This window comes from Arachis stenosperma, chromosome 7 (assembly GCF_014773155.1).
Source record: "Arachis stenosperma cultivar V10309 chromosome 7, arast.V10309.gnm1.PFL2, whole genome shotgun sequence".
NCBI classification, from domain to species: Eukaryota; Viridiplantae; Streptophyta; class Magnoliopsida; order Fabales; family Fabaceae; genus Arachis; species Arachis stenosperma.
Genome location: NC_080383.1, coordinates 69,377,134 through 69,449,222, shown reverse-complemented (window position 1 = coordinate 69,449,222; position 72,089 = coordinate 69,377,134). Strand labels below are relative to the sequence as shown.

General features: G+C 38.0%; 2 protein-coding genes and 1 non-coding gene across 4 annotated transcripts; 2 read left to right on the top strand and 1 right to left on the bottom strand.

Annotated features, from left to right (window-relative positions):
- Positions 1-19,656: 19,656 nt before the first annotated feature.
- Positions 19,657-19,764, top strand: LOC130942973 (small nucleolar RNA R71). Its single transcript, XR_009071515.1, has one exon. It is a non-coding gene; the product is annotated as a small nucleolar RNA R71 (small nucleolar RNA).
- Positions 19,765-32,633: 12,869 nt separating this feature from the next.
- Positions 32,634-35,409, bottom strand: LOC130939897 (cysteine-rich receptor-like protein kinase 26). Its single transcript, XM_057867963.1, has 4 exons — positions 35,380-35,409; positions 34,453-34,765; positions 33,555-33,659; positions 32,634-33,324 (listed from the first exon to the last, which is right to left on the bottom strand). The coding sequence occupies exons 1-4, from the start codon at positions 35,407-35,409 to the stop codon at positions 33,209-33,211; spliced, it is 564 nt and encodes a 187-aa protein (XP_057723946.1). The 3' UTR covers positions 32,634-33,208.
- LOC130941078 (serine/threonine-protein kinase SAPK2-like) lies at positions 35,376-38,397 on the top strand. Of its 2 annotated transcripts, XM_057869466.1 has the most exons (9): positions 35,382-35,833; positions 35,933-36,007; positions 36,273-36,374; positions 36,502-36,555; positions 36,640-36,732; positions 36,810-36,902; positions 36,989-37,093; positions 37,204-37,302; positions 37,949-38,397. In XM_057869466.1, exons 1-9 carry the CDS (start codon positions 35,714-35,716, stop codon positions 38,237-38,239), a joined length of 1,032 nt encoding a protein of 343 aa, XP_057725449.1. In that variant the 5' UTR covers positions 35,382-35,713; the 3' UTR covers positions 38,240-38,397. The 2 variants fall into 2 exon arrangements, with proteins under 2 accessions (XP_057725448.1, XP_057725449.1); XM_057869465.1 differs by having other exon boundaries at positions 35,376-35,833; positions 36,502-36,732.
- The last annotated feature ends 33,692 nt before the right edge of the window (positions 38,398-72,089 follow it).

Sequence of the window (72,089 nt, the reverse complement as noted above, 5' to 3'; positions counted from 1 at the left end):
ATGGCCGTGAGGCCAGCCTCCCAATGATCTAAGATAGCATAAAAATGAAGATAGCTACCCAGATGTCCAAAGATGATCAAAGGATCAAAAACAATCCAAAGATAAAAATACAATAGTAAAAGGTCCTACTTATAGAAAACTAGTAGCCTAGGGTGTACAGAGATGAGTAAATGACATAAAAATCCACTTCCGGGCCCACTTGGTGTGTGCTTGGGCTGAGCAATGAAGCATTTTTCGTGTAGAGACTCTTCTTGGAGTTAAACGCCAGCTTTTATGCCAGTTTGGGCGTTTAACTCCCAATCAGGTGCCAGTTCCGGCGTTTAACGCTGGAATTTCTTGAGGTGAATTTGAACGCCAGTTTGGGCCATCAAATCTTGGGCAAAGTATGGACTATCATATATTGCTGGAAAGCCCAGGATGTCTACTTTCCAACGCCGTTGAGAGCGCACCAATTGGGCTTCTGTAGCTCCAGAAAATCTACTTCGAGTGCAGGGAGGTCAGAATCCAACAGCATCTGCAGTCCTTTTTGGTCTCTGAATCAGATTTTTGCTCAGGTCCCTCAATTTCAGCCAGAAAATACCTGAAATCACAGAAAAACACACAAACTCATAGTAAAGTCCAGAAAAGTGAATTTTAACTAAAAACTAATAAAAATATACTAAAAACTAACTAGATCATACTAAAAACATACTAAAAACAATGCCAAAAAGTGTATAAATTATCCGCTCATCAGGCATACAAGCACTTCCACCACCATCCTCCACATCTTACATAATCATCAATGATCCTCATTGATCATTCATTTTCCCCTTGCTTCACTCGCAAGTTACCACATTCACTAGCCTCTCTTCTCATAGCTAGACATCTCATAAGGATTTAAGATATAAGTGGTGAGATCGGAGGCTTAGAAGTATGAGATTTGGCTTTTAAAACTCAAAAATCAACTTTGGGATGAAAACAGGGCCGCGCGTACGCGCACTCCACGCGCACGCGTGGATGGCCTCAAAACTCATCGACGCGCAAGCGTCATGCACGCTAACGCGTGGATTCCAAAATTTGCCAATCGACGCGCACGCGTCAACCACGCGTACGCGTGGGTGTTCTCGTGCCCCAAGCACAACACTAGCACAGTTCTGGCATACCTCTCTGGAAAATGGCTGGGCATTGGGTGCAGCACAATCGGCACGCCTGCGCACATCACGCGTACGCGTGGATGGCACTTTTCGGAAGATCGGCGCGTACGCGCCAGGTGCGCCCACGCGCAAGGGGTCATTCTGCTAAAAATTTTCTAAGTTAAAAGCTGCAGAATTTCACAGATTTACACCCCAATCTTCCAACGGACATAACTTCCTCATTTTAAATCGTTTTTCACCCGTTCTTCGAACGGCATGGACATCCCGGATCCAATTTCATTTCTAAACAGATTTGGTACAAAACGGAGATCCGTAGTCCAAGTTATGTCCCGTCAAAGTATGCCCAAAAACCATATTTTCATATAAAACCACAATATGCCATTTTCAAAACAAACCATTTTCAACTCTTTTCAAAATCAATCAAAACATGCCAATTTCATCCCTTTTCCTTGAAATCAATCAAAATGTATCAAATTCAACATCAAGCCTCCTCAACTCACACATTGACACATTACCACAATATGCAAAATCACTATCTCATCATTTTAACCCACTTCACCCAAGTGGTTCAAACTCAAATATATTGACATATCATATACTACCCCTCATGCCAATTCTCAACAACACCAATTCCAATAAATCATTATTGTACACAATCAACATCATACTCACCATAAACATGGTTCAACCCACAATTCAACCATAACTAATCATCAAGCATATATCACAACATGCATATTTCTCATACCTCATACCACCAAGGCATCATTAATCATCATTACATATATAACCACATCATATATATCAATAATTCAACAACATCAACCATTCAATGCCTATCTTAGGGCCTCTAGCCTAAGTATTTCCTACCACATTACGTATTAGATATGGGAAACCGAAACCATACCTTAGCCGATTTTCCCAAGCTCCACCGGAGCACTTCCAAATCACTTATCCACAAGCTCTCAAGGCCTCAATACCTCCAAGAACAGATTTTTCACCACCAAACCCTTTCCAAGCTTTTCAAAATCACCGATCAAGCTCCAATATCCACACATACACAACCTAAGCCACAACCATCATACCCATACACAACATCTCAAAACCCAAACATCATAAAACAACAAAATTACACTAGGGTTAAGAACCTTACCACACCCAAGGTCCAAGGAGACAAGATTAACCTTCTCCTTCAAGAGAGTTGGGTCCTATAACATCAAAGAACCCAAAATCTCAACATTTCACCCATGAAACTCGAAAATAAGGGCTGAGATTTCGAACAGCAACACGTGGCTTACCTCAAGATTAGTTGTATGGGTTTTGTAGAGCTCTCTGTGATGAACGCGTGGCCGCAAACGGAGCGGCAATCGGAGCTCTAGATCAAAAGTTATGGCGTTTTGAAGATCAACCAAGGGAGAGAACTTGAGAGAGTGTTCTTCCTCCTTTTCTCTCTAATTTCAGCTTGTGTGTGTAACAAATGAGGAGAGAGAGTGCTGAAAACTAGGGTTTTGGTTAAGTTATGTTGGGCCAAGGGCCCACTTTGGGTCCAATTGGCCCGGTTTGGCCCGTTCGGTCCAATCTTGGTCCGAATTCTATAAAATTGGTACCAAAATTCTCGTCTCAGTCTCCTCTATCACATTTAGCCATATAAATCACATTTTAGGCTTTATAGAATAAATTCTCATTTATGGGTTAATTAGCCGTTAATTAACCGGGTTTTACATTCTACCCACCTAATTGGGAATTTTGCCCACAAAATTCAAATGCAATTACCTGAGAATAAATGCGGATAATCCGTTCGCATCTCCGACTCAAGTTCCCAAGTGTGTTCCTCAACACCGCCTCGACTCCAAGCCACTTTGACTAATGAAACCTCTTTTCCACGCAACCGTTAGATGCTAGTATCATCAATTCTGACTGGAGCCACTGGAAGCGTCAAATCTTCCCTTAACTGAACCGATTCGGGTCCCAACACATGGCTAGCATCAGGAGTGTACTTCCGAAGCTGCGACACGTGAAACACGTCGTGCAGGTTCGAAAGATAAGGTGGTAGAGCCATCCGATACGCCACCGGTCTAACCCTCTCCAGGATCTGAAATGGACCAATGTATCGAGGATTCAACTTCTTTGCTTTAATCGCCCTACCTACCCCCGTGGTCGGAGTAACCTTAAGGAAAACATGGTCTCCTTCCTCAAATTCTAAGGGCTTTCGCCTTTGATCGGCGTAACTCTTTTGACGACTCTGCGCCGTAAGCATCCTATCTCGGATTTTCTTGACTTGTTCAGTAGTCTCAGCTATCATTTCCGGTCCCAACAAGCTTTTCTCTCCAGCTTCATACCAACATAGCGGAGATTGACATCTCCTCCCATACAAGGCCTCATACGGAGCCATTCCGACGCTCGCATGATAACTATTATTGTATGCAAACTCCACCAATGGCATATACCGATCTCAACTCGCCGGTTGGTCCAAAACACATGCTCTCAACATATCCTCTAGTGTTTGGATCGTCCTCTCAGATTGGCCATCTATTTGAGGATGGTAAGCCGTGCTCAAGCTTAATCGGGTTCCAAAAGCCTTCTGAAATGCACCCCAAAACCTTGAAGTGAAACGAGGATCTCTATCAGAGATTATAGTAGCAGGTACACCATGAAGTCTCACAATCTCCTTTATGTATAACCGTGCTAGCTCCTCAAGGGTGTAAGTCATACGAATGGGTAAAAAGTGAGCTGACTTCGTCAGTCGGTCCACAATCACCCAAATAGCATCAAAACCAGCCCTAGTCCTTGGCAATCCTGACACAAAGTCCATTGCAATACTTTCCCACTTCCATTGTGGAATCTCTAAAGGTTGCAACATACCGGCAGGCTTTTGATGTTCAATCTTTACCTTTTGACAAGTTAAGCACTTTGAAATATATTCCGCCACATCATTCTTCATACCCGGCCACCAAAACATCACCTTTAAATCATGGTACATCTTAGTACTTCCCGGGTGAATGGAGAATCCGCTTTTGTGTGCCTCATTTAAGATATCTTGCCTCAAAGTGCCAATATCCGGCACAATGATCCTACCCTTGAATCTCCATAACCCATCTTTTTCTTCCGACACTCTCCACCGTTTTCCTTGCTCAATGGCCGGTAACACCTTCTATAACGCTTCATCATTTTGATGAGCCTTTAGGAGTTCGGACTTAAAGTCACTTGAGATTTCTAATCTGCTCAAACACAAGGTTCCGGATACTTTTTGAGTGCCAATTTTCAGACTCTCGAATCCCTTTAGCAACTTCTCCTCTTGAAGCATCATCCAAGCCGCATATAATGACTTCCGACTTAACGCATCTGCCACTACGTTCGCCTTTCCCGGACGGTAATGCAACTCAAAGTCGTAGTCCTTCAGCAATTCCATCCACCTTCTCTGTCTCATATTAAGCTCTTTCTGATCGAAGAGGTACTTCAAGCTCTTATGATCAGAGAAAACTTGGAACTTAACCCCATAAAGATAATGCCTCCACACCTTCAAGGCAAACACGACCGCAGCGAGTTCCAAATCGTGCGTAGGGTAACTAACTTCATGAGGTCTCAACTGTCGTGAGGCATACGCCACCACATTACGATGCTGCATCAGCACGCACCCTAAACCCTTTAATGAGGCATCATAATACACCTCAAATGGCTCATTCGGCTCGGGTAACACTAACACAGGTGCAGTAGTCAACTTTTTCTTCAATGTCTGAAAGCTCTCCTCGCATTCAGGAGTCCAAACAAACGGAGTGTCTTTGCGGGTTAACTTTGTCATTGGCAAAGCTATCTGTGAAAAGCCCTTGATAAACCTTCGGTAATAGCCAGCTAAACCCAGAAAACTCCTTATCTCTGTTACGGTGGTTGGTTGTTTCCAATCCATCACAGCCTCCACCTTAGTTGGGTCTACGGCTATTCCCTTCTTACTCACCACATGGCCCAAAAACTTCACCTCACTCTTCCAAAATTCACACTTAGACAGTTTTGCATAAAGTTTCTTCTCCTTTAGAATCTGCAACACGGTCCTCAAGTGTTCCGCATGCTCTTCTTCAGTCTTGGAATAAATCAGTATGTCATCAATGAAGACAACAACGAATTTATCCAGAAACGGACGGAAGACTCTATTCATGTAATCCATGAATACCACAGGAGCGTTCGTCAACCCAAAGGACATCACAGTGTACTCGTAATGACCATAACGAGTCCTAAAAGCGGTCTTAGGGATATCCTCACCCCTCACCCTTATCTGGTGATAACCGGATCGCAAATCAATCTTGGAGAAAACTCCAGCCCCTTGTAACTGATCCATGAGATCATCAATCCTCGGCAATGGATACTTATTCTTTATTGTAACCTTGTTCAACTGCCTGTAATCCACACAGAGACGCATACTCCCATCCTTCTTCTTCACCAGTAACACTGGAGCACCCCACGGAGAGACACTTGGTCGTATAAAATTCTTTCCCAACAAATCCTCTAACTGAGACTTTAGCTCGTTCATCTCTAACGGTGACATCCTATAAGGAGCACTTGAGATTGGTCCCGTCCCGGGCACCAATTCAATAGCAAACTCAACCTCTCGGTTAGGTGGAAACTCATCAATATCATCAGGAAACACTTACGGAAACTCACACACAACCGGAATCTGTTCCAACCTTTGATCATCACCTGAAACGCCCGCGGCTAACAACAAGATACCCTAACATTCGGTTCCGGAACAATTCACCATCATCGAATTCAAGTAATAATTATTCACCACGACCGGCCCTTCAGCATCTTCCGGCATAAAGTACACCGACTTTGTAGAACAATCAAGCAGGACATGGTTCTTAGATAACCAGTCCAATCCCAAGATAAGATCAAGACCAATCATCGGCAAGCAGATTAAGTCATGAACAAAATCACGCTGCTTGAACCTAAAGAAAACTTCCGGACATCCTAGCCTAGTTACCATGGCTTCATGGGTAGCATTATATACCTTTAGGTCATAACCTAAGGTTACAATCTTCAATCCTAACTCATGAGCTTTCTCAAATGCAATGAATGAATGTGATGCTCCCGAATCAAATAAAGCATTTAAAGTTTGACCAGCTATTTCGCAGTTACCTCGAATGAGTGTCTCAGATCCCTCAGCTCCTACAGCTGAAGTGGTGAACACCTGACCAGTCTGTTGTGCTTTTCCAGCACCTTGTTTCTGCTTCTCAGGACAATTTACGGCTTTATGCCCCGCCTTTCCACAAGTGTAGCACAAACCCCATCCGGCCTTGCATGGTGCTCCCGGATGGTGACTTCCACACCTAGTACAAGCTTGATCATTCTGAGGTTGCTTCCCAAACTTCTTTCCTTGGGAGTTGTTGTTGTTGGGCCTCCTGAAAGAGCTTCCCCTCTTGAAAGACGGACCTCTAGGTGCAAAGCCCTTCCCTCGGTTCTGTGGAAATGAACCTTTGTGACTCCCTTTCTCAACGGTTGCCCTTTTCACACACTCTTCAGCAACCCTACACTTGTTCACTAATTCGGAGAAAGTCCTAATCTCCATTGGCCCTACTGAACTGAAGATATCACTCCGGAGTCCTCCTTCATACTTAACACACTTCCATTCCTCATATTCCACTGGAGTCCCTTGGCACATACGAGAGAACCTGAACAGCTCCTCAAACTTGTCAGTATACTCTGATATGGACATAGTACCCTGCTTCAGCTGTAACAATTCAAGTTCCTTAGCCGTCCTAGAAGAAGTCGGAAAGTACTTCTTATAGAACTCTTCTTGAAAGACATTCCAGGTGATATAGTCATCACCCTGCTGCAGAAGACGTCGGATGCCTTGCCACCAATGCGATGCTTCACCTATGAGCATATAGGTAGCAAACTCGACACGCTGTCCTTCAGGTACCACTTGTGCTTGCAGTGCTCGCTCTATAGCCTGAAACCATGTATCAGCCTCAGTCGGGCTAGTAGTCCCCTTGAACTTAGGCGGATTAACCTTCAAAAAGTTTGCCAAGGTCATCGGGCCCTGAACTCCACCTCCATCATTACCATGGTTGTTCATCTGTTGACCAAGAGCCTCAGCAGTGGCTTGCATAGCAGCAGCCATGTTCTCCAACGCAGCCATAAAGTTCACCGGATCATTAGGGTTATTCTCCGGTGCACGAGCATTCGTACGACCTCTCGCACTACCTCTACCGCGTCCACGAGGCGCCATCTGGTTCCTATACATACCAAACAATCGATATTAAGTTGATCAGTCTCAATATCGGAAGTCTAGTAATTCAAAGTCCCAAATGCATGCTCATGAACGTTTATGCCAATTATATCAAGCAGATATACTAATAGCACATAACACACACACACAGAGAATGCACAGAAGCATAGTCAGTCCATCCCTCAGGCTCTACAGGAACGACCTGCTCTGATACCATAATGTAACACCCTACCATACAGAGTCTTATGCTTAAGTCATAATTCAGAGATGGCAAGGTATTACGACCTCTAAAATAAAAATTTAGTACGTATAGTAGTATGAATGATTGATTATAACTAGGAGCCTTTGTAGAAAAAGGGGTAAACAAAAATCGCAACTCGAAAGCGCAACACTCCGATCGATAACGTAACGAACAAGGATAACCAACGCGAGATTATATATATACAAAGGAGTGTCAAAAACAGGAATATCAAGACTCAAGATCCGGCTGCGAAGATAACCGGTCCGAGCATAGCAATATATATATATGATAAAATAAGGAAAACCCCAAAGGAAACCCAAAGGGACACAAATACATAAAACCTATTCTCCAAGATCTCCCATAAGAGGAGTCATCACAGTTTGTATTATTTAATGGAGATAAAAGTATCTAAGCAAAACATATAAACCAAAAACATAGCCCCGAGAACGAATGATCTTCGCAAGTATAGAAGTCTCCAACAAGCCTCAGCGGGAAACCTCACGTCCTGCATCTGAAAACCACAAAATCCGCATGGGTGAGAACCAGAGGTCCCCAGCATGGTAACAGCTTCCACATATATAATACATAATAATGGAGGAAAGCCAAAGGCAATCCTAGAACTTCCTCCAGATAATATCAAAGCTTATAAACAAGCTAAACCATATAAGGGCATCTGACTAAAGATTCTTCAGTCTAACTAATACTTCCCTTTCCAATACCTTCAAACCTCCCAACCACCAGTAGGAGTATATTATAGCAAACACAATTATATCAGACAAAGAATATACAAATAGGAGCAGTTAAGATATTTAGACAATTAGCAAGTAATATGCAGTCAAATAGGCAATCTCAAACAATTCACATAGTATGCATATGATGAATGCCTGTCCCTAGTGGCTGATGATATCATCTGTCGGTTATAGAGCCAACCCGACAAGTCCTGGCAGTTAACCATTGGACTGTCCCTCTGTCACGCATCCCCAACTCGAGTTATACTCATCATAAACTTGATCATAATCATGATCTATATCCATCACCTTCACTGGTGAATATTTACGGGGGCGAGCTCATCCGGGTCTTTCACAGTGCCCGGCCACACTTATGACATAGGGTCAAAAGAGCTTCGAGTCTCAACCTGGAGCACGTGGTGGCTAGCCACTGCTACTACCCAGGGAAACTCGTATCTCCGATAATGGAAGTGCAAATCACAATTATCAATAATTCAGCATAAACATGCATGAATTCTCATCCATGGATCAACATCCATATCAGCCATCCGGCTCACGGTTAAATCCATAACCAGCCAATATTCATAGCATACACAGCTATTCCGGCTCACGGTTCAATCCAGAACCAGCCAATTCATAAACAATTACGGCTCTTCGGCCAATGGCATACAAGCACTTTCACCACCATCCTCCACATCTCACATAATCATCAATGATCCTCATTGATCATTCATTTTCCCCTTGCTTCACTCGCAAGTTACCACATTCACTAGCCTTTCTTCTCATAGCTAGACATCTCATAAGGATTTAAGATATAAGTGGTGAGATCGGAGGCTTAGAAGTATGAGATTTGGCTTTTAAAACTCAAAAATCAACTTTGGGATGAAAACAGGGCCGCGCGTACGCGCACTCCACGCGCACGCGTGGATGGCCTCAAAACTCATCGACACGCAAGCGTCATGCACGCTAACGCGTGGATTCCAAAATTTGCCAATCGACGCGCACGCGTCAACCACGCGTACGCGTGGGTGTTCTCGTGCCCCAAGCACAACACTAGCACAGTTCTGGCATACCTCTCTGGAAAATGGCTGGGCATTGGGTGCAGCACAATCGGCGCGCCCGCGCACATCACGCGTACGCGTGGATGGCACTTTTCGGAAGATCGGCGCGTACGCGCCAGGTGCGCCCACGCACAAGGAGTCATTCTGCTAAAAATTTTCTAAGTTAAAAGCTGCAGAATTTCACAGATTTACACCCCAATCTTCCAACGGACATAACTTCCTCATTTTAAATCGTTTTTCACCCGTTCTTCGAATGGCATGGACATCCCGGATCCAATTTCATTTCTAAACAGATTTGGTACAAAACGGAGATCCGTAGTCCAAGTTATGTCCCGTCAAAGTATGCCCAAAAACCATATTTTCATATAAAACCACAATATGCCATTTTCAAAACAAACCATTTTCAACTCTTTTCAAAATCAATCAAAACATGCCAATTTCATCCCTTTTCCTTGAAATCAATCAAAATGTATCAAATTCAACATCAAGCCTCCTCAACTCACACATTGACACATTACCACAATATGCAAAATCACTATCTCATCATTTTAACCCACTTCACCCAAGTGGTTCAAACTCAAATATATTGACATATCATATACTACCCCTCATGCCAATTCTCAACAACACCAATTCCAATAAATTATTATTGTACACAATCAACATCATACTCACCATAAACATGGTTCAACCCACAATTCAACCATAACTAATCATCAAGCATATATCACAACATGCATATTTCTCATACCTCATACCACCAAGGCATCATTAATCATCATTACATATATAACCACATCATATATATCAATAATTCAACAACATCAACCATTCAATGCCTATCTTAGGGCCTCTAGCCTAAGTATTACCTACCACATTACGTATTAGATACGGGAAACCGAAACCATACCTTAGCCGATTTTCCCAAGCTCCACCGGAGCACTTCCAAATCACTTATCCACAAGCTCTCAAGGCCTCATTACCTCCAAGAACAGATTTTTCACCACCAAACCCTTTCCAAGCTTTTCAAAATCACCGATCAAGCTCCAATATCCACACATACACAACCTAAGCCACAACCATCATACCCATACACAACATCTCAAAACCCAAACATCATAAAACAACAAAATTACACTAGGGTTAAGAACCTTACCACACCCAAGGTCCAAGGAGACAAGATTAACCTTCTCCTTCAAGAGAGTTGGGTCCTATAACATCAAAGAACCCAAAATCTCAACATTTCACCCATGAAACTCGAAAATAAGGGCTGAGATTTCGAACAGCAACACGTGGCTTACCTCAAGATTGGTTGTATGGGTTTTGTAGAGCTCTCTGTGGTGAACGCGTGGCCGCAAACGGAGCGGCAATCGGAGCTCTAGATCAAAAGTTATGGCGTTTTGAAGATCAACCAAGGGAGAGAACTTGAGAGAGTGTTCTTCCTCCCTTTCTCTCTAATTTCAACTTGTGTGTGTAACAAATGAGGAGAGAGAGTGCTGAAAACTAGGGTTTTGGTTAAGTTATGTTGGGCTAAGGGCCCACTTTGGGTCCAATTGGCCCGGTTTGGCCCGTTCGGTCCAATCTTGGTCCGAATTCTATAAAATTGGTACCAAAATTCTCGTCTCAGTCTCCTCTATCACATTTAGCCATATAAATCACATTTTAGGCTTTCTAGAATAAATTCTCATTTATGGGTTAATTAGCCGTTAATTAACCGGGTTTTACAAGAATCAAGAGATACTTCTATTTTGTTTCCTTTAATGTAGAACCAGAAATAGAAAAGAGAAAGGATAATAACACACAGATGTATCCTGGTTCAGCTACTCAGTGCAATGTAGCCTACGTCCAGTCTCCATCACAATAGTGACAAAATTTCACTATCTTTCAACAAATTACAAACACCAATTCTCCCTAGGATTCTAACTAATCATATCTAGGACAAATCCAGTTTCTAATCCAAACTAGACTTGACTAGGAACTCACCCTAACTTTTCAACAGCAAAGTGCTAACCCAACTTGCAAGAAAATTTCCTCAATATCATGACAACAAAATATAAACACTTACAAAAAACTTTCTGAAATAACTATGGTTTTTTCTCCAAGTCTAACTCTCTGCCTTTTTTTCACTCAATGGCTTTTTCTTACAAACCTCATTATTTTGCCTTTTACCATTGAAATATAGAAAGACTAAATTGAAAAAAAAGAGATACTTAATGAAATCCATGAAGGAGAAGAATAAACAGTTTGGTGAGCTATGGAAATCCAAACATTGTGCTCTCACTCCTTGCTTCAATCCTTGTCCGTTCATCCCTTTAATAGAGGAATGAAGCTTCTTAATAGGCTTGAAACTTACTTCAGCACCTTGTTTGACTTCTTTTCCAAAATTAGATGTCGTAGCGGCGTTCACACAAAACAAAAAATTGCTTATTATAGATAGATTTACAAACATATTTAGTCTCTTTGACTAATGGATTTTTTATTATCGACAAAATCACCGACGGATTTTGTTCCTCTGTAAAAGTCTCGTAAAAAATTACTTACCGACGGATTTTTTCCATCGAAAATTTACCGACAGATTTTTTCCTTCGGTAATTTACCGACAGATTTTTTTCATTGCCGATAGAATTTTCCTCGGTAATAGTCCCCCTTTGCCCAGAAAACCGTCAAATTGTTTGACAGATTTTCTGTAGATAATTTACCGATAGATTTTTTTCAATTACCGATAGATTTTCCTTCGATAATCGTCACTTCAATTTTGCTTGAATCGTTCGATTTTCCGACAGATTTTCCGTCAGTAATTGGAACCTAGAAAAGCATTTTCAACTCTGAATAGAGACGAAAAATTCGTCTGTAAATCCGTCAGTAAGGTAAAATAACATTTTTTAGATTTTTTATTGCAAAATAAACCTGATTTCATACAAAATAAATGTAAATTTAAACAAGTTCATCGTATTATCAAAATAAAAAAAGTACTATAAATAAACAAGTTAGTATAATTCAAAACATAAACAAAGTATATTGATACATCAACTATAATAATAAGTAACAACCATACATCAATAAAGTGTATTGATACATCAACTATAATTCAAAATATAATCACAGTGTATTGTTCAACCATACTAAATTTATCATGTATTCAAAACATAAACTTTAGTGTATTCTAATACATACTATGTATCAACAATTTTACTGGTCTTTCTTTGATTTTGGTCCACAATAAATAATCGTGCCAATCCAGAATCTGATAGCTTAAAATTCATCTCTTCGTCTAAGAGAATATTGCTTGGTTTTAGGTCTCGGTGTATAATATGTGTCTTACAATCCTCATGAAGATAAAGTAGGGCTCGTGCAACTCCTTCAATAATTTTAAATCTATTTATCCAATCCAGCACTTGGTTGGATCTACATAAACACCAAAGACCATAGTGGTTCATGAGCTTAACTTTATGTTTGTAGTTTAATATTTGAATATTTCTATTGAAATAAAATTCATGAGTAATAGTCTATTCAGGAACCTACCAAATAGAAAGTAATCAAGGCTTTTATTGGGAACAAATTCATGGATAAGTAACCTTTCACTTCTTTTCAAGCAAAATCCAAGAAGCTTAACTAAATTTTGGTGTTGAAGCTCAGCTAATAACTGCACTTCATTCCTGAATTCCCTGTCTCTTTGGCCTGAGTCCTTCGACAACCTCTTCACAGCAATCATTTGTCTATTGGAGAGCTTACCCTGAGAATAATACCATACTATGTTTTTGAGCAAATAAAAAATAAAATAAAAAGAAATGATATCTATTGGAGTGAAATAGCAGTATTTTACCTTATAAACAGATCCAAATCCACTGTCACCTAGTTTAAGAAATCCTCTGTTAGCTATTAATATATGATGAGGACCTTATGGGCATCTAATCATGGTGCGCGAAATTGTGAATAATACTTTTCACAACTCTCATAATCCCCGGTCATGAACTCCAAAAACGTGGTAGCTCAATACCATGGCATTACACAACTTCGCACAACTAACCAGCAAGTGCACTGGGTCGTCCAAGTAATACCTTACGTGAGTAAGGGTCGATCCCACGGAGATTGTTAGTATTGAAGCAAGCTATGGTCATCTTGTAAATCTTAGTCAGGCAGACTCAAATGTATGATGATGAACGAAAATAACATAAAAGATAAAGATAGTGATACTTATGTAATTCATTGGTAGGAACTTCAGATAAGCGTATGAAGATGCCTTCCCTTCCGTCTCTCTGCTTTCCTACTGCCTTCATCCAATCCTTCTTACTCCTTTCCATGGCAAGCTTGTGTAGGGTTTCACCATTGTCAGTGGCTACCTCCCATCCTCTCATTGAAAACGATTGCATATGCTCTGGTCACAGCATAGCGGAATTCATCTGTCGGTTCTCAATCAGGCCGGAATAGAATCCAGTGATTCTTTTGCGTCTGTCACTAACGCCCCGCCCTCAGGAGTTTGAAGCACGTCACAGTCATTCAGTCATTGAATCCTACTCAGAATACCACAGACAAGGTTAGACCTTCCGGATTCTCTTGAATGCTGCCATCAGTTCTCGCCTATACCACGAAGACTCTGATCTCACGGAATGGTTGGCTCGTTTGTCAGGCGAGCACTCGGTTGTCAGGCGATCAACCATGCATCGTGCAATCAGGAATCCAAGAGATATTCACTAAGCCTCAGATGCTTGTAGAACAAGAATGGTTGTCAGTCACCTTGTTCATGAGTGAGAATGGTGATGGGCGTCAATCATCACCTTCATCATGTTGAAGAACAAGTGATATCTTGGACAAAGAACAAGCGGAATTGAATAGAAGAACAATAGTAATTGCATTAATACTCGAGGTACAGCAGAGCTCCACACCTTAATCTATGGTGTGTAGAAACTCCACCGTTGAAAATACATAAGTATAAGGTCTAGGCATGGCCGTGAGGCCAGCCTCCCAATGATCTAAGATAGCATAAAAATGAAGATAGCTACCCAGATGTCCAAAGATGATCAAAGGATCAAAAACAATCCAAAGATAAAAATACAATAGTAAAAGGTCCTACTTATAGAAAACTAGTAGCCTAGGGTGTACAGAGATGAGTAAATGACATAAAAATCCACTTCCGGGCCCACTTGGTGTGTGCTTGGGCTGAGCAATGAAGCATTTTTCGTGTAGAGACTCTTCTTGGAGTTAAACGCCAGCTTTTATGCCAGTTTGGGCGTTTAACTCCCAATCAGGTGCCAGTTCCGGCGTTTAACGCTGGAATTTCTTGAGGTGAATTTGAACGCCAGTTTGGGCCATCAAATCTTGGGCAAAGTATGGACTATCATATATTGCTGGAAAGCCCAGGATGTCTACTTTCCAACGACGTTGAGAGCGCGCCAATTGGGCTTCTGTAGCTCCAGAAAATCCACTTCGAGTGCAGGGAGGTCAGAATCCAACAGCATCTGCAGTCCTTTTCAGTCTCTGGATCAGATTTTTGCTCAGGTCCCTCAATTTCAGCCAGAAAATACCTGAAATCACAGAAAAACACACAAACTCATAGTAAAGTCCAGAAAAGTGAATTTTAACTAAAAACTAATAAAAATATACTAAAAACTAACTAGATCATACTAAAAACATACTAAAAACAATGCCAAAAAGTGTATAAATTATCCGCTCATCACAACACCAAACTTAAATTGTTGCTTGTCCCCAAGCAACTGAAAATCAAATAAGATAAAAAGAAGAGAATATGCAATGAACTCCAAAAACATCTATGAAGATCAGTATTAATCAGATGAGCGGGGCTTTTAACTTTTTGCCTCTGAATAGTTTTGGCATCTCACTCTATCCTTTGGAATTCAGAATGATTGGCTTCTTTAGGAACTCAGAATCCAGATAGTGTTATTGATTCTCCTAGTTAAGTATGATGATTCTTGAACACAGCTACTTTATGAGTCTTGGCCGTGGCCCAAAGCACTCTGTCTTCCAGTATTACCACCGGATACATACATGCCACAGACACATAATTGGGTGAACCTTTTCAGATTGTGACTCAGCTTTGCTAAAGTCCCCAATTAGAGGTGTCCAGGGTTCTTAAGCACACTCTTATTTGCCTTGGATCACAACTTTATTCCTTCTTTTTCTTTCTTTTTTCTTTTTTTTTTCGGTTTTTTTTTTCGAATGCTTCTTTCTTTTTTTTTGTATTCACTGCTTTTTCTTGCTTCAAGAATCATTTTTAATGATTTTTCAGATCCTCAGTAACATGTCTCCTTTTTCATCATTCTTTCAAGAGCCAACATTCATGAACCACAAATTCAAAAGACATATGCACCGTTTAAGCATACATTCAGAGAACAAGAGTATTGCCACCACATCAAAATAATTAAACTATTATAAAATTCAAAATTCATGCAATTCTTCCCTTTTCAATTAAGCACGTTTTCAAGAAAGGTGATGGATTCATAGGACATTCATAACTTTAAGGCATAGACACTAAAGACACTAATGATCACAAGACACAAACATAGATAACATAAAGCATAATTTTCGAAAAACAGAAGAATAAAGAACAAGGAAATTAAGGAACGGGTCCACCTTAGTGATGGCGGCTCTTTCTTCCTCTTGAAGATCCTATGGAGTGCTTGAGCTCCTCAATGTCTCTTCCTTGTCTTTGTTGCTCCTCTCTCATGATTCTTTGATCTTCTCTAATTTCATGGAGGAGAATGGAGTGTTCTTGATGCTCCACCCTTAGTTGTCCCATGTTGGAACTTAGTTCTCCTAGGGAGGTGTTTACTTGCTCCCAATAGTCTTGTGGAGGAAAGTGCATCCCTTGAGGCATCTCGGGGATCTCTTGATGAGAGGGGTCTCTTGTGTACTCCATCCTTTTCTTGGTGATGGGCTTGTCCTCATCAATGGGGGTATCTCCCTCTATGTCAACTCCAACTGAATAACAGAGGTGACAAATGAGGTGAGGAAAGGCTAACCTTGCTAAGGTAGAGGATTTATCCGCCACCTTGTAGAGTTCTTGGGCTATAACCTCATGAACTTCCACTTCTTCTCCAATCATGATGCTATGAATCATGATGGCCCGGTCTAGAGTAACTTCGGACCGGTTGCTAGTGGGAATGATTGAGCGTTGAATGAACTCCAACCATCCTCTAGCCACGGGTTTGAGGTCATGCCTTCTCAATTGAACCGGCTTTCCTCTTGAATCTTGCTTCCATTGTGCGCCCTCTTCACATATGATTGTGAGGACTTGGTCCAACCTTTGATCAAAGTTGACCCTTCTTGTATAAGGATGCTCATCTCCTTGCATCATAGGCAAGTTGAACGCCACCCTCACACTTTCCGGACTAAAATCCAAGTATTTCCCCCGAACCATAGTAAGATAATTCTTTGGATCCGGGTTCATACCTTGATCATGGTTCTTGGTGATCCATGCATTAGCATAGAACTCTTGAACCATCAAGATTCCGACTTGTTGAATGGGGTTGGTAAGTACTTCCCAACCTCTTCTTCGGATCTCATGGCGGATCTCCGGATATTCACCCTTTTTGAGTAAAAAGGGGACCTCGGGGATCACCTTCTTCAAGGCCACAACTTCATAGAAGTGGACTTGATGCACCCTTGAGAGGAATCTATCCATCTCCCATGACTCGGAGGTGGAAGCTTTTGCCTTCCCTTTCCTCTTTCTAGAGGTTTCTCCGGCCTTTGATGCCATAATGGTTATGGAAAAATGAAAAAGCAACGCTTTTACCACACCAAACTTAAAATGTTTACTCGTCCTCGAGCAAAAGAAGAAAGAAGAGAGTAGAAGAAGAAGAAATGAAGAAGAGGGAGATGGTGGTGTGTTCGGCCAAAGAAGGGGAGAAGTAGTGTTTAGGTTGTGTGAAAATGAAGGGTTGAAGAAGGGTATATATAGGAGAGAGGGGGGTTAATGGTTCGGCCATTATGGGTGGGTTTGGGAGGGAAAGTGGTTTGAATTTGAAGGGTGAGGTTGGTGGGGATTTATGAAGGATGGATGTGAGTGGTGAAGAGAAAGATGGGATTTGATAGGTGAAGGGTTTTTGGGGAAGAGGTATTGAGGTGATTGGTGAATGGGGGAAGAAGATAGAGAGTGGTGGTGGGATCCTGTGGGGTCCACAGATCCTGTGGTGTCAAGGAAAAGTCATCCCTGCACCAAATGTTGCTCAAAATCACGTTTTGAGCCATTTCTGGCGTTAAACGCCGGGCTGGTGCCCATTCCTGGCGTTTAACGCCAGGTTCTTGCCCTTTTCTGGTGTTTAACGCCAGTCTGGTGCCCCTTTCTGGCGTTAAACGCCCAGAATGGTGCCAGACTGGGCGTTAAACGCCCAACTGCTAGGCTTACTGGCGTTTAAACGCCAGCAGCTTCTTCCTCCAGGGTGTGCTGTTTTTCTTCCTGTTTTTCATTCTGTTTTTGTTTTTTTCATTGTTTTTGTGACTTCTTATGATCATTAACCTACAAAAAAGATAAAATAACAAAAGAAAATAGTTAACTATAAAACATTGGGTTGCCTCCCAACAAGCGCTTCTTTAATGTCATTAGCTTGACAGAGGACTCTCATGGAGCCTCAGAAATACTCAGAACCGTGTTGGAACCTCCCAACACCAAACTTAGAGTTTGAATGTGGGGGTTCAACACCAAACTTAGAGTTTGGTTGTGGCCTCCCAACACCAAACTTAAAGTTTGACTGTGGGGGCTCTGCTTGGCTCTGTTTTGAGAGAAGCTCTTCATGCTTCCTCTCCATGATGATAGAGGGATGTCCTTGGGCCTTAAACACCAAGGATTCTTCATTCACTTGAATGATTAACTCTCCTCTATCAACATCAATCACAGCCTTTGCTGTGGCTAAGAAAGGTCTGCCAAGGATGATGGATTCATCCATGCATTCCCCAGTCTCTAGGACTACGAAATCAGTAGGGATGTAATGGTCTTCAATCTTCACCAAAACATCCTCTACAAGTCCATGAGCTTGTTTTCTTGAGTTGTCTGCCATCTCCAATGAGATTCTTGCAGCTTGTACCTCAAAGATCCCTAGCTTCTCCATTACAGAGAGAGGCATGAGGTTCACACTTGACCCTAAGTCACACAGGGCCTTCTTGAAGGTCATGGTGCCTATGGTACAAGGTATGGAAAACTTCCCAGGATCTTGTCTCTTTTGAGGCAGTTTCTGCCTAGACAAGTCATCCAGTTCTTTGGTGAGCAAAGGGGGTTCATCCTCCCAAGTCTCATTTCCAAATAACTTGTCATTTAGCTTCATGATTGCTCTAAGATATTTAGCAACTTGCTCTTCAGTGACATACTCATCCTTTTCAGAGGAAGAATACTTATCAGAGCTCATGAAAGGCAGAAGTAAGTCCAATGGAATCTCTATGGTCTCATTTTGAGCCTCAGATTCCCATGGTTCCTCATTGGGGAACTCAGAGGAGGTTGGTGCACGCCCATTGAGGTCTTCCTCAGTGGCGTCCACCTCCTCTCTTTCCTCTCCATATTCGGCCATGGTTATGGCTTTGCACTCTCCTTTTGGATTTTCTTCTGTATTACTTGGGAGAGTACTAGGAGGGAGTTCAGTAACTTTCTTGCTCAGCTGACCCACTTGTCCTTCCAAATTTCTGATGGAGGACCTTGTTTCATTCATAAACTTTGAGTGGTTTTAATTAGATCAGAGACCATTGTTGCTAAGTCAGAAGTATTCTGCTTAGAACTCTCTGTCTGTTGCTGAGAAGATGATGGAAAAGGCTTGCCATTGCTAAACCTGTTTCTTCCACCATTATTGTTATTGAGACCTTGTTGAGGTCTCTCTTGATTCTTCCATGAGAAATTTGGGTGATTTCTCCATGAAGAATTATAGGTGTTTCTATAGGGTTCTCCTAGGTAATTCACCTCTTCCATTGAAGGGTTCTCAGGATCATAAGCTTCTTCCTCAGATGAAGATTCCTTAGTACTGCCAGGTGCATTTTGCATTCCAGACAGACTTTGAGAAATCAAATTGACTTGTTGAGTCAATATCTTGTTCTGAGCCAGTATGGCATTCAGAGCATCAATCTCAAGAACTCCTTTCTTCTGACCAGTCCCATTGTTCACAGGATTCCTTTCAGAAGTGTACATGAATTGGTTATTTGCAACCATTTCAATTAGCTCTTGAGCCTCTGTAGGCGTCTTCTTCAGATGAAGAGATCCTCCAGCAGAGCTATCCAAAGACATCTTGGATAGTTCAGAGAGACCATCATAGAAGATACCTATGATGCTCCATTCAGAAAGCATGTCTGAGGGACATCTTCTGATTAATTGTTTGTATCTTTCCCAAGCTTCATAGAGGGATTCTCCATCCTTCTGTCTGAAGGTTTGGACCTCCATTCTAAGCTTACTCCATTTTTGAGGTGGAAAGAACTTTGCCAAGAAGGCATTAACTAGCTTTTCCCAAGAGTCCAGGCTATCTTTAGGTTGTGAGTCCAACCATATTCTAGCTCTGTCTCTTACAGCAAAAGGGAATAGCATCAGTCTATAGACCTCAGGGTCAACCCCATTAGTCTTGACTGTGTCACAGATTTGCAAGAACTCAGCTAAAAACTGATGAGGATCTTCCATTGGAAGTCCATGGAACTTGCAATTCTGTTGCATTAGAGAAACTAATTGAGGCTTAAGCTCAAAGTTGTTTGCTCCAATGGCAGGGATAGAGATGCTTCTCCCATAGAAGTTGGGAGTAGGTGCAGTAAAGTCACCCAGCACCTTCCTTGCATTGTTGTTGTTTTCGGCTACCATGTGTTCTTCTTCTTTGAAGAATTCGGTCAGGTCCTCTAAAGAGAGTTGTGCCTTAGCTTCTCTTAGCTTTCTCTTCAAGGTCCTTTCAGGTTCAGGGTCAGCTTCAACAAGAATGCCTTTGTCTTTGCTCCTGCTCATATGAAAGAGAAGAGAAAAAGAAAATGTGGAATCCTCTATGTCACAGTATAGAGATTCCTTGAAGTGTCAGAGGAAAAGAAAAGTAGAAGAAGGAAGTAGAAGAATTCGAACTTGATTAGATAGAGTTCGAATTGTGCATTAAGAAGGAGTAGTACTCCATAAATAGAAGGATGTGGGAGGAGGTAAGAGGATTTTCGAAAATTAATTAAAAAGATGTCAAAAACATTTTAAAAATTGATTGCTAATTTTCGAAAATTGAAAGTGGAAAAGAAATCAAGTGATTTTTGAAAAAGATTTTGAAATTAGAAATCAAAAAGATTTGATTGAAAACTTATTTTGAAAAAGATGAGGTTAAGAAGATATGATTAGTTTTTAAAGAGATGTGATTGAGAAGATATGATTTGAAAACAATTTTAAAAGATATGATTTGAAAACAATTTGAAAAGATATGATTTTAAAATTTAATGACTTGCCTAACAAGAAAAGATATGATTCAAACATAAAACCTTCCTCAACAGAAAAGGCAAAAAATGTTCAATCAAATCATTAATTGTTAGTAAGTATCTTTGAAAAAGGAAAGAAATTGATTTTGAAAACATTTGATTGAAAAGATATGATTTGAAAAAGATTTGATTTTGAAAAACTTTGAAAACTTGAAAAAAATTGATTTTGAAAACAAAATCTTCCCCCTAGCACCATCCTGGCGTTAAACGCCCAGAATGGTATACATTCTGGCGTTTAACGCCCAAAATGCACCCTTTTTGGGCGTTAAACGCCCAACCAGGCACCCTGGCTGGCGTTTAAACGCCAGTCTGTCTTCTTCACTGGGCATTTTTGAATGCTCAGCTTTTTCTGTATAATTCCTCTGCAGTATGTTCTGAGTCTTCAATTCTTTGTATCATTGACTTGAAAAGACACAAATTAAAAATATTTTTGGATTTTTAATAATCAAAATGCAACAAGAATCAAATAACAATGCATGCAAGACACCAAACTTAGCAGTTTGTATACTACTGACACTATATGAGACACATAAACACTCAAGCCAAAAGAATTCAAAGATCAGAGCAAGAAATCATCAAGAATTACTTGAAGATCCTTAAGACACATGAATGAATGCATGCAATTGACACCAAACTTAAGATGAGACACTAGACTTAAGCAAGAAACATCAAATATTTTTGGTTTTTATGATTTTGTAATTTTTTTTGTGTTTTTCGAAAATTAAGTGGGAAAAGATATCAAAATTCTTAATGAGAATTCCAGGAATCAGTGCAATGCTAGTCTAAGACTCCGGTCCAGGAATTAGACATGGCTTCACAGCCAGCCAAGCTTTCAAAGAAAGCTTCGGTCCAAAACACAAGACATGACCAAAGGCCAGCCAAGCCTTAGCAGATCACTGCTCCAAAAGCAAAATTGATGAAAATCAACAAGCTCTTGTGGTGATAAGTTGAAACCTCGGTCCAATCAGATTAGACATGGCTTCTCAGCCAGCCAGATTTCAACAAATCATCATGAAACTCTAGAATTCATCTTCAAGAATTTCGAAAAAAAATACCTAATCTAAGCAACAAGATGAACCTTCAGTTGTCCAAACTAAACAATCCCAGGCATTGTTACCAAAAGCTTGCTCAAAACTTGAACAATCCCCGGCAACGGCGCCAAAAACTTGGTGCGCGAAATTGTAAATAATACTTTTCACAACTCTCATAATCCCCGGTCATGAACTCCAAAAACGTGGTAGCTCAATACCATGGCATTACACAACTTCGCACAACTAACCAGCAAGTGCACTGGGTCGTCCAAGTAATACCTTACGTGAGTAAGGGTCGATCCCACGGAGATTGTTAGTATTGAAGCAAGCTATGGTCATCTTGTAAATCTTAGTCAGGCAAACTCAAATGTATGATGATGAACGAAAATAACATAAAAGATAAAGATAGTGATACTTATGTAATTCATTGGTAGGAACTTCAGATAAGCGTATGAAGATGCCTTCCCTTCCGTCTCTCTGCTTTCCTACTGCCTTCATCCAATCCTTCTTACTCCTTTCCATGGCAAGCTTGTGTAGGGTTTCACCATTGTCAGTGGCTACCTCCCATCCTCTCATTGAAAACGATTGCATATGCTCTTGTCACAGCATAGCGGAATTCATCTGTCGGTTCTCAATCAGGCCGGAATAGAATCCAGTGATTCTTTTGCGTCTGTCACTAACGCCCCGCCCTCAGGAGTTTGAAGCACGTCACAGTCATTCAGTCATTGAATCCTACTCAGAATACCACAGACAAGGTTAGACCTTCCAGATTCTCTTGAATGCTGCCATCAGTTCTCGCCTATACCACGAAGACTCTGATCTCACGGAATGGTTGGCTCATTTGTCAGGCGAGCACTCGGTTGTCAGGCGATCAACCATGCATCGTGCAATCAGGAATCCAAGAGATATTCACTAAGCCTCAGATGCTTGTAGAACAAGAATGGTTGTCAGTCACCTTGTTCATGAGTGAGAATGGTGATGGGCGTCAATCATCACCTTCATCATGTTGAAGAACAAGTGATATCTTGGACAAAGAACAAGCGGAATTGAATAGAAGAACAATAGTAATTGCATTAATACTCGAGGTACAGCAGAGCTCCACACCTTAATCTATGGTGTGTAGAAACTCCACCGTTGAAAATACATAAGCATAAGGTCTAGGCATGGCCGTGAGGCCAGCCTCCCAATGATCTAAGATAGCATAAAAATGAAGATAGCTACCCAGATGTCCAAAGATGATCAAAGGATCAAAAACAATCCAAAGATAAAAATACAATAGTAAAAGGTCCTACTTATAGAAAACTAGTAGCCTAGGGTGTACAGAGATGAGTAAATGACATAAAAATCCACTTCCGGGCCCACTTGGTGTGTGCTTGGGCTGAGCAATGAAGCAATTTCGTGTAGAGACTCTTCTTGGAGTTAAACGCCAGCTTTTATGCCAGTTTGGGCGTTTAACTCCCATTTGGGTGCCAGTTCCGGCGTTTAACGCTGGAATTTCTTGAGGTGACTTTGAACGCCGGTTTGGGCCATCAAATCTTGGGCAAAGTATGAACTATCATATATTGCTGGAAAGCCCAGGATGTCTACTTTCCAACGCCGTTGAGAGCGCGCCAATTGGGCTTCTGTAGCTCTAGAAAATCCACTTCGAGTGCAGGGAGGTCAGAATCCAACAGCATCTGCAGTTCTTTTCAGTCTCTGGATCAGATTTTTGCTCAGGTCCCTCAATTTCAGCCAGAAAATACCTGAAATCACAGAAAAACACACAAACTCATAGTAAAGTCCAGAAAAGTGAATTTTAACTAAAAACTAATAAAAATATACTAAAAACTAACTAGATCATACTAAAAACATACTAAAAACAATGCCAAAAAGTGTATAAATTATCCGCTCATCAAATCACATGTTAGCTATTAATAAATTATGTACTTTTGATTATTTGATGATATGTGATTGGATGATAGTTTAATATAAATTAAATTTTATAATGATATGACAACCAAAAAAAAACTCACCTGGTGGAGTGCCACAACAGAGTTTCCTATCATCAATATGATCCACATCAAGTCCAATAAATCATGAGCCTAGTGAGACATCTTCATTGGCATACTTGTGAAGAATATGTCTGAGACAGAACAAGTACAAATAAGTCATTATAAATGGGGATCATAGTGTTACCAAGATTTAATTTTGTCCATAAATTTGAAGCAGCAGCTAAGGAGTAAAGACTAACTAGTTCATTGAGATATATGTAGCAAGATCTTTTGAAATGGCATACACCTGTCCTATGGCATGGCGGAAGTACTTGTTTCCAGACTCGCCAAATTTCCAGTATTCTGGTTCATGGTACTTTACACCTCTGCAGAAATTTAGGCACATAAGAAGATGTAGCAGTGAAGTAATCACAAACTCAAAATCCTATAGATGAAAATAATTCTCATTTTTGGGAAAGAATAGGCCCAAATTTCATGCATCCTATGTATACTCGTGGTTTCGACTGGTGTCTAACTAGAGTCTCTCTAAGTTTTGCTGAAAAGGGAGTGAATATTGAGTATGATGCTAAGAAAGTAAACATGAAACCTTGTTTGATATGAGTAGTAATTTGATGTAGAGATCAAATTTTGATACCTATATTTACATGAACATCATCATCAACTTTAATGTAGCAATCAACATCCCATAAGTTAACAGCAATTGCAAACTAGGTCTTTGTCTTTGCTGATAATTCAAGGTACCCTTCAACATGATCCTGCAAAATCAAACCACAGTTTTTTACACAATCTGCTAGTTTTTCTTTTAGAAATTGCAATCATGATATAAGAAAATGAGATTAGGGGCGTGGAAAGAAAAAATGAAAACATGACAAAGAGTCACATTATTTACCAACCTCAAGAAATTTCCATGCTTCCTATCTTCTGCTTCTATAGCTTTGTCTAATATACCATCTGATGTAAGGGGTTTACTAATGAAGAGAGTTCATGACTTCATGGAGCTTCAAGGTCTAGGCATCAACAATAATTGATCTTAATAATTGACCGGCCCTTGAAAATTTCCTAATACTTATATTTGCGACAAAGGCAAATGTAAACATTCAAACAAAGGTCACATCAAGGATTAAGTTCTGTGAAATGCCAATACAATTATAACAAATCATCAAAGAATAAGGAAAATGAACTATTCATTCTTCTCATAATCAATGGGACAAAAACAAACAGAACAAGAAGAAATGAACATCACTACAATGTAAAGGCAAACATAATCACAGTCTGCAGAACACACATAATAAATCTTTGTGGTGATAACTGGTGCACGAAATTGTGATCATCAATAATGGCGCCAAAGACTTGGAGCTCTCAAACGTGAATCACACTTTGTCACAACTTCGCACAACTAACCAGCAAGTGCACTGGGTCGTCCAAGTAATAAACCTTACGTGAGTAAGGGTCGATCCCATGGAGATTGTTGGTATGAAGCAAGCTATGGTCATCTTGTAAATCTCAGTCAGGCGAATTCTAATGGTTATGATGGTTTTCGAATATAAAGATAAATAAAGCATAAAATAGAGATAGAGATACTTATGTAAATCATTGGTGGGAATTTCAGATAAGTGTATGGAGATACTTTCTTCCTTATGAATCTCTGTTTTCCTACTGCTTTCATCCAATCATTCTTACTCTTTTCTATGGCAAGCTGTATGTAGGGCGTCACCGTTGTCAATGGCTACTTCCCATCCTCTCAGTGAAAATAGTCCAAATGCTCTGTCACAGCACGGATAATCATCTGTCGGTTCTCGATCATGTTGGAATAGAATCCAGTAATTCTTTTGCGTCTGTCACTACACCCAACACTCGCAAGTTTGAAGCTCGTCACAGTCATCCCATCTCAGATCCTACTCGGAATACCACAGACAAGGTTTAGACTTTCCGGATCTTAGGAATGGCCGCCAATAATTCTAGCTTATACCATGAAGACCGATCTTTCGGAATGGAGGCTAAGAGACACGCGCTCGATCTAAGGTAGAACGGGAGTGGTTGTCAGGCACGTGTTCATAGGTGAGAATGATGATGAGTGTCACGGATCATCACATTCATCATGTTGAAGTGCAGCGAATATCTTAGAATAAGAATAAGTTGAATTGAATAGAAGAATAATAGTAATTGCATTAATACTCAAGGAACAGCAGAGCTCCACACCTTAATCTATGGTGTGTAGAAACTCCACCGTTGAAAATACATAAGTGATGGTTCAGGCATGGCCGAATGGCCAGCCCCCATGAAGGTCTAAAATCGAATACACTGATTAAAGATCCATCCAAAGACCTGGTCAAAGGACTAAACGTCCAAAGATGTCTAATACAATAGTAAAAAGTTCTATTTATACTAGACTAGTTACTAGGGTTTACAGAAATAAGTCTTAGTGCAGAAATCCACTTCCGGGACCAACTTTGGTGTGTGCTTGGGCTGAGCTTGAGCTTTACACGTGCATAAGCTTCTCTTGGGGTTAAACACCAAGTTGTAACATGTTTTTGGCGTTTAACTCTGGTTTGTGACGTGTTTCTGGCGTTTTACTCCAGAATGCAGCATGGAACTGGCGTTGAATGCCAGTTGGCATCGTCTAAGCTCGAATAAAGTGTGAACTATTATATATTGCTAGAAAGCCCTGAATGTCTACTTTCCAAAGCAATTGAGAGCGTGCCATTTGGAGTTTTGTAACTCCAGAAAATCCATTTTGAGTGCAGGAAGGTCAGAATCCAACAGTATTTGTAGTCCTTTTTCAGCCTCATATCAGATTTTTGCTAAGGTTCCTCAATTTCAGCCAGAAAATACCTGAAATCACAGAAAAACACACAAAATCATAGTAAAGTCCAGAAATGTGAATTTTTCATAAAAACTAATAAAACATCCCTAAAAGTAGCTAGATCCTACTAAAAACTACCTAAAAACAATGCCAAAAAGCGTATAAATTATCAGCTCATCACAACACCAAACTTAAATTGTTGCTTGTCCCCAAGCAACTGAAAATCAAATAGGATAAAAAGAAGAGAATATACTATAAATCCTAAAATATCAATGAATATTATTTCTAATTAGATGAGCGAGACTTGCAGCTTTTTGCTTCTGAACAGTTTTGGCATCTCACTTTATCCTTTAGAAGTTTAGAATGATTGGCATCCATAGGAACTCAGAGTTCAGATAGTGTTATTGATTCTCCTAGTTAAGTATGTTGATTCTTGAACACAGTTACTTTTATGAGTCTTGGCCATGGCCCTAAGCACTTTGTTTTCCAGTATTACCACCGGATACATAAATGCCACAGACACATGACTGGGTGAACCTTTTTAGATTGTGACTCATCTTTGCTAAAGTCCCTAGTTAGAGGTGTCCAGAGCTCTTAAGTACACTCTTTTTGCTTTGGATCATGACTTTAACCACTCAGTCTCAAGCTTTTCACTTGGACCTGCATGCCACAAGCACATGGTTAGGGAGAGCTTGATTTAGCCGCTTAGGCCTGGATTTTATTTCCTTGGGCCCTCCTATCCATTGATGCTCAAAGCCTTGGATCCTTTTTACCCTTGCCTTTTGGTTTTAAGGGCTATTGGCTTTTTCTGCTTGCTTTTTTTCCGCAAGCTTTGTTATTCACTGCTTTTTCTTGCTTCAAGAATCAATTTTTTTTATTTTTCGGATCATTGATAACATTTCTCTTGTTCATCATTCTTTCAAGAGCCAACAATTTTAACATTCATAAACAACAAGATAAAAAATATGCACTGTTCAAGCATTCATTCAAAAAACAAAAAGTATTGTCACCACATCAATATAATTAAACTAATTTCAAGGACAATTTCGAAACTTATGTACTTCTTGTTCTTTTGTATTAAAAACATTTTTCATTTAAGAAAGGTGAAGGATTCATGGAATTAGTCATAGCCTTAAGACATAGTTACTAAATACTAATGATCATGTAATAAAGACACAAACATAGGCAAACATGAAGCTCAAAAACCGAAAAACAGAGAGATAAGAACAAGGAAGTTAAGGAATGAGTCCACCTTAGTGATGGTGGCGCCTTCTTCTTGAAGGACCAATGGTGTTCTTGAGCTCCTCTATGTCTCTTTCTTGCCTTTGTTGCTCCTCCCTCATAGCTCTTTGATCTTCTCTAATCTCATTGAGAATGATGGAGTGTTCTTGGTGTTCCACCCTTAATTGGTTCATGTCATGACTCAATCCTTCTAGAGAAGTGTTGAGTTGTTTCCAATAGTTGTTTGGAGAAAAATGCATCCCTTAAGGCATCTCAGGGATTTCTTGATGATGAGCTTCCTCATGCGTCTCTTGAGATCCATGAATAGGCTCTCTTGTTTGCTCCATCCTCTTCTTAGTAATGGGCTTGTCCTCTTCAATGAGGATGTCTCCTTCTATGACAACTCCAGCTAAGTTGTATAGATGGCAAATGAGATGAGGAAAAGCTAGTCTTGCCAAGGTGGAGGGCTTTTCGGCTACTTTGTAGAGTTCTAAAGGGATGACTTCATGAACTTCTACCTCCTCTCCAATCATGATGCTATGGATTATGATGGTCCGATCCACAGTTACTTCGGATTAGTTGCTGGTGGGGATGATGGAGCGTTGGATGAACTCCAAACATCCTCTAGCCACAGGCTTAAGGTCCAGTCTTCTCAATTGAATTGACTTGCCTTTTGAGTCTCTTTTCCATTGAGCTTCTTCCACACGTATGTCCATGAGGACTTGGTCCAACCTTTGATCAAAATTGACCCTTCTAGTGTAGGGGCGTGCATCTTCTTGCATCATAGGCAAGTTGAACGCCAATCTTACGTTCTCCGGACTGAAATCTAAATATTTTCCCCGAACCATTATAAGCCAGTTCTTTGGGTTTGGGTTCATGCTTTGATCATGGTTCCTTGTGATCCATGCGTTTGCATAGAATTCTTAAACCATTAAGATTCCAACTTGTTGAATGGGGTTGGTGAGAACTTTCCAACCTCTTCTTCGGATCTCATGTCGGATCTCCGGATACTCATTTTTCTTGAGCATGAAAGGGAGCTCAGGGATCACCTTTTTCTTGGCCACAACTTCATAGAAGTGGTCTTGATGGGCTTTTGAGATGAATCTCTCCATCTCCCATGACTTAGAGGTGGAAGCAATTGCCTTCCCTTTCCTCTTTCTTGAGGTTTCTCTGGCCTTAGGTGTCATCAATGGTTATGGAAAAAGAAAAAAGCTATGCTTTTACCACACCAAACTTAGAATGTTGCTCGCCCTCGAGCAAAAGAAGAAAGAATAAAAGAAGAAGAAGATATAGAGGAGAGAGAGAGAGGTGTAGGTTTCGGCCAAGGGAAAGAAGAAAGGATAGTGTTGTGTGAAAATGAAGAAAGATAGAGGGGTTTATATAGTGGAGGGAGAGGGATTTGTGTTCGGTCATTTAGGGTGGGTTTGAGTGGGAAAGAGATTTTGAATTTGAAGGTAGGTGCGGTTTATGGGGAAGAGTGGATGGATGTGATTGGTGAAGGGGTAATGGGGAAGAGAGATTGAGGTGATTGGTGAAGGGTATAGTATTATTGGATTGTGTGAAGAAGAGAGAGGTGGTGGGTAAGTGGGGATCCTGTGGGGTCCACAGATCCTGAGGTGATCATGTGGGGTCCACAGATCCTGAGGTGATCCTGTGGGGTCCACAGATCTTGAGGTGTCAAGGATTTCTCATTTTTGCACCTTTTAGGCATGTAAACGCCCTTTGTATGCAATCCTGGCATTTAACGCCAAACTGTAGCTTGTTTTTGGTGTTAAACGCCCAGATGTAGCCTGTTTTTGGCGTTTAACGCCAGCCTAATGCTTGTTTCTGGCGTTAAACGCCATCTTGGTGCTTGTTTCTGGCATTAAACGCCATACAGATGCTTGTTTCTGGCGTTTAAATGCCAGACAGCTCTTCCTCCAGGGTGTGCTTTTTCTTCTGCTATTTTTTATTCTATTTTTAATTTTTTGCAATTGTTTTGTGACTCCACATGATCATGAACCTAATAAAACATAAAATAATAATAGAAATATAGATAAATAAAAATTGGGTTGCCTCCCAATAAGCGCTTCTTTAATGTCAATAGCTTGACAGTGAGCTCTCATGGAGCTTCACAGATGTTCAGAGCATTGTTGGAACCTCCCAACACCAAACTTAAAGTTTGAATGTGGGGGTTCAACACCAAACTTAGAGTTTGGTTGTGGCCTCCCAACACCAAATTTAGAGTTTGACTGTGGGGGCTTTGTTTGACTCTGTATTGAGAGAAGCTTATCGTGCTTCTTTTCCATGGTTGTAGAGGAAGATCCTTGAGCTTTAAACACAAGGTAGTCCACATTCAGTTGAAGGACTAACTCTCCTCTGTCAACATCAATCACAGCTCCTGTTGTGACTAGGAAGGGTCTTCCAATGATGATGCATTCATCCTCATCCTTCCCAGTGTCTAAGATTATGAAATAAGCAGGGATGTAAAGGCCTTTAACCTTTACCAACAGTGTGTCGATAAAAATCGACGACAGTGTGTCGATTTCAGTTAAAACAAAATTAGCTTCTTAACTGTCTATTTTATATAATAAATCTACACCATTTACTTAATTTTGAAAAGGAATCTCCACCATTTAAATTTATCGACAACAAAAACCGTCAATATTATAAATATGAAAATATACGATTCATCCATCGATTTTAAAGAAAATATAAGGTCATCAAAATAATAGACGACCTGGTCGTCGATTTTATTATTTTATTTTAAATAATTTTTTTATTTTATCGACAACAAACCGTAAATAAATATCGACATAAAATACAACTGTCAATTTTTAGCGTCGATAATTACACTATTTCTTGTAGTATATATATATATATATATGAAAAGTATCATAATTATACAAAATTTTAGTTACAAAATATAAATATTCAAATTTTATATTTTTGGCCTATACTACATATTGTATAAGACTCTTACTATTTCACTATTTGGTCCATTTATAAAACATGTTATATATAACTCTTATTATTAATATTTTATATTTTATTCTCTCATACTAATTATTGAAAATTCTTTTAAAAAAGTTTAAATTTGGCACAACAACTCCTTACTAGTATTAATTTTATAATTTAAGATTATATTTTTAGTATTTTTTATTCTAATTCTTTTTTTTAACTTTTTTAATTATGTGCAAACGATAAAAACAACAAATAAAGATATGGTTAATATTTAAATTAGTCCCAAAAAGATAAAACATTCTTCAAATTCGTCTCAGAAAGATTTTTTCAATTAAATTGGTCCTTCAAAGATTACGAATTAATCCTTTCTGTTCTTCAGTTACTCCACTCACAATTTTCGCCAACGATTGATGATGAAAAATGTTAACTGATAGCATACATGACATATAATATGTTCAATCAGACGTTGACTAAATATGTTTACGAAAATCTATCAATTTAGTCACTAGGTCATCTTAGGAATAAGATTTTTATAATTGAGAAAAATGACTAAATTAATAAATTTTCATAAATATATTTGATCAATATCCAGTTAGACATATCAGGTATTATATATGTTATCAATTAACGTTTTACAATATCAATCTTTGAAGAAAATTATTAATAGAGTGACTGGATGACAAATATGATTAATTCACAATTTTTGAAGGACCAATTTGATTGAAAAATCTTTCAGGAATAAATTTGAAGAATGTCTTATAAAGACTAATTTGACTATTAACTCAATAAAGATATAAATTTGTACAATTGTATATAATAAAAAATTGTCTTTTTAAAAATAAATAAATTCACATTCTTGAAACAATAAACTATAATCATATTATATTTTAGTTGAATAATTATATAAAATTATATATAAATTAGCAAATAAATATTTTATAAAATAATTTTAATATAAAATGCTTTAAATTTAACATTATTTTATATGTTATCTAATCAATCTCTAAAAAATATTAGAATATATTATATAGTATAATAATTAATTTATCTCTCTACATAGAGCGCGGATTTCATTCTAATTTTCATCGATATAGAAACTTATTGCTTATGATCATTTGGAAAGGGGTCCTGGGTTAAATGATGGTAAAAATGTGCTACTCTTACAGACATTCTAAATATTATTGCTTATGATCATTTGGAAAGGGGTCCTGGGTTAAATGATGGTAAAAATGTGCTACTCTTACAGACATTCTAAATATGGTTTGCAGTTGTATTGATAATTCATCACTAGATAGGTATGCAAATATCTATTCTTCTGTTAAGTATATCTACTGATGTCATGTTATATTGATGGACATACAATCTAGGATGAAAAAATTAGCTTTAATTAACAGGAGTTAATTTACATGTCTTAAGTCTTGTCATTGCTATTTCTTTTTTATTTTATTTTATTTATTTTATCTCATGCCATAGCATAGATGGTTGCATACATAAATTAGCATAATTGCTTTCCTTCATATAACCTGACCGAAGTAGTAAGATGAGAAACTTTTTCGGTTGATTTTATTTCTAGGAGGAAATCGCAGATGAAAATTACGTCGTTCTTCTTTTTCTTTGATTTTGTTTTGTATATTTCTATTTTTTTTGAATAGATTTTTAGTTGTTTTCTCTAAAACTTAATGTGTAACTGAGTTTTTGCATAGGAAAAGTTTAGGGGACCAGTAATTTTATTAAATTCTAATTAATATGTAACCAGCAAAATAAAAATGAGTAATTTCATATTATTGGATGAAATCTTACCCATTCAAAACACTATTAATAATTATTTGATGGCTACAAATCACAAAAATTATTGATACTGACACTCCTCTTTGGCATTTTTCAAAAAGATCACTTGAAAAGACAAACCAAAGCGATATTTTTCGTTTTGAGTTTGGTAGTATGTTTAGCAATAAAACTTTCTTTTTAGAAGTTTTATCCTTGCATTCACCGTGTCTATACCAAGGTTGCGAAAACCGGACCGGTCAATAAACCGATGAGGTTACTAGTTTAATGATTTACTAGTTCGACCGGAGTTTAACCGGAGCTCAACCCTTTTAATTAAATATTAAATAAAATTATTAAAAAACCTAAAAATAATTTTAAATATATAAATTCAATAATTTCTAACTTAATAAAATTTAAAATTTCACATAATAAATTATCCATAGCTTAATATTAGAGGTTCACAAAAAACTTCAAACATCAAAATTTATAACTAAACAAAAAAAAAACAGCACATAATCACAAACCCATAATGTTCTACAGACACAAAATAGTGACTCTTTCAAATAATGTACTTATTTGGCCATAGCACCTATCTCAACAAATCAAAATTTCCTCCCATGTTGCTAATATCCAGATTTGAGCATTATATGACTAAGTATTAACCTTGTAAACAGCTCCAAAACCGCCTTTTCCCAATATGTTATTGGTCGAGAAGTTGTTGGTTGCAGAAATAAGTGTAGCCATATCAAAATATGGTAGATCTAGTTCTTTCCTCCAAAAGAAGCATTGTGCAAAGACCAAATGAAACAAAAATCACAAAATCTATAGGTTAATACAAGGTTTGAACAGTTTAAGAGAGACCAAAATAAAGCAGGTTCAAAAAATACATTCTATTTATTGAATCCAACTTAATCGGTGAAGGACCAAACAACAGACACTTGAAATTCTAAAAGCTTTTACTCAATAGAAGAATCAAGAATATAAAGAAATGACTTACTATAGTTTTTCTGGTTTTTCTTTCTTCTATACAGGATCAAGGAAATGCAGAGGATCATCAATTCATCATCATTCCTATAAATAAGACTGAGCTGCAAACAATAATCTGCATCTTCGGGATATCAGATCTACCGTTTGACTTTTCATCTTCATCTAGGAAAAATACCATTAAACAGGAAATATGCAATTTAGAAAACAATACATAAAGGAAAAATAGAAGGAAGGAAAGAGCAGAAAATAACTTTAGAAAATCATGAACAAATAAATAATTCAGCAACCATAATCATGAAGCAGCAAACAAATTCATCATGAACAAATAACCTCAGAAAATCAAAAAACAAAATCATGAATCTAGCAAACAAACAAATCATGAACAGATAACAAATAAATAACCTCCTCACAAAATCATATTCAGAAGCAGCAAAACATATTCAAAATCATGAATAAATAACCTCCTCACAAAATCAAAAAACAAAATCATGAAGCAGCAAATATATTCATCATGAATAAATAACCTTAGAAAATCAAAAACAAAAATCATGAAGCAGCAAACAGAACAGGCAGCATAGAGAATCAAAAACAAAAATCAAGATCAGAACATATTCAAAAGCAGCAAACAGAAGCAGCAAAAAGAACAAGCAGCATAGAAAATCAAAAACAAAAATCAAGATCAGAACATATTCAGAAGCAGCAAACAGATTGAAAGGGTAAGAAAAGTGTTCGAGACTCAACACGACTTGAAAAACAGACTGAACCTGAAGCATATTTAACTGGATTCATATGTTATTTTTTTTTAACTCAGATGCCCTGTTATTTTTTTTTTCAAACAGAACAGGCGAGCTCAGATTTCAGAAGGAAGCAAGTTCAAAATCAGGAAGAAGACAAGAACAGAGTCTTACCGGCGAATGAGGAGGCGGGCTCGGTGAGCTCAGTGACCTTCGGTGACGAGGAGGTGGGCTCAACGCGGTGAGGATTGGTTTGGGTGGCGAATGAAGAGCGCTGCTGCTGTGGATGGCTGTGGGTGGCGAATGAGGAGCGCTGCTGCTGTAGATGGCTGTGGGTGGCTCGATGGTTTCTGGAATCTGGAGCTTGGTGGGCGGTGGCAATGGTGGCCTTGGTGGGTGAGGGGGGAAGAAAGGGGAGATTGGCTGTGATTGGGGTAATGGGGGAAGAAAGTGGGTTAGGTTTGGTTAACGCGTACGCCTTTCTTTTCTTTTTTTTTTAAAAGCTAAAATGACGTCGTTTGGTATCTGAATTTCCAAACCACTAAACCGTCAAAAAATCAGACGGTTCTTCCAATTCGCTGGTTAACTGTCGATTCGACCAATTTTTTCACTGATTCTTTGCCATTCAATTTTTGAGATTATCCGGCCAGCTAGATAACCGATTTCCGGTTATTTCAGCTGAATCGGCCGGTTCGATCCGATTTTCAAAATCATGGTCTATACTGCATAATTGTTGGTATAGAAACCATGGCATTATTATTAAAATCAAAGACGAAAATTTACCATTATGACATCACTTTTTAAATATAAAAACCATTATGGGTTATATTGCTCATGCATGTTTCACATAATAGCATTAAAAACGACGAATATATTTCTCGTTTAGATTATAAAAGGAAAAAAGATTAAATTGGTGCATTTATACTTATTTGTGGCAAGGAATAAACTACTTTACTCATGATGTTACTGTTCCAGTGACGAAAAATAGATATAAGAGTAACGAGATATATTTATTTTAATTTAAAGATCTCGATTAAAGAGATCGGTGCAACTTGCGAATGTGAATATCAAAATGAGCACTTGTGTGCCTATGCGCTATACCTCTCTTTTGTTACCAATTGTTCTTTCCATTATCTATCTCTGTACTTTCTTGTCCTCATGTCAGCAAAATTCCACACGCGTCGCTCTGTAAATTTCCTCAATGCTAACTGGCTCTTCATTTTCACTTTTCCTTTTTTTCTATTTGCCACTTTTCCTTCTATTTTATCAACAATAGAGGCAAGAGAGTACATAAGAGTGTCAGAGTCTACATAAAAACAAAATTGCTAGCGTCCGTGCTAAGTTTCAACACTCTTTGAGAAGTTTCACAAAAAAAAACCCCAACCCTTACTTTTTTGTTAGCAAATAAGAAACCACTTCTTCTTGCCGGTAAGACATGGAGCGCTACGAGATTATCAAAGATATCGGTACCGGGAACTTTGCTGTCGCCAAGTTGTTGAGAGACAAATTTACCAATGAGCTTTTTGCTGTTAAGTTCATTGAAAGAGGCTACAAGGTCTGATTCATGTCTTTTATTTTTATTTATTTATTGGGGTATAGTATATTTTTGTGTGCTGTGTGGGTTTTTATTTTTGATTCACTATTGTCGCTGCAGATTGATGAGCATGTCCAGAGGGAGATCATGAATCACAGGTCCCTGAAGCATCCCAATATTGTTAGATTCAAAGAGGTTAGTGAAACTTTTAGTACTAAACGATTAATGAGTAAAGGGTATATCTTGTTTGAAATATTAATCAGATTGGGAACTTGAGAATGGAAACACTTGTTTTTATGATTTGGATATGAATATGATTATTTAAGTGGATAACTTGCCTTATGCCTTCTAATTCTTGTAAAATTGTTTTCGGTATTTTGCTTCTAGACTCTTCTACTTGTATGAATTTCATATAAATCACAGACTAATTCTTTATATGCTTTGATGACTCTACTTGCAGGTCCTTTTGACTCCAACACATCTAGCTATAGTAATGGAGTATGCTGCTGGAGGAGAACTCTTTGAGAGGATATGCAATTTCGGTAAATTTTGCGAGGATGAGGTAACATAGAAATGGAGATGTCCTTGAATAGTTTGATTTAGAATGTATCCTGTTAAAATTATCTGTATAATAGTTCATACAGAAATTTCAGCATCCTTAATCCTTGAGTCTTGTTATGTTTCAACAGGCGAGATTTTTCTTTCAGCAATTGATATCAGGAGTTAGTTATTGTCATTCGATGGTACAAAACCAAACCAATATTTTAGCAAGAATTATCTACCCTTGCAATGGACATGTATTTTTAATTGAAGGAATGTTTATGCAGCAAATCTGTCATAGAGATCTGAAACTCGAAAACACACTTCTAGACGGAAGCACCGCACCGCGAGTCAAAATTTGTGACTTTGGTTATTCAAAGGTAGTGAGGTTATCAAGAACTATTGCTTTAAATGTTGGCATCTTTGTATTAATTTGTTTTAAGTCTTTTCTATGTAGTCATCCGTATTGCATTCACAACCGAAGTCTACAGTAGGAACTCCAGCTTACATCGCACCTGAAGTCCTGACAAGGAAAGAATACGATGGAAAGGTGAAAAGCTAGTTCTTCCTTTCCTTGTTGCCTATCTTATTCGTTATTTTAGTTTGTTGACTAAATATTTTCAAGGGAAACTATAGATTGCAGATGTTTGGTCTTGTGGAGTCACCTTATATGTGATGTTATTTGGAACTTATCCTTTTGAAGATCCTGCGGATCCTAGAAATTTCAAGAAAACTATTGGGGTAAGTGATAACTGCATACTCATCACCAAGCAAAATGAAGTGTAGAAATAAGGGTTGATTGTATGTTATATATTATCTGATATGGGGTGTCAATTGGATATTCTCTGCAGAGGATAGTTGGTGTTCAGTATACAATTCCTGATTGTGAACGAGTTTCCTTGGAATGTAGACATCTTCTATCAAAAATCTTTGTGGCGAATCCTGAACAGGTATTTGGTTTGATGGTTAACAAATAATTATTGTTTTTATTGTCTAGATATTCCTATATGCTACAAAATTTAATTGCTTAACAGGCCTTATTAAATTTCTCATCATACTTTTTCCATTCTCCATTCCATATTGATAAGTTTTTTAAATTCTCTAGTACATTCATAAATTAGAATTTGCATCTTCTAAATTTTGAATTTTCACTTCATGATAAAGTGTGATCTTTTATCTTTGAATATTTTCCTTTTTATATTTTTTTGTCCCACCTATAAAATAAATAATAAAAGATCACAGTTTATCCTCTAATGTGAAATCTAAAATTTAGAGGATTCAAATCACATAAATTAGTGTATTTTACGATGCAATTTGTATGTATCTAGATACATTGATTTATGTTTATACTAAAAAAGTCAGGACAACTTATCAATATAAAATGAAGGTCATATTTATTTTTTCAATTAAGCCTAAAGTTCTTACTTTCTCTAACCAATGCATATTATTGGTTTTATGAATGTCTGGTTTGCATGTTGTGGGATAAAATTTAAGCAATTAATCTCTCATCTGTTTGTGGCATCTTCTTAGACTTAGTTTGAAATGTATATAGCTTCCTTTTTTTAATTTCATTGAGGCATTTACCGCATTTTACAGAGAATAACAATATCGGAAATCAAAAACCATCCATGGTTTTTAGTGAACTTGCCTGTAGAACTAATGGAAGGTGGAAGCTGCCTAAGCAGCGACGTGAATGATCCGTCGCAGAGTGTGGAGGAAGTACTTTCCATTCTACAAGAGGCAAGAAAGCCTCCTAATGTTCCCATGGTTGGTGACAGCCTTGTCACCGAAGGCAGCATGGACTTCGACGATCTATTGGATGCAGACGCAGATGCAGATCTTGATGATTTAGAAACAAGTGGTGAATTTGTGTGCCCTCCTCTTTGAGTGTATATATAGATGAGGAAGCTATGAGTTTTTGTTTTGCTCTGAACAGAGTGTTCTCTTTCTCGCTTGGGGTGTTGAATTTCCTTGCTGGTTAAGTTTCTTAAGTTAAGATCAGTTGCTCCATTTGTATTTATGGTTCTTAGTTATGACTTTCAAAAGGGTTTTCAACTTTTCATTCGCAAGTAGTGTTAACATGGTCAAGTTTTAGGAACTTCCACATCTAAGTACTGTTTTCCATGAAATGTAAATCACATGAACTTTATAAAACAGGAGAATATTATGATGTAGAACAAGTGTCAGGTTCCCCATTTTTTGTGTGTAGGAATCTGAGGCGGTGGAACAAAACTAATGTGTAGTGGGTGAGAGAGAATATGATAAAATTTAGAAACTTCCAGATACAAGTACTGTTTTACCTGAAATGTAACATCGCATGACTTTGTGAAAAACAAGCAGCCAGAAGGTAGAGTTTTTTGAGTGCGGTGATTATATTATTTTTGTAATATTTAAAAGTATTATTAAAATTAATTTATATTTTTTATATTTCAGTAATATTTTTTAGTTTTATTTGTAAATTCAAAAATATTATCAAATAACATAAAAAATTATTTTAGTTTTAATAATACTTAAAAATATTGTTAATATTGCATAACTACTATAATTATCGTAATAATAGACATTATAGTATGAACTATTATAAAATATCAAGTGTGATTGGTTTCACAAAGATCTAATCGCTGTTAGCATTTATATTAAAACATTATAGTAAAAGATTTACGGTAGGAAAATGATCACGTATTTCCTGTGTATGGTTGTAGAATTTTATGTTCTTGTGTATTATCAAATTTTCAGCAATACTTTTGTCTTTTAGCAAATTTTGGGATTATCATATTAATATTTAAAATAGATATGAGATTATGCAATTGCCCAACTGAGAATTGATTCACATACAAATAGGATGATTCCTGGCTTCAAATATTTGTTGTTTAATTAATGGCCTAGTTTTGACTCATTTAAAGTGTATAAGATTAGATGATAAAACAGCTCAATATTTTTATTTGTAATATAGAGTATTTAAAAATATTTTTATTTTATATAAATTTAAAAACAATTATTTTACATATTAATATTGTTATAGAACAATAATTGAATATTTTAAGAAACTAATACAAATAAAATTAAAAAATTTGTTAATAAAGAAGAAATTAAGCATACTTAGAGTAGCCATTTATGCAATGTTTAAAAAATTTCTATTCAATCTGTATTTATAAAATTTTTTAAGTTTATTATTTATTGATTTATTAATTTTTATACGAGGGCCTCTACCAGTCTTTAGGTATAAAGGAAGGAGAAAAAGATATCTATAAAATCGCAAAGAGACATAAAAGAAGAATGAGAGACTTGAATCAAGTTAAGTGCATAAAGGATAAAGACGAAGAAATTTTGGCTTAAGATGAGAAGATCAATGAAAGGTGGAAGAGCTACTTAGCTTCTGCGAGTTATTTAATGAAGGACAGAAGATTCCTCTGAGTCTTGCTCGGTTATGCACAAGGAAAGAATATCAAAACTTCGACTACTATCGAAAGATTCAAGACTTCGAGGTAAAAGAGGTTCTAAAGCAGATAAAAAATGGTAGGACAGTAGAACCTGATAATATTCCGATTGAGATTTGGAAGGGCCTTAGAGAGAAAGGCATCAGTTGGTTAACCAATCTTTTTAATGAGATTTTAAGGTCAAAGAAGATGTCAGATGAGTAGAAAAAAAGCACCTTGGTATCTATCTACAAGAATCAGGGAGATATACAGAGTTGCAAAAACTATAAAGGAATCAATCTCATGAGCCATACCATAAAATTATGGAAAAGGGTGATAGAACGGAGGTTGAGACAAGAGACACAAGTAACAGAGAACCAATTTGGTTTTATACCAGGCAAATCTACCACTGAAGCTACATACCTATTAAGAAAGATGATGGAAAGGTATCATAGTAATAAAAGAAATCTACATACGGTGTTTATTAATTTGGAAAAAGCATACAATAGGGTGCCAAGGGAGGTCTTATGGAAGGTTTTGGAAAGGAAGGGAGTAAGGATCTCATATATTCGTGCAATTAAAGACATGTATGATGGGGTTACAACTAGTGTGAAGACTCAAGATGGTGTGACAGAAGAATTTTCTATTAGTATAGGATTACACCAGGCATTATCCTTAAGTCTATACTTTTTCACATTAGTCTTGGAAGTACTCACAGAGCATATCCAAGAACCTATTCCATGGTGCATGCTTTTTGTCGATGATATCGTTTTTACGAAAGAATCAAGGGAAGACCTAAATAAGAAGTTGGATTTATGGAGAGAAGCTCTAGAAGTGTATGGTCTGCACATAAATCGTAACATGATGGAATATATGGAATGTAAGTTTGGCCGTCAAAAGAAAAATCCTAATATAGAGGTAAAGATTGGAGAAAACATCTTACGAAAAATAAAAAATTTTAAGTATCTTGGGTGCATCATACAGGATAGTAAATAGATTGAACATAATGTAAATCATAGGATCCAAGCAGGTTGGACAAAATGGTGAAATGCATTTTGTTTTATATGTGACAAAAAAGTGCCTTTAAAACTTAAAGGTAAATTCTATCGCATTGCTATCAGACTGGCTATGCTTTAAGGTACAGAGTGTTGGGAGGCTAAAGGGAACACAAACATAAGTTAAACGTGGCAGAGATGAAGATGTTGAGATGAATGAGTGGTCATACGTGATTGAATAGAATAAGGAACAAAGATATAATAGAGAGAGAGAGTTGAAGTAGCACCTATTGTGAAAAAGATGATAGAATCACATCTTAGGTAGTTTGGACATGTGAGAAGATGACTGACAGAGCACAAAGTCAGAAGGGTGGATGAGATGGAAGATGGACAGGGGGTGAAAGACAGAGGAGACCTAGAAAGACCATCCATCAGGTGGTCAAACAAGATCTACATGTAAACGGTATTTCTGTAGACATAATACATGATAGAGTTTAATGGCATCGTTTGATTCATGTAGATACCTAATGGGACAAGACTTCATTGTTAGGGCAAATTACTAAAATAAAACATTTGGGATCCAAAATTACCGAAATACAATTTTGGTAGTTTGGATACGAAAATGAAAATTTCTACAAAATAATGTAAATCGCTGATGGGGTCCCACGGTTTCAAAATACACATAAACCGAGTGGTGGGGTTCCACGGTTTACGTTGAGCAAGCATTTGGCCAGAAACCATGGTAGGGGTTCCATAGTTTCTGTAAGGATGGAAAATAAGCATAAATCGTGGAAGGGGTCTAGCAGTTTATGCTCTAGTATAAATACGCAGAAGGAGTGTCGTGGATTATTCATTTTATGACACTTTCAATTTGTTAAAGTGACGTTCTAGAGAGAGGGGAAGAGGAAAAGTGAGGAAAAGTGTGCTGAGGAAGACATTTGGACATTTCTTGGGCCGGGACCATGGTGGATGAATGCAGTCTTTACCGGCTCAACGGTGTTGTGCACATAGCCGGCAGCATCAACAAAGAGGTAAGCTTGCTATCTTTTATTTATTCTATTTCATATAACAGAGAAATGTAGTATTTGGATTTTGTAGTTAGAATGCATAATTTAGGATTGGCCAGTTTAGGATTTCAAAGTTAAGAGATAGGTCCAAATGTTTAAGTAGAATGATGATCCTCTTGTATTTGATGCATAGGGTTCAAATTGTAGTGTTGTTTATCATGTTTGAAAACTAAGTTTTGAAATTTGAACTTTTAAACATGTAAGTTTAAATTCAAGTATTGTAGTCTCAGTTGTTAAGATTTTGAAACCTAAAGATTAAATTTTGTAAATTGAACCTAATGGTTGTATTTTGCATTCTTAAATTTAAAAATTATAAGTTTTATAGTTTAGTTTTTTTTTTGAACTTAAGATTTAGATTATATAATCTTACGTTTAGTATTTGCTTATTTTGAATTAAAGATTTGAGTCTTATATTTAAGCCTTATTAATTTGAACTTAGAATGAAACATTTGGGAACTGTATCGGGTTAAACTTATTTAGTATCTATGGGTAATGGTTGTTAGTGATGGAATCTGACTTGGTTTTAGTTATTTCTCTCACATGTTACAGCTTAGTAGGTGCATTTGTAGTGTCCAGAGGCAACAGAACATGCCTCTGCATGACAGGATCATACCCTACCTGGAGAGGGTAGGTTTGTACCACCTGGCGCAGCTCAACACGAGGTAGTTTTGGTTGGATAAGCCACTCGTCAGCGCATTCATTGAGAGGTGGCATCCTGAGACGCACACCTTTCACATGCCATTCGGGGAGTGCACCATCACGCTGCAGGATGTTGCATACCAGTTAGGGTTGCTCGTGGATGGTTTACCTGTATCCAGGTGCCTTACAGATTTCAAGAAGCTGATAGATGATGGCAAACCCGCTTGGAATTGGTTTGAGGAAATATTTGGCGAGCTTCCCACACCGAATAAGATAAAGCAGTTTACAGTCCACTTCATCGATAATGTACCCCACGACGGATGCTACAATCCTTAACACTCAACAGAGCTTCCTCCTTTGTCGAAAAATATTAGCCAATCTGAAATTCCCCTGCAGAATTTCCCTCGTGTAATCCTTGGCCTCCGAAGGTGGGATCAATGTCCGGTTGCTGACCGACTGCTTCCAAGTTCAACATCAAGAAATGTGGCAGTTGTTGGTGGACCCCAAACTAGTTGGCCTCTGACGTGATGGCGGGTTCCTAGGAGTATCCTCTTCGCTGTCCCCCAATATGTGATCTGGCTCAATGTCCGAATCATCCTCTCACATCGCATTTTCAACATGATCTGGCTCACCATCACCTAAAATACAAGGAATCAAACCCGCTGGTTTGGCTAACCCTAATGGTACAGATGGAGGTTCACCTAACATACAACCAGGTGCAACGACCGGCATTGAGGTAGAAGCACCCCTACCGTCGTCGACTGAAGATTCGGCGCTGATGGCCCGGAAATGTCGGCAACATCTTCCAACTTGGCATATAACTCGTGTATTCTCACTTCCGAAAAACTGCGTCGACAATGAAACATAACTTGCATGTCTTCGTCCGACCCTATCACAAATGTTTCATACTGCACACCAATTGACACAACCGCAATCAGAATCTTGTAGAACAACTTCTTCACCAACTTGGCCCCACACAACCCTAACTTTTGCAATATACTTGTCTTTAGCTCTGACAGAGTATTTGTTGACCGGATAAAAACACTCACCGGTTGTTTATTGATGAACTTAACACCGTACTTTTTACTCTTTTTTTTTATTTTACTAGAGCAATGGACCAGGACCAAAAAACTATCATCCCTATCCATTTGTAAATGTTTGAAAATGACTCTCTACCATCACACCACTCACTCTAGGTTGGTGTATATAGTGAAACTCGGTGGAATTATAAACCAGACCCCTTCTACAGTTTATGCTTATTTTCCATCCTCACATATATCGTGGAACCCCTTACCACGGTTTCTGGCCAAATACTTGCTCAACGTAAATTGTGAAACTCCACCAGTGATTTACGTGTATTTTGAGACCATAGAACCCCATCAGCAGTTTACATAGTTTTGTAGAAAATTGCATTTTCGTATTCAAACTGCAAAATTTGTATTTTGATAATTTTGGATCCAAATGTTTTATTTTAGTAATTTGCCTTCATTATTATTGTTGTTGTTATTGTATTAATTTTATTTTATTATAAAAATATTTTGAATAATCATTAGGGGTAAAAGATAAAAAATATAATTATAAGAAAGTGGTGTTATGAATTTAAATATGACATTATCATTTTATATATATATACACAAAATTATTTTTTTAATTTTTTTTTCCTTTGTTTGTCTCGTTAGTTTACAATTATTTTGTTGTTTAAAATTATAATATAAAATTAAGCTACCTTTCTTTAAGTAATACTTAAACTATAGGAAAATTATATGTTTATGCTTACAAATATCTATATTAATTTCCAACCAATAGTAAAGTTATTAATTTAAAATATAAATTCTAAATAAAATATAAATTAATTAAAGTGAATTTGAATTACTGGATAAATTAAATATTTAAATGTTTATATAAAAAAAAGTGGACAAGTAAGTGTATCACAGTGTAAGAAATAAAATTTTTTCTATTTATTTTATGACACTCGACCAACCAAGTTGGTTATAATTATTGTTTTTTTTTTTTTTGTCTTGATAATTACTATTATTTAAATGAGCCAATTTTCTCTCTTATGTGTGGGCTTGGCCCAACTGTGTATTCCAGAGTTCAAAGACGTCGTTTATAAGTTATATGTGTTAATTAGGTAATTAGAGTTTGGTTTATTTGTGGCTTGTTATAAAAGCCTCATAGAGTTACGTGGAATATATAAGGACAAGTGACAGGGAACAGCAACATATTTCAAATCTTTTCATTAGAGTTGCATGCTAAAGTTGTGTTTCATGGAAGGTGGCTGATATCCTCTGTATGCTGTAAAGAGAGGTAGGGTCCCAGGGGTGTATAGGACCTGACAAGAGTGCAAGGAGCTGGTTTTGGACTTCAAGAATAACGAATACAAAGGTTTCCATGACTTGCAGGAGGCTGTGGCGTGGGTGAATAATGGCCCCGCACCTCTGCAGCCACCACCCCCCGCTGGTGGCGCAAGTAGAAGCTCCGGTTCTGCCGCTCTCGCTTACGATGCAGCAGCAACCCAGTTCTTCTACTGTTCGGGTAGCTCGAAGACCTTCACGCTTGTTAGAAGGTGCATTTTGTTCGACCCCTCTATCACAGCAACAGTCTGATGCACGAACAACACGCGGTAGCCAATACAACGGTGGCGGGAGTAGCAGTAACAACCCCATCGTTACAGGTAATACTTTTTTTTAATCCTTCAAAATCATGTATCTGTGCGGTGTTGTTGGATCCTATTTAGGGTCTTGTTGACAACATGGTTATGTGAATTGTTTGCATGTGATGCAGATCCCAGTCCATTTGTGGTGAGTCCGGTAACGGATGAAGCTTTCATGCATGTGGAGGACATGGAGCTGATGTTGATGCGAGCCTGTGCATATTTTCAAATCGAGTCCCCCAATGTTTCTTCATCAAGGGATAAGCGATGTTTGGGTTCACGATCGTCCTTCCTCACAACTTCAGAGGTTTAGAGCTGGTTGCTCATGGTCCAGTTGCACACGAGGAGCGTGTAGCTCGACAGGAGGTGGCGTTCAACATGCTAGAGAAGATTTTGTATGCAACTGGTATACCATTCGGGACTATAACCGTCGAATCCTTGGTCGTCTTGAGAAACATTTGAGGCAAAGCAGGGAAGAGGAGGTTCAAGCACTGGAAGAGCGTCTTCACTGTCTTGAGGTCGAGAATGAAGAACGAAGGGAGCAGGTGGATATCTTCACGGACATGCTAGAGGAATAGGACCACCCATCATTCTTTTTGAAAGACACAACATCGAATATTTGTCGGATATGGCTTCATGATTTGGGTGTCAACAGCAATTGTCCAAAGGGTACTAGTATGTTAAGGATTTGGACTTGGGTAAAGCGCTTTAGGTTTCGTTAATCTCAGACAACGTTTAAATTTGTTACATAATGTTTAATAGAAAGCAGCCTATGATTAAGGATTCCTCCATGGCCTTCCTATTTTGCTACACCATTATGTAATGGCCTTAGGTTTTTAATGTATGTTGTTCTAGGCATAAGTAATAGTTGGTTTATAAGTGGTTAATGTACTCTAAAAGTGTATATTAAGGATGAGTTTCCTGTTATAAAAATACTGTTCATGTCTAAAATGTTTCATGTTATTGTTAATATTTTAAACATATTTTAATTTTGTCTGTAAATAATGTTTAAATATATTTTTTATTTCTTAATATTTGAAATATATTTTACTTATATTTTTAGTGGGAATTACCTCCGAAAGCATAATTGAAACACATTTAAAGTTCTAGAGATAATTTGAAACAAATTCTCTGGTAAAGTTATTTTAAGATCTAATTTAAATTCAAATTAATACAAAATAAACCAAATTAAACCTGTTTTATAATTAGTGTGTATAACATTAGAAATTTTATGTAATAAATTATTAACATCTTATCTTTGAAGATTAAATTCGATATATATTATATAACAATCATACCAAAATATTTATTTTATAAATAACGTTAAATAAAAATAAATATTAATTAAAGTATAAAAATATTGAGTTAATTATCAATGTCATCTAAAAGCGCTTACTTTAGTTTTTAAACCTAACTTTAGATCTAGCTAAATCAATCCACATCATGGCTCGACCCTAATGTTTTTGAAATTTGATTAGTTAGCTGATGCGTGAGCATCTTTCCTATCTTTTTTTAGTGAATTTGCATCTAATTTGTTAGTTTAATAAAGAATTAATTATCTTTTAGCCAATATAGATGCTACTTTGAGTCTTTTGTAATTTTATTTATTTTAGGTAGCATTCGGCTGGATTTGATGGAGTTTCTGCAGCACAAGAACAAAAGGAGATGACAGCAAGGAGCGACGCGTACGCGTGACTGACGCGTACGCGTGATTTGGAGCTTTCCATGGCGACGCGTGCGCGTGACTGACGCATACGCGTGATTTGAAGAGTTGCACAGTGACGCATGCGCGTGACCGACGCGTCCGCGTGACTTACGAAAAAGACCATCGACGCGTACGTGTGACTGACACGTACGCGTGACATGCGCCACGTGCAAAAAACGCAGAAAATGCTAGGGTGATTTCTAGGTCTCATTTTAACACCCAAGTTAGGCGCAGATCCAGTAAAGCCAAGTGGTCCTCACGTTACAAGACGCGGAGTAGTTAGTTAATTATGATTTAAATTTAAATTTGATTTTAAAATAGGAAAAGATATTATCTTAATTTTAGATATTATATTTTAAATTAATTAGGATTAGTTATAAAAAGGAGAGACTTCTCTTCTATTTAGGAGGTTCCATTAGGAAATTCCATTAGGGAATTCTATACAAATTTACATTCCACATTACATGAGCAACTAATCCTCCATTGTTAAGGTTAGGAGCTCTGTCTATTTGTATGGATTGATTTTATTGCTTTTTTTTATTTTAATTTATGCATGGATTTATAATTTAAGAATTATTTTCGCTCTTTATTTTATGAATTTGGGTGGAACGGAAGTATGACCCTCTTTCTATTTGAATTCTTATAAAACTTGGAAAAGCTCTTTACTTGAACAACAGCTTGAAAACATATCATACTGAATTTCTAATTGTTTGTATTTAACTGGATACGTGACATATAATCCCCTTATTTTTGGATAATTAGGATTCTTGTGTCATATAAACTGAAATTCGATCATCACCCTCTAATTGGAATTAATTGACCAAGGAATTGGAAGTTAATGAATTTTAGAGGAGACTAGGAAGGTCTAAGGAATTAGGGTCTAGTCACATATAGTTTGCCATGAATTAAATCGTGCATGATTAAAATAGTTAGTAAGAAAAATCAATCTAAAAAAATAGATAACTCTGAAACCTTAACTGTTTTCTCCATATTTTATTCTCAACTTATTACTGCTTGTTTTCTGAAATTCTTAATTTACTATTTAATGCTCATTGGATACCAAAACACTCTTTTCTGTTTGTCTAACTAAGCCAATTACTTAACTATTGTTGCTTAGTCCATCAATTCTCGTGGGATCGATCCTTACTCACGTAAGATATTGTTTGGTACGACCTGGTATACTTGCCGGTTAGTTTGTAGATTGTCAAACACCGCACCATTAGCATACCTTCAAATTAAGCTTCTTTTTAATTTATTTCAGAAAGAATTGAAGACGTTAGATTTTTTTCTTACGCCACAAATTAATTTTTACTTACTATGTCTTAAGATGCATAGATCACATGGTTTATTTAAACAAATTTCAATGTTATTATTTTGCTACTTCTTAAATTCAGGTCAACTGTCAATCATGCTCACTCAATCATCTCGGACTACTGCATTGGAAAAATGACCTATTGCTATCTATGGACAAGTAATGTGAGGCTCATTTTTTTAATTATGGGTTTAGTATTGGTGTTGTCCAATGAAATGGATGTATGACCAATATTTCCACTGCTATGGAAGTTAATCAAAACGTGGGTTACGTTTAGCTTTGTTTTTATTTATTTTGTTTTTGTGAGAAAAAGACAAATGCAGCATGGGTTTTGTTTTTTTAAAAAGTTTTAAATTTTTTTAAAATTCCCTTTAGCCTAATCGTAGGCTACGTTTTGATGTGGCGGCGGCGGCAGAGCAGGATGGTGACCTCCTCTTTCTCTCCTGCGTTCATCGTCTTCTGCTTTTCCTTCACTCTTCGTCGTTCTTCTCCTTCGTGAGCGCGCGCTCTCCCTCTCATCGCGAATTCTCTCTCTCTCTCTCTCTCTCTCTCTCTCTCTCTCTCTCTCTCTCTTCGGCTTCAGTGGCAATGACAGAAAGCTTAGTGGCGGCGGCGGTGGCAAGACGTGACGGTGAAGGCCCGCGATGAGGACGACGATGGCGCTAGCTTCGTGGTGAGCTGATGCAGCCTCCCTCTCTCTTCGCGATTTTTTCTCTTGCAGTTCTGGCTTTCCGACGGTACGGTAACGCGACGGCGGCAGCAAACTCAGCAGCATCGCCCGGCTCCTTCCTCCCTTCCCTCTCCTTCTCCGTTTCTCCCTCTCTTCTCTTTACGTTTCTTTCTTTTTTTTCTTTCTTTTTTTTGATGAAGCTGCTGAGGGTTGTGTTTTTAGGAAGGGGGAAGATTTTCAATCACCAAAGAAAAAGGTAGATTCGGCGATTCTTTAAAATTTGTCGCAAAACCAAATTAAACAGCGGCTCTTTCAGCGTTCACCCCTGAAACTGCTGAAAAATCATCAGATAGCGGCGGTTGTTAAAATAGCTGCTAATTGTTCGCCGCTATCTTCCGTGTTTGTGGTAGTGTGGGTATAAAAAGAAAATTTTTTTGAAGTAAACAAATGCATCTTGTATTTTATTTTTTGGTGGCAGCTTTTTTATAAACGCAGGTTACGTTTTATGGGCTATCAGCTTTTTTTTGTGTGGAGAAACTAAAAACGCATGTTGCGTTTTGTTTTAAAAAATATATTTTAAACAAGGGTCCATCTTATAAATACGAAGCAACACTCTCATTCAACCTTCCTTACTCCATTTCTACTCATTGTATTCTTCTTTCTTATACATATGTCGTAGTTCTGAGTTTTTTTGGCAGTCAAGTGTGTCAAAAAAATCGGATTAGGTGAGGTTGCAGTTATGGAAAATATTATAAATTTGTGAGTATATTATAACAGTAAGGTTATAACAAACACACATGAAAGAGTAGCTTTTGTTTGTGAATGTCCATTGTCATTTGCTATTCCAAGTACCATGAGTTTTTTAGAGTTACAAAATGGATTTTGTAATAACATTCAAAGCCACATTTCGAAAAGGGTGAGCAACATTTTATACAAGAATCATGTACAAGTATTTGATGGGCTGATACAGTTTCAAATGATGCTGATGAGCGGATATTTTATACGCTTTTTAGGGGTAATTTCATGTAGATTTTAGTATGTTTTAGTTAGTTTTTAGTAGATTTTTATTAGTTTTTAAGCAAAAAATCATATTTCTGGACTTTACTATGAGTTTGTGTGTTTTTCTTTGATTTCATGTATTTTCTGGCTGAAATTGAGGGAGCTGAGCAAAAATCTGATTCAAGCTGAAAAAAGACTGCAGATGCTGTTGGATTCTGACCTCTCTGCACTCGGAATATCTTTTTTGGAACTACAGAAGTTCAATTGGCGCGCTCTCAATTGGGTTGGAAAGTAGACATCCAGGGCTTTCCAGCAATATATAATAGTTCATACTTTGCACGAAGATAGACGACGTAAACTGCCATTCAATGCCAGTTCCATCTTGTAGTCTGGCGTCCAGCGCCAGAAACAGGTTACAAGTTGGAGTTCAACGCCAAAAACACGTTACAACCTGGCGTTCAACTCTAGAAACAGCCCAGGCACGTGAGAAGCTTAAGTCTCAGCCCCAGCACACACCAAGTGGGCCCCAGAAGCGGATTTCTGCACTATCCATCTTAGTTTACTCATTTTCTGTAAACCTATGTTTCTAGTTTAGTATTTAAACAACTTTTAGAGACTTATTTTGTATCTCATGACATTTTTAGATCTGAATTATATACTCTTTGACGGCATGAGTCTCTAAACTCCATTGTTGGGGGTGAGGAGCTCTGCAGCGTCTCGATGAATTAATGCAATTATTCTGTTTTCCATTCAAACATGCTTGTTCCTATCTAAGAAGTTCATTCGCGCTTCACTATGAAGAAGGTGATGATCCGTGACACTCATCACCTTCCTCAATCCACGAATGTGTGCCTGACAACCACCTCCATTCTACATTAGATTGAATGAGTATCTCTTAGATTCCTTAATCAGAATCTTCGTGGTATAAGCTAGAATTGTTGGCGGCATTCATGAGGATCCGGAAAGTCTAAACCTTGTCTGTGGTATTCCGAGTAAGATTCAGGGATTGAATGACTGTGACGAGCTTCAAACTCGTGATTGTTGGGCGTGATGACAAACGCAAAAGAATCAATGGATTCTATTCCGGCATGATCGAGAACCGACAGATGATTAGCCGTGCTGTGACAGAGCATTTGGACCATTTTTACTGAGAGGATGGGAAGTAGCCATTGACAACGGTGACACCCTACATACAGCTTACCATGGAAGGAGCCTTGCATTTATGAAAGTGAGGAAGCATTATGTTACAGAAATTCAGAAGACAAAGCATCTCCAAAACTCCAACATATTCTCCATTATTGAGTAACAATTATTTATTTTATGCCCCTTCACTTTTTACAATTGAACTTGAAAAACACTGTTGTTGGTATCCTGACTAAGAATAATAAGATAACCATAGCTTGCTTCAAACCAACAATCTCCGTGGGATTCGACCCTTACTCACGTAAGGTATTACTTGGACGACCCAGTGCACTTGCTGGTTAGTTGTGCGGATTGCAAAAGTGTGTTTGCAATTTCGTGCACCAAGTTTTTGGCGCCGTTGCCGGGGATTGTTCGAGTTTGAACAACTAAAGGTTTATTTTGTTGCTTAGATTAGGAATAATTTATGTTTGTTGCTATAGAGTCATTAAATCTGAGTCCTTTAATTTCTTTTCAAAAATTTTTCAAAAATATTATTTTTCCTTATTAATTTTTTATTTTTATGTGAGTTTAGTTTTATATTTTAAGTTTCGTGTCAATTGCATATTTTATATTTTCCTTTAAATTTTCGAATTGCATGTTCTTTATATTTCCTTGATCTTCAAATTGTTCTTGTCAAATTTTCTTGTTTGATCTTTGGTTTTTCCTATTTTGTGTATTTTTCGTATTTTTCTTGTGCTTTTTTAAAATATTAGTTTTTAAAAATATATTTTTTATATACAATATTAAAACACGTTACATTTATAGCTCAGTTGACTAGAGCGTTGGCTTATGTTCTTGGCAATTGGGTATCTTCCTTTTAAACCTTTTTTCAAAAATAATTTTTTCTTTGATTAAATCTTGTGCCAAACTTTAAGTTTGGTGTTTTCTTGTTAATCTTTCTTTAATTTTCGAAAATTTTATTGTGGTTTTTTAAAAATTTTAAGTTTGGTGTTCTTTCTTTTGTTCTTGGTGTTCTTATGAATCTTCAAGGTGTTCTTGAGTCTTTCTTGTGTTTTGATCTTAAAATTTTTAAGTTTGGTGTTCCTTGGTGTTTTTCCTCCAAAATTTTCGAAAACAAGGAGCATTAGATCTAAAAATTTTTAAGTCTTGTGTCTTTTGTGTATTTTTCTCTTTCATCATAAAATTCAAAATTCAAAAAAATATATTTTCTAACTAATTTTAAGCCATATTTTCGAATTTTTTTATATAAAAATTCAGATTTCAATTTCAAAATTTTTCAAATCTTATCCTTTTAAGATTTAAATTTTTTTTATCTTTTTCGAAAATATCCTAACCACTTTCTCTCTCCTCACTTTTTCGAAAATCTTCATAAAATATTTTTAAATTTTTTATTTTATTTTATTTTATTTTATTTTTATTTATTTTTAATTTTATTGTCGTCTTTATTTTATTTTATTTTATTTTATTATTTCAAAATTTTTATATATAATAAAATAAATAAAATAAATTCACATCATCTCCCTTTCTCCATTATGGACTTAAGTATAAATGAACAGTCTAGAAGGACTCTGGGGTCATATGCTAACCCCACTACTGCTTCATACGGGAGTAGTATCTGTATACCCTCCATCGGAGTCAGTAGCTTTGAGTTGAACCCTCAGCTCATTATCATGGTGCAGCAAAGTTGCCAGTATTTCGGTCTTCCACAGGAATAACCTACAGAGTTTCTGGCACAGTTTTTACAAATTGCTGACACAGTACATGATAAGGAAGTAGATCAGGATGTCTACAGATTGTTACTGTTTCCATTTGCTGTAAAAGACCAAGCTAAGAGGTGGTTAAATAACCAACCTAAGGACAGCATAAAGACATGGAAACAGCTGTTAGAAAAATTTCTGAATCACTATTTTTCTCCAAAACGGATGACACAGCTAAGGCTGAGCATTCAAGGCTTTAAACAAGGAGATAATGAATCCCTTTATGATGCCTGGGAGAGATACAAAGAGATGTTGAGAAAATGCCCCTCTAAAATATTTTCAGAGTGGGTGCAGTTAGACATCTTTTATTATGGGCTTACAGAGAAAGCTCAGATTTCTCTAGACCACTCATCTGGTGGATCTATACATATGAGAAAGACAATAGAAGAAGCTCAAGAGATTATTGATACAGTTGCCAGAAATCAGCATCTGTACCTAAGCAATGAATCTTCCATCAACGAAGAGGCTAAAACAGTAACTGCTAAACTCAGTCTTGCAGATCAAGCTACTGAATTCCATCAGCAATTAGATGTTCTAACAAAACAGTTAGCCGAATTCAAGGAGATACTACAAGAAACAAGAATGGCTAATATGAATATGGAAGTACAGTTGAAGCAAACAGAACAGTAGTTATCAAAACAAATAACAGAAGAGTGCCAAGCAGTTCAATTAAGAAGTGGGAAAATATTAAATACCTCACTTCAAGGTAGCAGGAAGCAAAGAATTGAGCAAACTACCCAAAATCCATCTGAGGACAGTAAGAGCCCAGAGAGGAATAATTCTGGCGCTCAAACGCCAGAAAATGGGTGGAAAGCTGGCGTTGAACGCCCAAACCATGCTCAGTCCTGGCGTTCAATGCCAGAAACAAGCAAGGAATTGGCGTTGAACGCCCAAAGGAAGCACAGTTCTGGCGTTCAGACGCCAGAAACAGGTGAGGAGTTGGCGTCTAACGCCACTCCAGCTTCCACCCTTGGCATTCAAACGCCATTGGGAGATCAGACACATACAAGTGCTGATAGCAACCCCTCTAAAAAGGCTTCTCAACCCACATCTGTAGGCAATAAACCTACAGCAACTAAGGTTGAGGAATACAAAGCCAAAATGCCTTATCCTCAGAAACTTCGCCAAGCAGAACAGAATAAGCAATTTGCCTACTTTGCAGACTATCTCAGGACTCTTGAAATAAAGATTCTGTTTGCAGAGGCACTTGAGCAAATACCCTATTATGCTAAGTTCATGAAAGAGATCTTAAGTCATAAGAAAGATTGGAGGGAAACTGAAAAAGTTTACCTCACTGAAAAATGCTGTGCATTCATTCTGAAAAGCTTGCTTGAGAAGCTTAAAGATCCCGGAAGCTTTATGATACCATGCACATTAGAGGGTACTTGTACCAAGCAAGCTCTATGTAATCTTGGGGCAAGTATCAACCTAATACCTGCATCTACTATCAAAAAGCTTGGTTTGACTGAAGAAGTCAAACCAACCCGGATATGTCTCCAACTTGCTTATGGCTCCATTAAATACCCATCAGGCGTGATTGAAGACATGATTGTCAAGGTTGGGCCATTTGCCTTTCCTACTGACTTTGTGGTGCTGGAAATAGAGGAGCACAAGAGTGCAACTCTTATTCTAGGAAGACCTTTCCTAGCAACTGACCGAACCCTTATTGACGTTCAAAAAGGGGAAGTAACCCTGAGAGTCAATGAGGATGAGTTCAAGTTGAATGTTGTCAAAGCTATGCAGCATCCAGACACCCCAAATGACTGCATGAGCATTGATATTATTGAATCTTTGGTAAAAGAGGTCAATATGACTGAGAGTCTCAAATCAGAGCTAGAGGATATCTTTAAAGATGTTCAGCCTGATCTGGAGGAATCAGAGAGAATAATAGAACCTCTGAAAATCCCGCAGGAAGAGGAGAAACCTCCTAAACCCGAGCTCAAACCATTACCACCATCCCTGAAATATGTATTTTTGGGAGAAGGTGATACCTTCCCTGTGATCATAAGCTCTACCTTAGAGCCACAGGAAGAGGAAGCACTAATTCAAGTGCTAAGGACACACAAGACAGCCCTTGGGTGGTCCATTAGTGATCTTAAGGGCATTAGCCCAGTCAGATGCATACAAAATCCTATTGGAGGGTGACGCTAAGCCAGTGGTTCAACCACAGAGGCGGCTAAATCCAGCCATGAAGGAGGTGGTGCAGAAAGAGGTCACTAAATTACTAGAGGCTGTGATTATTTATCCTATTTCTGATAGCCCCTGGGTAAGCCCTGTTCAAGTCATCCCTAAGAAGGGTAGCATGACAGTGGTTCATAATGAAAAAAATGAACTGGTTCCTACAAGAACAGTTACAGGGTGGCGTATGTGTATTGATTATGGAAGGCTCAATACAGCTACCAGAAATGATCATTTTCCTTTACCCTTCATAGACCAGATGCTAGAAAGACTAGTAGGTCATGAATACTACTGCTTCCTGGATAGATATTCAGGTTATAATCAAATTGCAGTAGATCTCCAGGATCAAGAGAAAACAACATTCACATGTCCATCTGGAGTATTTGCATACAGAAGGATGCCATTTGGTCTGTGCAATGCACCTGCAACCTTTCAAAGGTGCATGCTCTCAATTTTCTCTGATATGGTGGAAAATTTTCTGGAGGTCTTCATGGATGACTTTTCATTATTTGGAGACTCATTCAGCTTCTGTCTTGACCATCTAGCACTTGTTCTAAAGAGGTGCCAAGAGACTAACCTGGTTTTAAACTAGGAGAAATGTCACTTTATGGTGACTGAAGGAATTGTCCTTGGGCACAAAATTTTGAACAAGGGAATAGAAGTGGGTCAAGCTAAGGTAGAGGTAATTGAAAAATTACCACCACTTGCCAATGTTAAGGCAATCAAAAGCTTTCTGGGGCATGCAGGATTTTATAGGAGGTTTATAAAGGATTTTTCAAAAATCACCAATCCTCTGAGTAATCTGCTAGCTTCTGACACGCCATTTATCTTTGATAAAGAGTGTCTGCAAGCATTTGAAACTCTGAAAGCTAAGTTGGTCACAGCACCAGTCATCTCTGCACCAGACTAGACATTACCATTTGAATTAATGTGTGATGCCAGTGACCATGCCATTGGTGCAGTGTTGGGACAAAGGCATGACAAGCTTCTGCACGTCATTTATTATGCCAGTCGTGTTCTAAATGACACACAAAAGAACTATACAACCACAGAAAAAGAGTTACTTGCAGTGGTTTACGCCATTGACAAGTTCAAATCTTATTTAGTAGGATCAAAAGTGATTGTGTACACTGACTATGCTGCTCTTAAATATCTACTCACAAAGCAAGATTCAAAACCTAGACTCATAAGATGGGTGTTGTGATGAGCGGATATTTTGTACGCTTTTTGGGGGTAATTTCATGTAGATTTTAGCATGTTTCAGTTAGTTTTTAGTAAAATAATATTAGTTTTTAGGCAAAAATCATATTTCTGGACTTTACTATGAGTTTGTGTGTTTTTCTGTGATTTCAGGTATTTTCTGGCTGAAATTGAGGGAGCTGAGCAAAAATCTGACTTAGGCTGAAAAAGGACTGCTGATGCTGTTGGATCCTGACCTCCCTGCACTCGAAATGGATTTTCTGGAGCTACAGGAGTCCAATTGGTGCGCTCTCAACGGCGTTGGAAAGTAGACATCCAGGGCTTTCCAGCAATATATAATAGTCCATACTTTGCGCAAGGATAGACGACGTAACTTGGCGTTGAACGCCAAGTACATGCTGCTGTCTGGAGTTAAACGCCAGAAAAACGTCATGATCCGGAGTTGAACGCCCAAAACACGTCAAAACCTGGAGTTTGACGCCAAGAAAGGCCTTTACACGTGAAAAGCTTTAGTCTCAGCCCCAGCACACACCAAGTGGGCCCCAGAAGTGGATTTCTGCACCAATTATCTTAGTTTATTCATTTTTCTGTAAACCTAGGTTACTAGTTTACTATTTAAACAACTTTTACAAACTCATCTTGTACTCATGACATTTTCAGATCTGAATTACATACTTTTGACGGCATGAGTCTCTAAACTCCATTGTTGGGGGTGAGGAGCTCTGCAGCGTCTCGATGATTTAATACAATTCCTTTGTTTTCCATTCAAAACGCTTGTTCTTATCTAAGATGTTTATTCGCGCTTAACTGTGGAGAAGGTGATGATCCGTGACACTCATCACCTTCCTCAACCCATGAACGTGTGCCTGACAACCACCTCCGTTCTACATCAGATTGAATGAATGTCTCTTAGCTTCCCTAATCAGAATCTTCGTGGTATAAGCTGGATTGATGGCGGCATTCATGAGAATCCGGAAAGTCTAAACCTTGTCTGTGGTATTCCGAGTAGGATTCCGGGATTGAATGACTGTGACGTGCTTCAAACTTTAACCTGCTGGGCGTTAGTGACAGACGCAAAAGAGGGATTCTATTCCAGTAGGAGCGGGAACCAACCGGTGATTAGCCGTACTGTGACAGAGTGCGTGAGCATAGTTTTCACTGCGAGGATGGGAAGTAGCCATTGACAACGGTGACACCCTACATAGAGCTTGCCATGGAAGGAACCAGGCGTGTGAGAAGAGGACTTCAAGGAAAAGTAGAAATTCAAAGGACAAAGCATCTCCAGGACTCCAACATATTCCACAATCCTTTACAAACAAATAACTCTATTGCTCAAGTAACCTTATTCTCTCTTTTATTTTTATAATCAAATCTAGTAATTTCACTTTTAATCCAAATAACCTTGTTGATACCCTAACTAAGACTAATAAAATAAATATTGATTGCTTCAAACCAATAATCTCTGTGGATTCGACCCTTACTCACGTAAGGTATTACTTGGACGACCCAGTACACTTGCTGGTTAGTTGAACGGAGTTGTGAATTCAACCAGTGCCATAATAAGGATTTTGAATGAACAAGAGACACAATAGTTTTTGTGTACATGCCAAAGAGCCAATATTGTTGATCACAATTTCGTCCACCAAGTTTTTGGCGCCGTTGCCGGGGATTATTGAGTTTGAACAATTAAAGGCTTATTTTATTTCTTAGATTAGGAATATAGTATTGATGCTACAGAGTCATTAAATTTGAGTCTTTTATTCCCTTTTCAAAAATATTTTTCGAAAATATTACTTTTTCCTTATTAACTGTTAGTTTTTCGTGAGTCTAGTGTCTTGTTCTAAGTTTGGTGTCAATTGCATCTTTATATTTTTCTTTAAATTTTCGTGTTATTGTTCTTTGTTTTTCCTTAATCTTCAAGTTGTTCTTGTCTATTTTTCTTGTTGATCTTTAATTTTTCTTGTTTGTGGCTTTTCTCGTTTTCTTATACTAATCCAAAGTATTAGTCTTCTAAGAGGAATATACCCATTCATAACAATTTGTTACCCTTTTTGACCATTTGGCTAGAATAGAAGGGTCATATTCTTGATAAGGGAGCACCAATACTTTTGAAAATCTTTTTTTCAAAAAAAAAAAAATTTTTTTTTCTTGATTTAATCTTGTGCCAAACTCTAAGTTTGGTGTTTTCTTGTTAATCTTTTTACAATTTTCGAAAATTTTATTAAAGTTTTCTAAAAATTTTAAGTTTGGTGTTCTTTCTTTTGTTCTTGGTGTTCTTGTGAATCTTCAAAGTGTTCTTGAGTTTTTCTTGTGTCTTGATCTTAAAATTTTTAAGTTTGGTGTTCCTTGGTGTTTTCCCTCCAAAAATTTTTGAAAATTAAGGAGCATTAGATCTAAAAATTTTAAGTCTTGTGTCTTTGTGTGTTTTCTCTTTCATCATAAAATTTCAAAATTCAAAAAAATTTTTGTTTTTCTAACTAATTTTGAACTATTTTTTTTGAAAATCATTTATAAAAATTCAATTTTCAATTTTAAAATATTTCCACTTTCTTTTATTTATTTCGTTTTTATTTTAATTTTTAAAAAAAAATTAATTAAAAATATATATATATATATATATATATATATTTTAACTCTTTTTTTTTTATATATTGTTATTACTTATTCCATTTTTTTAAAATTAACATATAAATTCTCAACTTGTATTCCATTATGGAAGTAAGTATGAATGAACAGTCCAAGAGGACTCTGGGGTCATATGCTGACCCCACTACTGCTTCATATGGGAGTAGTATCTGTATACCCTCCATTGGAGTTAGTAGCTTTGAGCTGAATCCTCAGCTCATTATCATGGTGCAGCAAAACTGCCAGTATTCCGGTCTTCCACATGAAGAACCTACAGAGTTTTTGGCACAATTTCTGCAAATTGCTGATACAGTACATGATAAGGAAGTGGATCAGGATGTCTACAGATTACTACTGTTTCCATTTGCTGTAAAAGATCAAGCTAAGAGGTGGTTAAATAACCAACCTAAGAACAGCATAAAAACATGGAAACAGCTGTCAGAAAAATTCCTGAATCACTATTTCCCTCCCAAACGGATGACACAGCTAAGGCTAAACATCCAAGGCTTCAAACAAGGAGATAATGAATCCCTTTTTGATGCTTGGGAGAGATACAGAGAGATGCTAAGAAAATGCCCCTCTGAAATGTTTTCAGAATGGGTGCAATTAGACATCTTCTACTATGGGCTTACAGAAAAAGCTCAGATTTCTCTAGACCATTCAGCTGGTGGATCTATACATATGAGAAAAACAATTGAAGAGGCTCAAGAGCTTATTGATACAGTTGCCAGAAATCAACATCTGTACTTAAGCAATGAATCTTTCATGAAAGAAGAAGCTAAAACAGTAACTGCAGAACTCAGTCCAGTGGATCAGGCTAATGAATTCAATCAGCAATTGGACTTTCTAACTCAACAGCTAGCCGAATTCAAGGAAATATTACAGGAAACAAGAATGGCTAACAGGAACATGGAAGTACAATTAAAGCAGACAGAAAAACAACTGTCAAGATAAATAACAGAGGAATGTAAAGCAGTTCAATTAAGAAGTGGGAAAACATTAAATACCTCACTTCAAAGCAGCAGGAAACCAAGAAATGAACAAGTGGATACTCAGAATCCTCCTAAAGACAGTCCGAGCCCAGAAAGGGACAAAGCTGGCGTTCAAACGCCAGTAACAAACAAGGAAGGGGCGTCTAACGCCACTCCAGCTCCCACCACTGGCATTCAAATACCAGTGGGGAATCAGTCACATACAAGTGCTGATAACAACCCTTCTAAAAAGGCTTCCCAACCCACTTCTGTAGGTAATAAACCTGCAGCAACTAAGGTTGAGGAATACAAAGCCAAAATGCCCTATCCTCAAAAACTCCGCCAAGCGGAACAGGATAAGCAATTTGCCCGCTTTGCAGACTACCTCAGGACTCTTGAAATAAAGATTCCGTTTGCAGAAGCACTTGAGCAAATACCCTCTTATGCTAAGTTCATGAAAGAGATCTTAAGTCATAAGAAGGATTGGAGGGAAACTGAAAAAGTTTACCTCACTGAAGAATGCAGTGCAGTCATTCTGAAAAGCTTACCTGAGAAGCTTAAAGATCCTGGGAGCTTTATGATACCATGCACATTAGAGGACACTTGCACCAAGCAAGCTTTATGTGATCTTGGAGCAAGTATCAACCTAATGCCTGCATCTACTATCAGAAAGCTTGGTTTAACTGAAGAAATCAAACCAACCAGGATATGTCTTCCACTTGCTGATGGCTCCATTAAATACCCATCAGGCGTGATTGAGGACATGATAGTCAAGGTTGGGCCATTTGCCTTTCCTACTGACTTTGTGGTGCTGGAAATGGAGGAGCACAAGAGTGCAACTCTCATTCTAGGAAGACCTTTCCTAGCAACTGGCCGAACCCTCATTGATGTCCAAAAAGGGGAAGTAACCTTGAGAGTCAATGAGGAAGAGTTCAAGCTGAATGTTGTTAAAGCCATGCAACATCCAGACACCCCAAATGACTGCATGAATGTTGATATAATTGACTCTCTGGTAAGAGAGGTCAATATGGCTGAGAGTCTCGAATCAGAGCTAGAGGAAATTAGACTCAATGCTTTCGAAAATGCAAAGATTTACAAAGAGAAAGTGAAAAGATGGCATGATAAGAAATTGTTATCCAGAGTCTTTGATCCGGGGCAAAAAGTTCCGCTATTCAATTCTAGGCTCAAATTATTCCCTGGGGAATTAAAATCCCGGTGGAGAGGTCCATATGTCATTACAAACGTGTCACCATATGGATACATAGAGCTTCAGGATAATGACTCTAACAAAAAGTTCATTGTTAATGGACAAAGAGTCAAACATTATCTTGAAGGCAATTTTGAGCAAGAATGCTCAAAACTGAGACTTGATTAAAACTCAGTCCAGCTAAAAGACATTAAAGAAGCGCTTGCTGGGAGGCAACCCAGCCAATCACAAAATTTAATTTTATTCGTATGATTTTCTTTACAGGTTTGAGTCCAAGTATCTTCAAAAGGTGAAATAGCAATTGGTTGAAGTCACAGAGTTACAGGAAAATTTGGAAGCTCACTGGCATGAAAAAGCCAGTAAGAATACTTTGGGCGTTAAACGCCCAAAAGAAGCTCCGCTGGGCGTTTAACGCCAGTAAGGGTAGCCATCTGGGCGTTAAACGCCAGAAAGGAGCATCTTCTGGGCGTTAAACGCCAGAAAGATGCACCTTCTGGGCGTTAACGCCAGTTTGCTAGCATCCTGGGCGTTTAACGCCAGGATGGTGGGGAGGAGGTAAAATTCGTTTTTCTTTAAAATTTTTCTAAATTTTTAAGTTTCAATTCATGATTTCTTGCATAAACATGTTTCAAAATATCATCCTTCAAAATCAAATTGGTTTTCTAAGAACCCTAATTTCTAAAATCCCTTTTTCAAAATATCAAATGTATCTTAATTTATAAACACAAATCTTTTTTCAATCCAATTCTTTTTTCAAATATTTTTAATATCTTTTTCAACTCATCTTATCTTTTTATGAAAATACCTCTCCTTCTACTCTCTCTCCTTTCCTTTCTTTTGCTTGAGGACAAGCAAACCTCTAAGTTTGGTGTGATTTGCCATGATCACTGAGCTAAAACTCATTAAGATCATGGCACCTAAGAGAACAGGAAGAGCAAGGATGTGAACTTAAGGGAGCTGAAGCATCAGAAATTAATTCTTGAAGGCATCCCACAGACTAAAGGAACATCCACTTCCCAAAATACAGGTTGTTAAGTTCTAATTCCAGCTTTAACTCTGTGATAGTATATTATAGAATTTTACCTTAGAAGTTATATAGGAGTAGTAGTACTTAGCATATCTATTTTGATTTTATTTCCAATTAAGCTATAATTTATTTTTCTCATCATCATCAGGCATGAATAAAGTAGTAGAATTTTTTTAGAATAAAGAAGTAATCTATATTTATGAGTTCTTAGTAACAAAGACTATAATTAATTATATGTGGTGGCAATACTTTTTGTTCTCTGAATGAATGCTTGAACAGTGCATAAATTGTACTTTGAATTTGATGAATATTGGCTCCTGAAAGGATGAGGAACACGAAAAATATCATTGATGATCTGAAAAATCAAGAAATTGATTCTTGAAGCAAGAAAAAGCAGTTCAAAAAAAAAAAAAAAAAAAAACAAGCCATGAGCACTAGCTAAGAAAAAAAAAAAGGATCCAAGGCTTTGAGCATCAATGGATAGGAGGGCCCAAGGAAATAAAATCCAGGCCTAAGCGGCTAAACCAAGCTGTCCCTAACCATATGCTTGTGGCATGCAGGTCCAAGTTACAAGCTTGAGACTGAGTGGTTAAAGTCGTGATCCAAAGCAAAAGAGTGTGCTTAAGAGCTCTGGACACCACTAACTGGGGACTTTAGCAAAGCTAAGTCACAATCTGAAAAGGTTCACCCAGTTATGTGTCTGTGGCATTTATGTATCTGGTGGTAATACTGGAAAACAAAGTGCTTAGGGCCACAGCCAAGACTCATAAAATAACTGTGTTCAAGAATCAACATACTACACTAGGAGAGTCAATGATACTATCTGAATTCTGAGTTCCTAAGGATGCCAATCATTCTGAAATTTAAAAGATACAGGGAGATGCCAAAACTGTTCAGAAACAAAAAGCTACAAGCCCCGCTCATCTAATAAGAATCTAAGCTTCATTTAAAACTCTAAAATATTATTACTTCTTTATTTCTGTTAAAACCTATTTTATTTATCTAGTTGCTTGAGGACAAGCAACAGTTTAAGTTTGGTGTTGTGATGAGCGGATATTTTGTACGCTTTTTGGGGGTAATTTCATGTAGATTTTAGCATGTTTCAGTTAGTTTTTAGTAAAATAATATTAGTTTTTAGGCAAAAATCATATTTCTGGACTTTACTATGAGTTTGTGTGTTTTTCTGTGATTTCAGGTATTTTCTGGCTGAAATTGAGGGAGCTGAGCAAAAATCTGACTTAGGCTGAAAAAGGACTGCTGATGCTGTTGGATCCTGACCTCCCTGCACTCGAAATGGATTTTCTGGAGCTACAGGAGTCCAATTGGCACGCTCTCAACGGCGTTGGAAAGTAGACATCCAGGGCTTTCCAGCAATATATAATAGTCCATACTTTGCGCAAGGATAGATGACGTAACTTGGCGTTGAACGCCAAGTACATGCTGCTGTCTGGAGTTAAACGCCAGAAAAACGTCATGATCCGGAGTTGAACGCCCAAAACACGTCAAAACCTGGAGTTTGACGCCAAGAAAGGCCTTTACACGTGAAAAGCTTTAGTCTCAGCCCCAGCACACACCAAGTGGGCCCCAGAAGTGGATTTCTGCACCAATTATCTTAGTTTATTCATTTTTCTGTAAACCTAGGTTACTAGTTTACTATTTAAACAACTTTTACAAACTCATCTTGTACCTCATGACATTTTCAGATCTGAATTACATACTTTTGACGGCATGAGTCTCTAAACTCCATTGTTGGGGGTGAGGAGCTCTGCAGCGTCTCGATGATTTAATACAATTCCTTTGTTTTCCATTCAAACACGCTTGTTCTTATCTAAGATGTTTATTCGCGCTTAACTGTGGAGAAGGTGATGATCCGTGACACTCATCACCTTCCTCAACCCATGAACGTGTGCCTGACAACCACCTCCGTTCTACATCAGATTGAATGAATGTCTCTTAGCTTCCCTAATCAGAATCTTCGTGGTATAAGCTGGATTGATGGCGGCATTCATGAGAATCCGGAAAGTCTAAACCTTGTCTGTGGTATTCCGAGTAGGATTCCGGGATTGAATGACTGTGACGTGCTTCAAACTTTAACCTGCTGGGCGTTAGTGACAGACGCAAAAGAGGGATTCTATTCCAGTAGGAGCGGGAACCAACCGGTGATTAGCCGTACTGTGACAGAGTGCGTGAGCATAGTTTCACTGCGAGGATGGGAAGTAGCCATTGACAACGGTGACACCCTACATAGAGCTTGCCATGGAAGGAACCAGGCGTGTGAGAAGAGGACTTCAAGGAAAAGTAGAATTCAAGGACAAAGCATCTCCAGGACTCCAACATATTCCACAATCCTTTACAAACAAATAACTCTATTGCTCAAGTAACCTTATTCTCTCTTTTATTTTTATAATCAAATCTAGTAATTTCACTTTTAATCCAAATAACCTTGTTGATACCCTAACTAAGACTAATAAAATAAATATTGATTGCTTCAAACCAATAATCTCTGTGGATTCGACCCTTACTCACGTAAGGTATTACTTGGACGACCCAGTACACTTGCTGGTTAGTTGAACGGAGTTGTGAATTCAACCAGTGCCATAATAAGGATTTTGAATGAACAAGAGACACAATAGTTTTTGTGTACATGCCAAAGAGCCAATATTGTTGATCACAATTTCGTCCACCATGTTGCTTCTGCAAGAGTTTGATATAGAAATAAGAGACAGAAAAGGGACAGAGAATCAAGTAGCAGATCACCTGTCCCGAATAGAACCAGTAGAAGGGGCGTCCCTCCCTCTTACTGAGATCTCTGAAAACTTTCCGGATGAGCAACTCTTTGCCATCCAGGAGGTGCCATGGTTTGCAGACATTGCAAACTACAAGGCAGTAAGATTCATACCCAAAGAGTATAGTAGGCAGCAAACAAAGAAATTGATCACGGATGCAAAGTACTATCTTTGGGATGAACCATATCTCTTCAAGAGATGTGCAGATGGAGTAATCCGTAGATGTGTGCCTAAAGAAGAAGCACAGAAGATCCTCTGGTACTGCCATGGATCACAGTATGGAGGACATTTTGGAAGAGAGCGAACAGCCACAAGAGTCCTCCAATGTGGCTTCTACTGGCCTACTCTCTATAAAGACTCTCGAGTGTTTGTACTTAATTGTGACAGTTGCCAAAGATCTGGCAATCTGCCTCACAGTTATGCCATGCCTCAACAAGGGATCTTGGAGATTGAGTTGTTTGATGTATGGGGTATTGACTTCATGGGGCCATTCCCACCATCATACTCAAACACTTATATTCTGGTGGCAGTGGATTATGTATCCAAATGGGTGGAAGCTCTAGCAACACCCACTAATGATACTAAGACAGTCCTAAAATTCCTCCAGAAATACATCTTCAGCAGATTTAGTATCCCTAGAGTACTAATCAGTGATGGGGCACTCATTTCTGCAATAAACAGCTTTACTCTGCTTTAGTTCGATATGGAGTTAGCCACAGGGTAGCCACTCCATATCATCCACAGACAAATGGGCAAGCTGAAGTCTCTAATAGAGAACTTAAAAGAATCCTAGAACGGACTGTGATTAACTGTAGAAGGGATTGGGCAAGAAACTTGGATGATGCTCTGTGGGCATACAGAACAGCATTCAAGACTCCTATAGGGACCTCTCCATACCAGCTTGTGTATGGAAAGGCCTGTCACTTGCCAGTGGAACTGGAACATAAGGCCTACTGGGCAACCAGATTCCTAAACCTTGATGCCAAGTTAGCTGGAGAAAAATGATTGCTCCAGTTAAATGAGCTAGAGGAATTCAGACTCAATGCTTTCGATAATGCAAAAATTTACAAAGAGAAAGAAAAAAGATGGCATGATAAGAAATTGTCATCCAGAGTCTTTGAGCCAGGGCAGAAGGTTCTGCTGTTTAATTCTAAGCTCAGATTATTCCCCGGGAAATTGAAATCCCAGTGGAGAGGTCCATATGTGATTACAAGCGTGTCACCATATGGATACGTGGAGCTTCAGGATAATGATTCTAACAAAAAGTTCATTGTTAATGGACAGAGAGTTAAACATTATCTTGAAAGCAATTTTGAGCAAGAATGCTCAAAACTGAGACTTGATTAAAGTTCAGTAATAGTCCAGCTAAAGACAACAAAGAAGCGCTTGCTGGGAGGCAACCCAGCCATTTACAAGGCTTATTTGTTAATTAATTGATTTTTAGAGGTTTATGTCAATTATCTTCAAGGTAAAATAGCAATTGCTTGAGTTCACAGAGTTACAGAAGGATTCAGAGGATAAAACAGCAAAAAGGAAGCTCACTGGTACGAAAAAGCCAGTAAAAACTGTTTTGGGCGTTGAACGCCCAAAAGAAACATCTACTGGGCATTCAACGCCAGTAAGGATAGCCATCTGGGCGTTAAACACCAGAAAGGAGCATCTTCTGGGCGTTGAACGCCATAAAGAAGCACCTTCTGGGCGTTTAACGCCAGATTTACAGCGTCCTGGGCGTTCAGAAAAATGCCCAGTGACAAAGGAGTTCCTGGCGTTCAACGCCAGAAAGAAGCAACAGCTGGCCGTTGAACGCCCAGGAGAAGCTGCACATGGGCTTAAATGCCCAAAACATGCGGCGTTTGGGCGTTTAATGCCAGGATGGTGGGGAGGAGGTAAATTCGTTTTTACTTCACAATTTTTTAGTTTTTTATGTTTCAATTCATGATTTCTTGCATAAACATGTTCCAAACTCTCATCCTTCAATTCCAAAAATTTTAATCCTAATTTCTAAAATCCCTTTTTCAAGAATATCAAATGTATCTTAATCCATAAACACAAATCTTTTTCCAATCCAATCCAACTCTTTTTCAAATTTTTCAAAACTCAATTATCTTTTAAAATCTTTTTCAAAATAAAAATTCAGATTTCTCTTTTCCAAATATCATTCACAACTTTTTATTTTTAAATTATATCTTTTTCTTATCATATTTATCTTTTATAAATCATATCTTCTATCTTATCTTTTTAAAATTTTTGAAAAAACCCTCCCCCCTCCCTTTTAAATCCACATTCGGCCTCCCTCCTCTCATCCACCATTCGACACTTGCTCTCCTTCTATCCCTCTCCTTTCTTTTCTTTGCTTGAGGACAAGCAAACCTCTAATTTTGGTGTGTTTATCCGTGATCACTAAACCATACCCACTAAGATCATGGCTCCTAAAGGAAAACAACCCACTCCAAGAGGCAAGAAAGAGAGCATTCTAAAACCACTTTGGAATCAAGGGAAGTTCTTAACCAAAGAACATTCAGACCATTACTACAAAATAATGGGTCTAAGATCAGTGATCCCGGAAGTCAAATTCGATCTGAAAGAAGATGAATATCCGGAGATCCAAGAGCAAATTCAAAACAGGAACTGGGAAATCCTAGCTAATCCTGAAAGAAAAGTGGGAAGGAATATGGTTCAGGAGTTCTACGCTAATCTGTGGCAAAAGGCAGGCAGAGAATATCTGGAACTGCCCTCTATGACTATCGGACCTCGGTCAGAGGAAAGATTGTTCACATTCACCCTGACAAAATCAGGGAGATCTTTAAGCTGCCTCAGCTGAAAGATGACACAGACTCCTTTAATAGGAGAATAATGAGAACAAACAAGGGCCTGGACAAGATTCTAGAGGATATATGCATCCCTGGAGCCAGGTGGACCACCAGCACCACGGGCGTCCAAAATCAACTCAAGAGAGAAGATCTCAAACTAGTAGCCAGAGGCTGGCTGGACTTCATTGGGCATTCTATATTGCCCACTAGCAACCGTTCTGAAGTCACTGTTAAAAGAGCAGTGATGATTCACTGCATTATGTTGGGAAAAAAAGTAGAAGTTCATCAGTTAATTTCGTGTGAACTTTACATAATAGCAAACAAGAAATCTAAAGACGCCAAATTGGCTTATCCAAGCCTAATCTCTATGCTATGTAAAGATGCTGGAGTAAAGATGGGAATAACTGAATATATCTCAGTTGAGCGGCCAATCACCAAAATATCAATGAAAAAACAACAAGTGCAGGATGACCCCATCAAAAGGAGAGCACAGGAATTCCTCCTAGAAATCCCTCAATTTGAATACTGGGAGCATCTTGAAGTATCTGTTACCAAGTTGCAAGAAGCTATGGACCAAATAAAGGAAGAACAGAATAATCAAAATAGCATGTTTTGCAAATTGCTTAGGGAACAAGAAGAGCAAGGGCGCTACTTAAAGGAACTAAAGCGTCAAAAATTATCTCTTGAAGGACCAAGCACCCTACAGACTAGAGGAACATCCACTTCCCAAAATAAAGGTTGTTGAGTTCTAATTTTAGCTTTAACTCTGTGATAATTGTTACTATAGGAATTTACCTTAGAAGTTATATATAAGTAGTGGTAATTAGTATATCTATTTTGATTTTATCGTCAATTAAGTTATAATTTATTTTTCTCATCATCATCAAACATGAATAAAATAGTAGATTTTTAGAATAAAGAGGCAATTTATATTTTTCGAGTATTTAATAAGGAAAATTCTAATTAATTATATGTGGTGGTAATACTTTATATCTTCTGAATGAATGCTTGAACAGTGCATATTTTTTATCTTGAATTTTATGAATGTTAAAATTGTTGGCTCCTGAAAGAATGATGAACAAAGAGAAATATTATTGCTGATCTGAAAAATCATGAAATTGATTCTTGAAGCAAGAAAAAGTAGTGAAAAAAATTTACAAGGAATCATTGGATAAAGAAAAAGAAAAAGCCAATAGCCCTTAAAACCAAAAGGCAAGGATAAAAAGGATCTAAGGCTTTGAGCACTAATGGATAGGAGCGCCTGAGGAAATAAATCCAAGCCTAAGTGGCTAAATCAAGCTGTCCCTAATCATGTGCTTGTGGCATGCAGGTCCAAGTGAAAAGCTTGAGACTGAGTGGTTAAAGTCGTGATCCAAAGCAAAAAGAGTGTGCTTAAGAACTCTGGACACCTCTAATTGGGAACTTTAGCAAAGCTAAGTCACAATCTGAAAAGGTTCACCCAATTATGTGTTTGTGGCATTTATGTATCCGGTGGTAATACTGGAAAATAAAGTGCTTAGGGCCACGGCCAAGACTCATAAAGTAGCTGTGTTCAAGAATCAACATACTAACTTAGGAGAATCAATAATACTATCTAAATTCTGAGATCCTATGGATGCCAATCATTCTGAAATTCAAAGGATAAAGTGAGATGCCAAAACTGTTCAGAAGCAAAAAGCTACTAGCCCCGCTCATCTAATTAGAATCTGAGCTTCACTTAAAACTCTGAGATATTATTGCTTCTTGATTTCTTTTTATCCTATTTTATTTATCTAGTTGCTTGAGGACAAGCAACAGTTTAAGTTTGGTGTTGTGATGAGCGGATATTTTATACGCTTTTTGGGGGTAATTTCATGTAGATTTTAGTATGTTTTAGTTAGTTTTTAGTAGATTTTTATTATTTTTTAAGCAAAAAATCATATTTCTGGACTTTACTATGAGTTTGTGTATTTTTCTTTGATTTCAGGTATTTTCTGGCTGAAATTGAGGGAGCTGAGCAAAAATCTGATTCAAGCTGAAAAAAGACTGCTGATGCTGTTGGATTCTGACCTCTCTGCACTCGGAAAATATTTTTTGGAAGTACAAGAGTCCAATTGGCGCGCTCTCAATTGGGTTGGAAAGTAGACATCTAGGGCTTTCCAGCAATATATAATAGTCCATACTTTGCACGAAAATAGATGACGTAAACTGGCGTTCAACGCTAGTTCCATGTTGCAGTCTGGCGTTCAGCGCCAGAAACAGGTTACAAGTTGGAGCTCAACGCCAGAAACAGGTTACAACCTGGAGTTCAACTTCAGAAACAGCCCAGGCATGTGAGAAGCATAAGTCTTAGCCCCAGCACACACCAAGTAGGCCCCAGAAGTGGATTTCTGCACTATCCATCTTAGTTTACTCATTTTCTGTAAACCTAGGTTACTAGTTTAGTATTTAAACAACTTTTATAGACTTATTTTGTATCTCATGACATTTTTAGATCTGAATTATATACTCTTTGACGGCATGAGTCTCTAAACTCCATTGTTGGGGGTGAGGAGCTCTGCAGCGTCTCGATGAATTAATGCAATTATTCTGTTTTCCATTCAAACATGCTTGTTCCTATCTAAGATGTTCATTCGCGCTTCACTATGAAGAAGGTGATGATCCGTGACACTCATCACCTTCCTCAATCCACGAATGTGTGCCTGACAACCACCTCCGTTCTACATTAGATTGAATGAGTCTCTCTGAGATTCCTTAATCAGAATCTTCGTGGTATAAGCTAGAATTGTTGGCGGCATTCATGAGGATCCGGAAAGTCTAAACCTTGTCTGTGGTATTCCGAGTAGGATTCAGGGATTGAATGACTGTGATGAGCTTCAAACTCGCGATTGTTGGGCGTGATGACAAATGCAAAAGAATCAATGGATTCTATTCCGGCATGATCGAGAACCGACAGATGATTAGCCGTGCTGTGACAGAGCATTTAAACCATTTTCACTGAGAGGATGGGAAGTAGCCATTGACAACGGTGACACCCTACATACAGCTTGCCATGGAAGGAGCCTTGCATTTATGAAAGTGAGGAAGCATTATGTTACAGAAATTCAGAAGACAAAATATCTCCAAAACTCCAACATATTCTCCATTATTGAGTAACAATTATTTATTTTATACCCCTTCACTTTTTACAATTGAACTTGAAAAACACTGTTGTTGGTATCCTGACTAAGAATAATAAGATAACCATAGCTTGCTTCAAACCAACAATCTCCATGGGATTCGATCCTTACTCACGTAAGGTATTACTTGGACGACCCAGTGCACTTGCTGGTTAGTTGTACGGATTGCAAAAGTGTGATTGGAATTTCGTGCACCAGATGCCCATCACTGACGATGCCAGTATGCAGCAGATGTTATGTATTTATCAACAAACTTGATTTCATGTGCCAATGATAGAGCTGTACGTTGAGTTCGAATAGCAATCAGAGTTGGGCGCGGTTAGGGAGGAGGTCAATATTGATGAGCTTGGGGATATAGGTTGGGAAGAAGATAATAATGACAGTGAAGAGGAATTCGAAGCTAACTATGAAGTCGATGACGAAAACGATGACGGAGACTTGGTAGGCATTCCGGCGGTGCAAAATGAAGCAAATACGATTGTAAGCCAACACCCGTTTGGTGTTCCGTCTTTTATGCGGACTCTAGATCTCGAAGCCATGTATGCCCCGAAATTTCCTGAGTATACGAATACGGGTATGTTATGATTATTAACTCAAGTTTTCTATAGTGCTTATTTTATTTACCTTGTCTGACTGATGGTAGTGCGCATGTCGTAGGTGAAGGCAACGTTGCAGCGGAAGATAGCAAGTTTAGGGTCGGAATGGAATTTTATTCGAGAGAGTCAGAGATATCTGCAATCAAAAGCTACACTATCTCTAGAGGAGTTGATTACACTGTGTATGAGTCTGAGCTGCAGACATTCTATGCGAAATGCAAGGGGTATGGTGCAGGGTGCAACTGGCTTATCTGAGCTAGCTTGATTCGAAAAAAAGCTTGTTGGGAGATCAGGAGATACAATGACAAGCACACGTGCACCGTGGGCATGATTTCACAAGATCATGCCAAGTTGGACTCGGACACAATTGCATATGCCATTAGGCCGTTGGTCGAAGCAGACCCCTCGATAAAGGTGAAGTGTGTTATTGCAGAAGTCCAAGGCAGGTTCAACTACACTGTGAGTTATCGGAAGGCTTGGTTGGCAAAGCAGAAAGCTATCGCAAAAGTTTTTGGTGATTGGAAAGTTTCTTACCAGACTCTGCCAGTATGGTTGAAAGCAATGACAGTGAAGATGTCAAGGTCTCGTGTTCAAATTAAAGCACTCCCCGTTTACCGTTAGAGTGAGGAGATTCAGGGTGTAAGAGTTTTGCACCGCATTTTTTGGAGCTTCTATCCGTGTATTGTAGCATTCAGACACTGCAAGCCACTGGTGCAGATTGATGGCACGCACCTGTACGGAGAATATAAAGGTGTACCTCTGGTAGCGATTGCACAAGATGGGAATCAAAACATTGTGCCTATTGCATTTGCGATTGTCGAGG

Coding starts and splice junctions, on each gene's coding strand:
- LOC130939897 (XM_057867963.1), bottom strand. CDS start 35,409: ATGGAAAGAACAATTGGTAACAAAAGAGAG. Junction 34,766..35,379: donor CAATTGGTAACAAAAGAGAG/GTATAGCGCATA, acceptor TAAAAAAAAAAG/AAAAGAAAGGCGTACGCGTT. Junction 33,325..33,554: donor GAAAAACCAGAAAAACTATA/GTAAGTCATTTC, acceptor TTTGGAGGAAAG/AACTAGATCTACCATATTTT.
- LOC130941078 (XM_057869465.1), top strand. CDS start 35,714: ATGGAGCGCTACGAGATTATCAAAGATATCGGTACCGGGAACTTTGCT. Junction 35,834..35,932: donor TCATTGAAAGAGGCTACAAG/GTCTGATTCATG, acceptor TTGTCGCTGCAG/ATTGATGAGCATGTCCAGAG. Junction 36,008..36,272: donor ATATTGTTAGATTCAAAGAG/GTTAGTGAAACT, acceptor CTCTACTTGCAG/GTCCTTTTGACTCCAACACA.